Below are 72,089 nucleotides of genomic sequence, written 5' to 3' on the forward strand. Positions count from 1 at the left end.
ATTTACATCATTTATCAAATAGATTTACAGTATCGTCAATAACATAGTGCCTAACCGCCTAGGAACATTCACTTGCATAGTTGTATAACAATTGAAGTTGTTAAATAAACAATGCGGGACTGGACGGCAGTATTGTTATAAAAAAAATGTTCATTAAACTTTTATAATAGGCACATCCTTTGGTCGTACTGTGTAAGTTTTTTTTTTATCTATTTAAACTTTGTAATTACAATTAGTTTCAACAATTATTTAATATAATATAGTAGTTATACACAAGAAAAAGAAAAAAAAAGAAAAAAAAAAGAATATACAATTAAATTAAAAAGCCAGTATGGTTAAAGAAATATAATATATTTAATTTTAATATGATATTTGTTTGTTTATTTGAGAAAATGTTTATAATATCGAAAGGGATATTTGAGGTGTTCAAAAGGGACAGTAGGTGGTCACGATTTGTTGATAGGCTGGGACAGATAAATAGTAAGTGGCTGATATCACAGCCCATTGAATAATTGTGCAGTGTGCAGAGAGGGGAATCGTTCAGTGACAGTTTAAAAGAATGAGAGGGAAGTCGTGTGCGGCCAAACCGGAGACGGGAGAACGATATAGGTAATACATTTCCTAGACAAATTGAGATTATAGAACCAGGGTAGTGTTGGTGTTTTGCTCTTGTTACGTGATGTACTCAAGATTACAAAAATTAACGCTGGGTTTTTTCGGGATATAAAATACTTTATTTAAATAAATAATAATACAAATAGGTAAGTACTTATACGTTACATTTTTGGCGAGTCGACATTTCCGTGAGTACGGCTCTCGGACGACTAACTAGTATAATCATAATGAATCGATTAGTGATTACACCCGACCGGTCACCGGTGTCCGCGCTGTTACCGATAACATTATATTTTATTATTATATTTATATTATAGTGAACTATGAACCAAACAGTTGGGGTGGTTGGGAAAATATTTCTGTACCAGGTGGCAAAGTAAGGAGGGAGTGAGCTCCAGTGTTTAAGCCAAAGATCAGGTGTGCAACTCCTAAGGATGGGGATAAAGTCACTGTGTAAGTTATTCATTTAATCTAAAAGGTAAAGAGGGTCGGGGGTCTTAATCCCTAATTTACTTTGAACGCCTTATGGGTTCATTTGATACATATATAGTTTGTGGACGATAGGGGAATACTAAAGGGGGTAAAATGTTGAATAGTTCTATGAAGATTGAAGAACTTAAAAATTAATTTAAGGCAGAAGTGTAGATGAATTTGTTTTCCCAGATGGGATGTTTTTTAGAAGCTAGAAATTGAGTGTGTGTCCGTGATTAGTGAGGATTGTTAATCAGTCCGAAAGTTATATGGGTTTACTTTAAAAATCACTGGGGCCAGGATTTATATAGAAATGCACATTTTTCTACAATTCAACTAGAATAATTTTGATTATATATGTCGACGTTTCGTAATGTGTAGATTCTATGGTTAATTTCTTTTCGAAAATCGGTAATATAATCAACGCCGAGGTAACGGAATGTGATGAAGACGGGGAACTGACAGTTGACGATTTATCTATTTTTAAATATGCAAGTTGTATCTTGTGATGTAGGAAAAAGTTTTTCTAAATACAAAAGTATACTTCGTAGAATTACAATTATAATCGTAGAAGTTTTCAATTGCTACCCAGACGACAAGTCAAGGTACAACATGCTTTCAAATAAACTTAAATCTCTTCTAAGAATACACAAAAACGACTCCTACAAAAATTATCTACAAAATCTCTCGCTTAAAAATGGCTCACTTTGACGCAACACAAAATCAATTCTTCGATTAAAGGAAATTACACCACCTCTTCACCTCTTCAACGATCAATAACACCTTAGCAGTTACCGACAGTGAAAAAGCAGATGCACTAGCGAATGAACTATCAACAGTATTCATACCACACACAATCTCACCACAACCTTCATCTTCAAATGGTTACAGAGTCACTCCTCTCTCCACTACCTATGGCCCTACCTGCAAAACCTACCTCACCAGCTGAAATAAGGGGGATAATAAAAAAAACTGGCCAACAGGAAATCTCCTGGCCACGATCTTATAACCAGCAAAGTAATCAAAAACCTACCAGCTAAAACAATAATTCATCTAACTCATATATACAATGCTACCCTCCGACTTTCCTATTTTCCAACAACTTGGAAATCCTCAGTTATCGTAACAATACTTAAACCTGATAAACCACCAGAAAATCCATCCTCATACAGGCCCATAAGTCTTCTACCAGTTCTTGGAAAAGTTCTGGAAAAAATATTATTAAAGCGTGTCTCTGTCATTGCCAATGAAAACAAAAACTTGCCTAACGTCCAATTTGGTTTTCGTGCAAATCATTCTACAACCCACCAGCTACACCGAGTCGCCGACACAATATCAACTGCTTTGGAAACAAACAAATATTGCGCTGGAGTATTTTTGGACGTTGCCAAAGCTTTCGACACCGTCTGGCACGAGGGATTACTCTTCAAATTAAAAACTTTATTTCCCGCCCCTTACTATCTTCTCTTAAAATCGTACTTGGACAACCGCACATTCAAGGTTCGCCACAACCTTCAACATTCAAAACAATGCCCCATTGCTGCTGGGGTCCCGCAAGGCAGTGATTTAGCACATTTTCTGTACATAATTTACACATCAGATCTACCCACTTCAGAAAAAACAACCATTGGAACTTACGCAGACGATACTGCGCTCTTATCTACAGCTGCTGATCATATCACTGCAAGCCTTCAACTACAATTACACATTGATACTCTTTTCAATGGTTCACTAAATGGAAAATTAAAGTCAACGAATCGAAGTCCTCCTTCATCACATTTGCTTTCAGGCCCCACAACTGCCCTCCTATATCAATGAATAACACCATTATTCCTCACTCAAACGAAGTGAAATACCTCGGCTTAATATTCGACAGACGTCTAACATGGTCTTCTCATCTAAAAGACAAACATAAAAAGTTAAACTCAAGGCTTCATCTACTAAGGCCACTCCTACGCTCTAATCTAGCATTACCCCTTAAACTCATACTATATAAAACTCTTCTACAACCTCTCTGGGTGTATAGGGTGGTAATCTGAGGTTCTGCTAAAAAATCAAATAAGAGAACTATCCCAGCCTTCCAGAATATCTGCTGTCGTATAATAACTGGAGCACCCTGGTACGTCTCCAACAATGCAATTTACTCTGACCTAAGAATCTGCTTTGTTAACGAGACTGCTATCATATACTACAAACGCTGCCACGCAAAACTTCAATCCAACTCCAACCAGCTCATCAGAGACCTTGCTACACCAGCACTACCCGGAAATCCAACTAGACGACTCAAGCGGAACTGGTGCCGTGACTTAAACATTTTATAAATCGTTTAAATTAAATTGTTATTGTATAAATTGTAAATATTATTGTAAAGCCACTAGGTGTCTCTAATGAGAGATTTCCTACCATGTTATCATTAGTTCATAGTTTTTCTTTCTTTTCACCATAATTATTACTTATTGTACACCCCTGTATAGATAGTAATATTCAAAATAAAGTCATATAATTATTTTTAAAAAATAAAGTTTTCAATTAGAAAATTTGAAATCGATTTTTATTACTTCATGATGGGATATTGAGATTTTTATTGCATATAAATCTGGGCCCTAATTATCATGCTACACATGAGAGATGCTAAGTAAAAAACTGGCAAAACCTTAGAAACCATTACTGAATATCTTTAATATGGAAAGAGTGACAAACTGTAGGGAATTCCTGTTGACACTACCATACTCAAGGGTTGTACAAACCAATGCACAGAAGAAAATAGTGAGGAATAATCTGTTTTAGAAAGAATGTACTGTTCTTGAAATGAAACCAAGTGATTTCTATACATTAAATTATATAAAAAAATTATATTTGTTTATTTTCTTTTTTACAATACTTAAAAATCATAAAAGTTCTTTATAATTTGGTTGCATTGGTAATTATTGGCAAGACTTTATTTTGTTTGATTGCCCAATATTATTTTACCGTTTGAATGGGTCTATTCATTTTATAGATCATTACCTTGTAAATAATTTAAGATTATCATTAAATTATATTATATCCATACAGTTGAAATTGAACAATTTTTTTTGCCTTTGTTACTCATATTGTTTTCTTCTAAAAGATTGAGTCCTTGTATTAGAAATTTAGTAACACAATATTAATAAATTTATTCAAGTTCTAAAATAGTGACAATCAGCTAATTGAAATACATTTTTATTTTAACAATTACAACTTTGATAGAATGTACGAGTAATATACTATATCAACTATCATGTTTATAATATATTAACTCTTCATTTAAATTAAATCATAATTTAAGTTTATTGTTTTTTTTTTCATTATAATGAACAGTCAATGTTAGACATACAATTGCGGGTGCTAATAAAAAAGAATTGATGATATAAATTATAAATAAATAAAAAATATTTCTGACATTTATTAGTATAAAATTGAACAAAAATGTTTACTTCTAAATCATTTAAGTTATAATAAAAATAAAAATAAGGAAAATATAGGAGGTTATATCAAAAAAAGTTAACTTTAAATGAACAAGTAAGTCAAGTTCATCTTAAAATAACATAATATCTTAAAATGAACTTAAAGTCAACCAACTATAATCCTTCTATATAATGATCAACAAATTAAATTCATAAATACCAAAAATGTATTTATTGTAAAAATAAAATAAAAATCATTATATCGCATACTCTAAAATTTAGTTAAAATGAAGATAAATATCAAAAGACTTGAAAAATCATTTTTCAATTATCGTTATATAATGTATATATTTTTAAATTACAAACTTAAAATTAGTCCTAAATAATTAAAATTGTATAGTTTTTAGACATTTTTTTGTTATCCTTGCTGTGGTTGAATAATGTTGAACCAATGTTTTTGGTCTTCTCCATCATCATCCTGTATTTGTATCTGTACTATTTGCACGTTTTCGCCATTTATAGTACCATGTTCAGCAAATGCTGCAGCATCACTTTCATTCAATGTAATATGACGAGTGGCAGGCACTATTAATTGACGATGTTCTTGACCACCAACACTGACAGTTACAGTCTCCATGTGTCCAACATCCACATCTCCGTCATCCCCATGATGATCCATGTTCAACATTGTATGAACATCACCATGTTGGTCAGTCGTTGTATATTGAATCTATAAAATTGTGATAATTATAAAAACAACAAAAGCATGGAATCTTAAATGGTTAATTACTTGATATTTATTATCAACAAGTATTTGCTCAACAGAATTTAAATCATTTCCAAGATCTTCTTGTTTACTTGGTAAAAGTATGTGCTCTTTTAATTCTCCAGCAAACAATTTTCTTTCTTCTTCAGTCATGTCACGCTAAATTTTTATTTTTGATACATAAAATTAATTTAAGTTATTTAATATAATCGGTTTAATTTGAATACTAACCAATTCTGTTTGGTTTCCTTCAGAATCAACCACCATTGCCAATTCCAATTCAGAATCTGTACCTGGCATTTGAATGTCTTCTTGAATTTCTTGTATGGTTACAGGACTAGATGCTAGCCGTGGTTGATTAACAACAATAGTATCATTCAAATGACCGGCTTGAGTCATATGATTGTAAAGTAATGGTTTACGCATAAATCCAGCACCACAAACTAAACATTCATAGGGCTTTTTGTCGCTATGTACAAAACGATGAGCATTTCTGTTATCTCTACTGTTGAATGCTTTACCACAAACCTTAATTAAAATACATTTAATAAGAAAATGTCAATATTGTAATTTAAAAATATTTTATCTCTATACTTCGCGGCAGGAGAGAACATAACTGTAAAGCGACCAAAGCTCATCCGCATATCCCCCCACTGAATAACAACAGTTTGTTTATGTCCAGCATTTGGCAATACTTGGGGCTATAGTTTATATGTTTACAACCTTAACTGTCGTGACACTATATGGGGGACCCTCGCTGCCATCAGTCTGCATGTGCAAAACGGTAATGTTCTCGCCTGGCACAGAGTATAGTCTTAATTTCTTACTTCGCATAAATAAGGTTTTTCTCCTGTATGAATACGTGCATGTTTTTTAAAATGTTCTGGATAAATAAATGATGCTTGGCAGACATCACATTTGAATGGTCTTTCTCCAGTGTGAGCAGCCTTCATATGGTAGTCTAATAAGCGACGCCTCTTAAATCCTTTACCACAATCTGTACATTTATAACGCTTATCATCATAGTGGGTAGCTCGTTTATGAGATTGCAAGTTGCTTCTTTGACTAGATATGTGAATAGTAAAATTTGCATATTATTTGTCAAATATTTGATAAAAAAAATGTCAAATTTTATAAATTATACCTGAATGTTGCTCCACAAAATTCACACTGATATGGTTTTTCTCCAGTGTGAATACGCTCGTGATCCCTAATTTCAGCTTTCCTAGCAAATGCTTTGCCACACATACGACAAATAAATGGTTTGTAACCTGTGTGTACAACATAATGTACTTCTAAATTGCGTGCAGTGCCAAAAGCTTTACCTAAAAATAATAATAAATAATATTAGTCATAATTATTACAACTTGAAACAAAATAAAATAATATAATCAGTGCTCAGAAATAATATAAAATAAACTAAGCATAATTTATTATAACAATCTAAAAAAAAAAAGGCATAAAAATGGGAGTTATAGATTATCTGAAAAGGGGATAAAAATGAATATATGAAGATATTTAAGAAGATACAAATCTAAAATAATAAATATAATATGTACTTATTGGGTAATCAGTAGTTTATAAGTAATGTTTAAAGTAGATAATTATTATTTTTTGTGTCAAAAGAAAATATATATTTAATTCAACACCACTTACCACATTTTTGGCACACATAATTTTTAAGTCCTGAATGTGTGCGTTCATGATGTATCAGATTTTGCTCAGTAAGAAAAGCTTTACCACAATTAATACAAGTAAAGTTTCGCTCACGATTGGTATGTACCTTTTCATGTGCTTTAAATGTATACTTGGAAGTAAAATCTTTGCCACAAATTTCACAACGATAGGGACGCACACCTGTATGTGTATTATTGTGTTCTTCCAATGTGTTCCGAGACCTGTAAAATAATTAATTTTAACACCAATGGTTGGAAATAAACATGATCAATTAACTATATTTACGCAAATTGTCGGCCACAAGTTTCACAAGTATGGTTTTTAGATTGTGGCATATGCATTTTTTTATGTACCCTGAACATACGCACATTAGTAAATACTCGACTGCAAATGTCACAAACAAAGTTACCATCTTCACTATTTGCATGGTGTTCAAGATGTTTCATCAGTTCAGGCCTAGAAAAAAGCACGCAACATTAAAAATATATAAACAAATATTAGATTAGCTAAAAAAAAACTAATATAAGCTATACAAATTTAACTTAAGAACTAAATAAAATTAATTGTATAGTTTGAAGTATAATATAGTAAAGGAAACTTTCACAAATTAATGATAAGATGATGTAGTATCTCAGTGTAGTCTCCAGCTTACACACACAACATAGCAGATTAACATTCATCACCAATTTCAATAGTGTTAGTTTTGATATTAGAGTGAATTGATCTATTATCAAACTTTTAGGCAAGAATATCATCTGTGTTCTTACGATCGGTTCGTATCATATTTTAATTATTTTAGTAAGTTATGAGAATGTAAAATAAAAATATTTGAAAATGCTCACAACAATTCATTCAAAAATTAAAATATCAAAAATAGCTCACTGGAGATAACAAATGCACAACGACCTCTTAATAGTAATAATAGAATAAACTATGTTACAAAAGTGATGAAGTGAAACAAAATCTGATCATTACAATACATGCATATTATGACTTCGATAGTCCTTGATAAAATACTTATTCTATCTTAAAGATTGCTGAGTAGTTGTTCAAACTAACGCATATTCATGCAAAAAAGTTGTTTTGTTCTTAAGTTACAATTTTTACTCAACTGTAAAGCTGGGATCTTACGACTAGTGTACTTCAGTACTGGCCAAGTATTCAGATGATCATGTAATTTATAAATTAAGTACTCTGATGACCTGGTTTAGCAAGCATAATTGGTACAGTGACTTGTAACTAGGGCTAAGGTCACCACCAAAATATATATGTAGACTATACTCCGCGCCACGAGAGAAGGAACCCGTGTCCCGACCAAATTGCAACCGACTCCGCGCATCCCCACTTATTTGACATATCGTCGTCTAATTACCTAGCCTAGTAACGCTAGCTGCCATCAGTCAGCATGCGCGGAACGGGTTCCTTTTCTCGTGACGCGGAGTATAGACACCATGCTCAAATGCTAAGCCTAATACTCATGAGGTGAAAAGATAGATAATAAAATACAAGAAGTAGGTAAACTCTGGAGAAGTAGCAGCCCAACTTGTAACAATTATCCAGGAAATCCAAGTGATAATTATTAAATGACAAGTACACGAGTTAGATGATATGACATATAAACATCATATATCATTTGGTAAAAATAATAAAAATAAAAGTGTTTCTCATCATTAATATCTTTCTATATAAGACTTAAGTGTCTTCAAATATAAGATAGTGTAAAACCTTAATAAATGAGAGATAGTTCTGTTTTAATTGCCGTTGTTACTGCATTACCTTTTAAGGAACTCTTGTCCGCATATATCGCAAATAAATAACTTAATCTGATGGACATTTTTTGCATGAACCACAATACCTCTAGCATCAGATGTAAATTTATTATCTACACTACACAACAGGCAAGTGTAAACTTCTCCATCGTGATGAACCAACTATAAGAATAAAATCCATAAATAAGTCTTCAAGTATTTCCATTAATAATATGCCCATAGAAACTCACCATTTGTGGTATGAGAATTTCAGGAGTTTTTTTCTTTAGGGAATTCTTAGTCATTTTTGGTTTTTTTGGACTGCTAGACTCCTCCTCAGCACCATCATTTTTAGGATCTTCAATTCCTTCATAATCTGAATCCTCTTCATCAAGTATTGCGCTGTCATCTAGATCATCATCTTCATCAATATTTTCCATGTCAGCATGTAAAAGAGATTCCTGTTTGATATCGGCTGGTTGGATCAGTTTTTGAGAGCACACTTCATCCATATTAATTGAAACTAAATTGTTATCTTTGCAATCATCTTCTAACATCTCAATTAAATTATCTACTGATGAACACTTTTGCTGCTTTTCGATTTCTTTGATGTCAATATCATCATGTAAAATTTGGGGTAAAATTTCTTCGTTAGAAATAGGTATATCAATTGCTTCTTCTTTGATCTTGGGACGCCGCCCTCGTTTTTTAACTGGTTTTGGTGTATCAACTTCAAGTTCAGCATCAAGAGTGTCTATAGTATGAATATCTAAGCCTTCAGATTTACTCCTAGAATAATAATTTGTTTATTAAATAACATATATTTTATTTAATTTTTAAATTTATTACTTCAGTGTGCGTTGATATTGAGAGGTAAGCTCTAATTTAATGTCAGCTAACCGATCTTCAAGTTCATCCACTTCGTTTAAAGATTTAAAACATCGACGGCACACAACTATGGAATGTACATCTTCTGAAGAGAGGATTATACCAAGGACACCATCGATTACTTTAACCACAGTACGGTCTGAAGAATGCACACGGTGCTGAAATATAGAGATAGCATTTCGAGCTGACACTCCTGTGCTACCATCACAGATTAAACATGTATTTGATGTTGTTGTCGAAGACCTTTCATGTTCTAGATCAGTTGCCATAATAACTTGTTAAGTAGTTAAATTTCTGAAAAAAAATTCAGAAATTCAGTTAATTAACCACAATAATCTAATTTTAAAGTTAACAATTTAGTAAACTTAAACTGATATCACCGAGTAAGCTAGTAAGTTAACTATTCTGATTAGACAATAATAAAAAATACATTGCAGATGAGATTTAAATTCTAAACGGTGGACTCGTTAAGTTGAAAACAATGTACTAACTCATAGGTATTTATATTCATAATATTATATTGGATTGAAAAACCTCGGATTAGTAATATGACAGTAAATTGTAACATAAGCTCAATAATATTACAAGACAATTAAAACAAATTGATTTAAAAAGTTAACAGATATGTAAACAATATTGCAAATTCTGGTATCTGGTGGTTAAACAAGAAAATGATTCGGATTTTGTTTGGACAGACTAAAAGCAGAGTCAAATCCTCTATTGAAGGTAACTTGAGAGTTTAACAAACTAGACACAAAACTAAATAAATATTATTATTAATAACAATATTCCAATGAATATACTTTTGGAGGGAAAAAGTGGTTGGATGATTGATGGCAAAGACTGCAATCACGAAACATCAACAATAAACGAACTTTTTTGATTATAACATTGGAAAAACTATAAAATAATAATTAAAATTATGTTCCTTCACACGGTTTATTGCACTAAAAATGTAGTAACTGATTGGGTGTAATATATCGATCGGATACCTGCGACCGTCTTCAACAAAAGCAATTAGAGGGTATACGCGAAACAACAGTGATTTTTCGGACATCATCGTTCTGTTCATTAACAAAATAAATAATATAAAATATATGTTACGATTTTCTCGATGTGACGTTGACGGAGAAATTGCAAAAAAAAAAAATCAAAAGCTCGGCAAATCGGCCCAGCTAGAGACTAAAACCTTATAACGAATTACTCTTTCGTCAAGAAGACGCGTTCGTCCGCCGTTACGGTACGTGTAACGTATCGTCACCGATTTCATAACGACTCGAGGCCAATTAACAAGCCAAGTCGTCGGCGGGAATTAGTAATTTTTACTGTAAAGACGTCGTGAGTAAAAAACTGAAAACTGGTACAGAAATTAACGGGTCTACGAGGCGTCGCGGCCGCACTCCGCCGGAAAAACAGTACCGTCCGGAATCGCGACGACCGGCCCGGGTGAGCTTCGCGCACTTCGCAGATCGAGTGGTCGGGCGACACCGTACAAATTACGAAATTCACATTTACACGCGCAATATAGTAGCGCGGGCGAGAAAAAATAACGTCCGTCCGTGTCCGCCGAAAAATGGACAACCTGTAACGGTCGGAACCAAAGTTGCCAATATGAAAAAACATTTGCCTGCACAGCATTGTCGTCCCAGTGTTGGCCGACGGCCTCCCGGTCCCCATACCAACCAAAAAATAACGCCGGCGACCGGAAAACGGCGGACGAGGTCGCGAACGGCTTGTACTCACCACTGTCCTAGTGCGTCGTGCTCAGTGCTCTATTTGCTGTCCGGACGACGTAGAAAGCTCGCGGCACGTAACGTTCCGACGAAAAAAGCTACTGCGGCGTCGTTATGACCGTACGGCGGTCGGCCATTTTGGGTTTCGGTTTTATGTGGCAGACGGCGTACTGGTAGCCTGTCCCCCCTCCCCCGTCATCATGACGAACTGTGCCTGTGCGTGCGCGAGTCTCCTCCGTCCAACGTTATGATGAGCGGTGTAAACAACAAACAACAACAACAACAACATATTCCGTGACTGGCGCGGCTGTCGCGCGGGCGCGCGGCACCACGAGCAAATTGATAACGGCAAGGACTCGTACTTCGTTGTGATAACAGCCTGCGCCCGTCGTGGTTACAGGTTTTACTGTTCCATGAAATGCGAGGAAATTTGTTTGCACGTTCGTAATTCGTATTATTCGCCGCCGTCCGGGTCCGGGATCCGAATATCCGATTCGACTTCCGTGTCGGCTGTCGACTGTCGACATTCCCAGCTTCGACGACAGTCTCGACCTGTAGCAATTTGCAACGGTTCAGATCTGTTTGAATGTCGGTTGGTGTCAATGCGCACTCGGGCTATGCAGTCGAGCACTCTCAGCACAACCAGGTATGTTGAAACCGGTGCCGAATGTCGTCCCAGGTGAACTGATCGCGTGCTTTTTTTCAAATTCCATGTCATGTCAATTCCCCTAAGTTCGGAGGCTCTAATCTCCAAGGTTTACAATCGTTCCTGGCATAATTTAGTCACTCTTGTGTCTGCTCACTGTGTTTTACTACTTATTACATATTTAAATATAGACCACTTTCACCATGTTATAGGCTCACACGGTTAGAGTCACCTCCATTGCTAAAAAAGTTATTTAGAGTCATGGTTCCTCCTCCTAAATACAGTGCCCTTAAATCATTCGTTTGTAGATTTTGTTATGCACAGGTTTTTTCTTTCAAAACCCTCATGTTTCATTCTAATATCGAATTTTAATTATTTAATCCATTTTTTGCTAACAGATGACTGATTGTTAACTTTATGTTCTAACCTTACTTAATCTGTGACCCTCTAGAATTTATTATGTGGCCCACTAAGAACTTAAAATCAAACAATTTGTTTTAGACTGCCTAGGTACCTATATCAAAAAATGTTGTATAATTATTTTAATTTTTTTCGCAGATGCTCTATGAAGTTAAATTGACAACATCATGTCAGGCAGAGGAAAGTTTGTGGTAAAAGACCGCCGTGCTAACTCTCAAGTTGTCCGTTTCCCAACTAGAAATCGTAGTGTAAATGGTGGCCATGGAAAACCAGAAGTGAAGGATCTTAATGAAAAACAGCAACAAAAGCCAATGAGAAAAATTATTAGAATGAGCGACTTAAAAGAAAACAACACTGAAATTATCACTGTTTCTCCAGAGTTCTTTGATGACAGTTCATCAGAGACAAAAGATGAACCTATGTCAGATTCAAGTTATGATGATCTAGAAATAAATTGTGAATATCAAGAAGATCCTGAAGTTATTGTCGTCCGTGGTGATGATTTAGATCAATCTAGTGATAGTGATTTAGAATTCATAGAAGACATAAGACATGAAGAACCCATTAAAAGTAAATTGCATAATGACGTCAACTCCGATGTTGTTGTACGAACAGACATTTTAAATGATTTATTAGAAGGTCGTATGACCAAAACTACTAAAAAACTTCTTGATTCTACAAAGATTTCTTATTTACCTATGCAACTTACTTCGAATGAATTTCGTTCTACATATACTAATGAAAAAAGCCCATATAAAGTTCGTCCCATAAAAGCTAACAAAGGTTTGAGACATTTCTCAAAAAGAGTATGTGATAAGGTTAAAACTAAAATGGTTACCACATACAAAGAAGTAGCAGATGAATTAGTAGCTGAATGTGTTGGCAAAAGTGATAGTCCTACCTTTCTATATGATCAAAAAAATATTAGACGCCGTGTGTATGATGCCTTGAATGTATTAATGGCTTTAGATATAATTGCCAAGAATAAAAAAGATATAACCTGGAAAGGGTTACCAACTGGGTCCATACAAAACAGTGTATATCTTGTTCAAGAAAAAGAAAACCGCCTCAATAGTGTGAAAAGAAAACTTTTAGCTCTTCAAGAGATCATTATGCAAGAAGTAGCTATCAAACGCTTAGTTCAACGTAATCAGGATATGGAAAATGAATTTGGCCCTCCACCTAATAATACATTTGTCAATCTACCTTTTATGGCAATTAGTGCAAATGAAGATACATCTGTTGAAATAGAAATATCAGAAGACCAAAAACAATATGGAATGAGTTTCAATGATAAATTTAGCATGGTTGACGACACTGAAATTTTGAAAACTATGGGTTTCACTTTAGGATTGGACCGTGGTGAAGTGAGCAATGAAGACTTAAAGATTTTGAAAACATTAGTACCCAAAGCTTTTGAAAAACACATTGTTATGATGGCTACTAAAAATGGAGAAATGTTTAATGATATCTGTAAGGAATTTGATGAGAAAATTAGGTCTGCTGAAACTGAACAATCTCCATCAAGACCCAATATTATTAATAGGAGGAAAAATAAGAGATAAATAAAAAATGTTTTATTTTTTGTTATTATGTTATTATCATGACAATCATCAAAATAACTGTTGAATGTGTACATTTTTTTCCTGTAAATAACTAAATGTTAATTAGTTCTAACTTGTACAGAATTAACTATTTTATAAATAATAGAAATATGTTATATATGTATTTATCATTAAATGACAAAAATGAATTTGTTTAAATAAGTTTCATTAAAATGTACAACTTGTTTTATTATCTTAAATCTGTTAATATTACTTTAACTTTAAACACTACACTAATTACTATTTATTCCTTATAAATGAATAACACTAATTTTAAGGTTATAAATATTATGTTTATGGAAAGTCACTTGTAACGACAATAAAATCAAAATCTGCGTTACAATATTTTTTAGACTGAGCAATGAATAACTTTAAAAGCTATAAAGTATGACAGATGAATGTTTAATTTTACAATGTTTTTTTGTGTGTATGTATGAAGATATTTTCCATAGTAGACAAAATGTTTTGATTTTAACTTCAATATCTTTTCTGTTACAAAAGTGAATCTAGTATATTCAGTGTAAGGGGTCTTACAAAGTAATAATGTCCAAGTACTTTTCTTAATATTTGGGAATACTTATGCTATACCAATTTCTGACAAATTCTGGAAACAAAGAATCCACGACCACAATATTTTAATGACATTTCAAATTCAAATTTGAGTGAAGTAGATATTTAAATAAAGAATAATGATTTTCATTATTTTGTGGAAGTTCTAAACTTATTTCAATTATTATATTTTATACCCAATGTCATTGATATCTTCACAACATCAAGATTATTTTTATGCTATTACCAAATATACCACAAACCTACTATTAAATATTAATATTACTAAAATAGATTTCATTGACAGCAATATAAATATTTCAGAAAACATACTTTGTAATATAAGCTGTCAGGTCTTTGCTCAGAATTGTTTTTCGTATGCAATGATTGATCATTGAATTTAAATTTAAAACTTAGCTCACAGTGACTTACTCAATGACGAGATACACTAGACACCTACTACTTACTTTACTGCTAAACGGTTATTACTAAACCTACTTTCCCCCTTTTTTGGTTAGAAATATTGGCAACAGAATAGATTTTATAAAGCTATATTTGTTATGATTGACTTATTTATACAATCATATAAGATTATTTTGCAAAAAATGTATGTTTATACTAGTTATATATTGTATTCTGACTGGTATTTCATTTCATACCGTCTATCAAATCCTTTAGGTATAAAATGTAAATTATGACAATTTTTCACAACTTAGAGTCTAATAAACATGTAAACTTTATTAATATTTAATATCAATATCAATAATCAATGAACAATATCACTGATTAGAATAATCAACAAACAATATACAACTCATCATTTTTGTTTTTTTAATGATAACTAATAACAATTATTAAAAGATCCTAGTAAAGCCATTAACTAAACTTAACACCTTTTTCTTCTTTGATTTGTTTTTGTATATCTAATGCTCTGTCTTTATACTTCTGAGCAAGATTTAAATCTTTAGGTACACCATCACCTTTATTATATATAATTGATGCATTAACACAACCTTTCAATTCATTTTGATCACATGCTTTTATTGAGTATTCTAAAAATTTGGGCTTATTAGGTTCTAATCCAATTTCCTTAATGCCAACAAAATGAATATTGCTGGCTACATAACATGCTTCTGAATGCCTGTTGTCACATGCTTTTTCTAAGTATTGCAGACTCTAAAACAGACAGGTTTTGTTATTTAAAAATCTAATTTAAATTAAGTATTACCTAAAAACTTGCTTTAAGTAAACTTTTTGTTCTTTCATCAACATCAGTTATTGAGTCACTGTGATAACGCAGTTTCATTCCAGCAGCAAAACATCCATCAGACCAATTATATTCACAACCTTTCTCAAAATATCTTATCATCTATAAATATAATATATACTTCACAGTTGTAATGTTGAATAACAAAAAACTTTTAATGGATAGGTATTCACTAAAATAAATATTCTCATTACCTCAGGAATTACTGGTTTGAGATTTTTCAAGTTATTTTTTTCCACATAGGAAGCATACTTATAGCAACTGCGACCAAAGTTCCGTTCATCACAATTTTCTTTATATATTTTGGCTGCCTTATCTGGGTTGTTTTCTATAGTCTCTAAGTAGTCACCAAGCAACTGACATGCTACAAATCGTATAATAATACAAGTTCTGTTACTTCAAATATTTAAAATAAAAAAAATAAATATCGATTTCTGAATTTACTTTGAGCATCTTTTTCACTAAAACAGCCAAATCTATATTCAATCCCTAAGTTTTTAATATATTCCTTAACATCTTCTTCTTTCTTAAAATCATAAGACATTTTTGCTCAAAATGTGTTATTACTTACGGCTTACTAACAAAACTAAGGTACAGATTGAACTAAATTCATTGAACTAATAAGTTAAAATTTAATGGGAAATACTTTTTAACTAACTCGATGAAGATTTCGTAGGAATCAGATGAAAAGTACATTAGATATTTAGTTAATACTTAAATTTAGTATTATGCTATCACAAGTTCATAACATATCAATTATATGGTTGCTGGTGAGATAATAGATAATAGGTCTATCTATAGTCCGTGATAAGCACTAAGATAATATTATATACCGACATATGCCTTTGCGACTTGCTAGGTGGATTGGATCCAAGATCTATTCTCTACAGAGTACAGATGTTGGTTGTAACTAGGATCTGGCCCTATGCCGTCGAGGAGTTTGGGCGGTACGTTGATATGACCCAGCGCCCAGCGGCCAAAATTACCAGGGGTTAAAATCTGAGAGTAAATATTTCCCTTAATTTGAAGTTTTCACTAACTCTGGTTCGTAAGATAATTTTGTTGCACTAACTTCTAGTTCATGATACGAAATAAATTATAAATCACCTTACCACGATGATTATTGATAAAAAAAATGTTTTAGATGTTTGGTGTCTTACTGTAACTTTATGATTGATAGTGACATTCTAGTCATTGCAACGAATTCTAGTCAGTTTTCTGAAATATTTACGTATTATCAAGTCGAACACCTCAAAAAGCCACACGACACAAGCCCATAGAATACCAAGAATAGGCCATTTTGACAAAATGCCATTATCATAATCCGATGAACTGCCACCCGCCAAAATACCATCGTATATTTGAGCCCAACTATGTTCAGTATCTTTTATAATGATATCGACAAAAATCATCTAAATTAACTAACTATCATCAAAGGGAATTAAGTTTTTGTCGGAAAATTAAAAATAAATACTATAATAATACAACTTTAATACCTATTAAAATTGTAACCGCTGGTCATTTTTTTCGTTCAAATCCAAAAAATAAAGCAGTACTACGGGCTCTGATAGTTTATATTTTAAACTAAAATATGATTATAAAAACTAGGAGACCATGTACCTATATGTACCACTAAATAAATATCATTATTTTTAGGTATGAATAAATAAATAACAAACCAAAAACAATTGTTTTAAGTACCAACATAGGTAGTAAACGAGTTGACAGCTGAAGTGCCAGCAGGAGATGATGCAATAGTTGAATAGTGGTAAGAATTTAGAATATTTCAAGCAGTTGTCTACTATTTCTGTATTCTGTATTTATCATCTTGAATTATATTCAGTAACCTGGATAAAGCTTTTGAAAAAGATAAGTTTTAAATTTAAATATATATACCTAATTAATATTATCAACTGATGTTTAAGCCAATAAAACGGACAACCAACCCTGTGGATGGTGTCTGTCTAAGATTTATTTGGGACACTACTCACACTAGTGTTGGAATTTATTCAGGCCAGGGGCCAAGCGTCCCAGAGTCAGTCACATGTACGGTATGTGTATGTCTCCGGGACCAAGCGGTGAATGCACTTGGATGCAGCTGGTGGCTCGTTCCTGCAGTGAAGCTCCTTTAAGTCGGTAGAGGCGTGAACGGGTGTTGGACCATGCCCTATGCCAGTGACGGCAATACTGGGAGTACAGGAAGGTGTGGTAACCGGTAGCTCAGGGTTTCAAGTGAGCCAGACTCGTCACCCGCCACACCTAAGACGGAGTCATCGGGCGGCCAAACGGTTCCGGCGGCTTCGGGTTGTCGTTGCCCTCAAGGGTGTCGTCGGTCTCGCAGCAGTCAGGAGTCAGGACTGGCACGTCCGCGTTGGCGTCAGCTTCGTATACGGGCTTAAGATTTCGCTAGGTCGGAAAATCGATAATATTGTAATCGATGGTCGTCGACGGCGGCGTAGCCTCGCGGTTACGCAGTAAGCGGGAAACGGTCAAACGGCCACTTTGGCGCTCGTGGTCCTTATAGACGACAAGTGGCTGAGCGGACAACAGTATCGCCCACGGACGTCGAACGTGAACCTCCGCGGAGGTATTTTTATATTATGTGAGTAAAAAGGGAATTCGGCCGGACGCATGATGCCCGACTCAACTGGCATTCTACTGCTCACCTGTTGTCGCTGTTGACGAAATGCTTATGTCACAGAAATGGGTATCGTGAAGCTCCTAACATAGGCACCTATTTAATTTATCACGGACTTATGTTCTTGAAAAGAATTATCGTTGAAAAATATAGACTTATAAGACTAAAAGAGTGTTATCGTACCATTCGTCATAGTCTAACGGAGTGCACAATTTTCGGTGTTTTTTGCATGCGCACAACTCTCTATTTTGACGCACTCATAACAAATTTTTCAATAACTTTTTTTGAAAACTATACAAGTCAGTGTTTTAAAAATGATAGTGCAAAAATAAATTACTGTCATTGTTTTTAGGAACAGGTCACAAGGTAAAAACAATATTTCAATATTAGTATATAATCAGAACTCGGAAGTTAAAGCACTAAAAATATTCATTTTTAGAGCTTAAATATGCTCATAAAAACATTAATATAAGCGCTATAAATAGCACTACAAATTGGAAAATATGCAAAATAAAATTTTCAACGAATTTTTTTGAACATGAAATTTAAGATATATTTAATTGTACAGATTTTTTCAGTTATTAGTACATAGTTAATACAACAACACGATAATACAACGAATCCGATGACAGTTCGATAGTACGATGTGACTGACATGATTTTAACATAAAACAATTTGTTTTCGTTCACATACTCGTAGACGGCTGTTTGGTAGGTAATTTAGTTTTTAAAAATATGCTCATTAACAGCATTTATAACTCCAAAATAGCTCCTACTATATGCAATTATATGAAAATATACCCAAAAAATAGCACTAAAACCCTTAAATTAGCAAAATAGCGGTAAAGACCGTAAATATGTAAAAAAAATAGCAAAATAAAATTTTGTGTATGACATCAGAGAAGTGTGAAACATATTTGTATCTACTTTGGATGTTATAGGACGAACCAGGAAATATATGCATAACCTAACTCGTAAACTTCATTTAAGTAACACAAATATAGTAGCTCAAGGGACCTCCCTTCGCCCATGGGCGGATAGGTATTTTTTTTTTACCGGGATATATTTATTAGGGCCACATATACCTATCGCCTATTAAGTGACTTTTGTCAGTATAAATATTAAATATTAAAAACTGTACCACATCGTGTCATACGTTTGGTAGTGTGGTACGATTACATTTTGTCGGATTATGATGATGGTGTCAAGTCGTATGACCTTGTGTCACTATAGCATGGCTTTATGTCGGGTGATTTTTTGGCGTGCCATCGTCCCGTCCCATGTGTGATAATAATAATTATTATGATCATTTTTAACAATTCGAACAATCTACGATAACTTTTAACCTGCTTAACATGGTAACACTGGCCGGTGATATAGATTTCATACAAAACATTGTTATATCGATTATCGATGTTCACCAAGTTTGTCGATATTATTATTTACCATTTAATACTTACCGATAATATAATGTTCATGGTGTAATATGGTCAAAGATTTTACAATTTAATATTTATCATAATGATTCACGAATTCTGAATACAGTTTTCACGTATAATAATAATGTTGTGTTTTGATTGTTCGATTGCCATTTCTCATTGCACGTTATAGAAATTAAAAAATGTTTTATTTTAATGTGTAGACACCAGTCAATAAACAATCATTAAAGATTTGAGATTTTGCTTTGATGCGTGTTCCGTTTAAATGTCTCATACTCTCATAGTCGTGAGTGTAATGTCTGTAAATATAAAATTGAAACTTGAAAACTACGGTGCTTACATATTTCCAGACGATAAGTAAATTTGCGAAGTAAGTTAAACTAATTATACCTACCTATTTTATTTCAAAATTTAATCAGGGTTATTTGAGATATTGAATAGTTTGTATTACGTTTTAATACATCATTAAATTGATTTATAAATTGGTTAAAATACCTATTTACCCAAAATGTTCAGCCACTCAGTTTCAGTATAAATTGAAAATATTATTATGGAAAAATTAACATTTTACCTGATACCTAGTAAATGGCAGCATGTGACTAATGTAAAACATATCTACACAATTTTAAAAAGTTGTATTATAAAGTTATTACGTATTGTTGCTATTTCACTCTGGGTATTGGACATGTGTTCTAACACATTACAATACTTACTGTCAATATTTATGTAAATCTAATAAACATAGGTACCTAGTTTATAGTGAAAATATTCAGAAAAAGCTGTTGACTTTAGTCTATGGGTAGTAAAGTACCTACGGTCCGGTGTACAATTATATGTGTAAAATATATTTTGCGTAAAAATGTTCAAGTTAATTGACATAACTTGACCTCTGCCCCTACAGAACGTATTACAGTGTTTTGACTTTTGAAGCTACATGATATTAGTTAATTACCATTAGCAACACTGGTTAAAGTCACATAACAATCAATATGATATTATAATATCAACATAATATAAATCGTTAGTCTTATAACAGATGAACTTAAAAAGACAAATTAAATAATTAAATAAGTGTAATGAGGTATGTTTAGAGATCTCGTGTTAACATTCAAATAATGAGCTGAATTGATTTAGTTGCGGTCAATAAATCAATTATCCTTAAAAATCACCCCATATGTTATTTTGAAATTTTGTGATGACAATCTGAGATTGAATTTTACTATATTCCATGTATGTAAGACAAAGACAAATTATCAGTTAAAATAAACTATTGTGCATTATTCAATATAATTACACTTGTTTTATGCATAATGAGTATATTTTTGTGTTTATTTAATGTATTCACATATTCATTACTTTAAACCAGTGGCTTAATTTTAGTTTTCAATAGAGGGGGCTTTAAGTTTTGACCAGCTCAAATGGGTTACTTGAGAAAAGCCCTCTCGCAAGAACATATTTATGTGGATAATATGCATATCATTGTTGCACCCTTTTTAAACACTAGGTAACAAGATTATTCGAAAATTTAAGGTATAAATTAAACAGTTTATAAACTACCTCTGTAGAAGGTATTTTATAAATCAACTGTACATACAAAATAAAATCTGTAAAATATTATTTTTATTTCTTGCTTACCGGTTCTAGTTTTGTCTGTTTTTTTAAACACATTAGAAATTGTTTCCAATTTTTGAGCAATTTGCTCTAACTTTTGTTTCTGGCTCATTCTGTTTTCACCACACCATCCATTTCAATTTTTTAAGATGTTAGTTCATACTAAAAATGAATGAAAACACGCCAAAAAAATTATATTTTAATATACTAAACTGTCCAAACTAAATTCAACACAATGAAGAATAGAACACTGTACACAACAGTCACGAGTGCCAATTGGTTGTTGTTTTTAAAATTTGTATTCATTTTAGATTTTAGAAATAAAACTACATGGCATTATGATATTGATATTAATTATTATTATTGTTATATATACAACATACGACAATGAACAATATATTCCTTTTCCTTCATAAAATATATACATACCACTTTCATGAAAGTCTCCTAATTTGTCTAAATATACCTAAATATATTCCGACAATTTTTATCAAAATATTATAAAGTATACATGTTTAACTCTTATAAAATATAATAATTGTTGTGCGGCAACAACTGGGCACCAGGCCCATTGTTCATCTTTACAAAACGGGTAAATGCCTACCTTGCTGCCCCTACTCCGCCACCTAAATGACGCCAATGCTTTTGGATAAAAAGTACATAAATTCTTTTATATGGGAATTTCTGTATTTTTACTATTAAAAAACTACAAATTTGATTGAATCTGTTCTATAAGAAGTTTTCATATAATTTGTTCTTATCCCTTATGACTTGTATTTTTATTCAAATTAATTAGGTTATTTCCTATTTTATAGATACTTAGAATATAAGTTATTTTTATAGTAATAATCAATAACTGACAATTATTGTATGCAATTTATTAATACCTATACTCTGTCTCTAAAGAAAACAATCACTTTTTGTGCATTGTGAATGAATGATGCCATTGGCTCCCCGAGAACCACGTGATCATGCTAACACTAGATAGTTGATAAGGGATGCTTAGCTCTGACCCAAAATCGGATGGCCTACAGATTGTTCTCTTTTGTGACAGAGTATATATCGAATTATTTAAATTGTTTTTCTATGGTAAATTTATAGATGCTAATATAGAACTTATAGATTTTTATTTTTAATTCTGTGTAATATTCCAAATTTCATATAGATAGATGATATTTGAAAATTGGATTTTGTCTTTTGTTTGATTTATGGTAAATTATATTATATTATTTTCTGCTTTATGACACGTTTATTTTGGGATAACACTTAACAAAGATAAATATAATTTTTGGTATTTTACTAATGGTATATCTATAATTGTTGTTCTTAAACCAGAAAAATTTTTGGTTTCTTCGTTATTTATAACAAATTTTTATCAAGAATTTTGGAAAATATCAGTTATTTAATAATTAGTATTAAAGAAGTTTTGAAGATCAGCTTTACGCAAGGTAAGTAAATGGTTAACTCATCCTATTAAGTACAACATAGAGTAATACATACAATATGAAAATATGAATACATTAGAATTACTAGTGAATGTACCTATTAAAATGTAATAGATACCTACATATTTTTTAATTTATTAACGGTGTTGAATTTCAATTTGCTGAATAAGATAGTATTATTATTTTGTATATACCTAGAAAATGGTATTTTTTGTATGTTGTTTTTTTAAAAAATATTCTATAAATTAAAATGTATTTATTTATAATAAATTATCAGTACCTACCTATGATAAACAAATTATCAATATATAAGAAAAAATATTATTGGATAATATGTCTTTAGAATTAATAATTTTTTTTAATAATTTTAATTTTACATCAACCTAATATTCAACAACTTCATTATCATTGTTATTATTTTTTATTATTCTTAGATATTATTTCTACTTAAGTTCTTTTACTGAAGATTATTTTCAATCTATTTATGTATAGCATTTTTTTATTATTAAAATCTTAGGAATCTATTTGTATTAACATTAAGAGGACGTTACACAGACAATGTATACAATGTATATAAACAATTTACAATTTTAAAATGCTCATAATTTGCTTTAAAATTAAAATATAATAATACAAATTATGAAATGCTCTAGATAGATAAACTTTGCTTTAAATTTTATAATAGGGCAATTCACTTTAGATTTTAAACTAACAGAGCTAATCGTGATCTGCTGAGCGTACAATTCGGTGTGTTATGCACTTGTAAGGTGGAGACAGCAAAATATGTATGTGTAACGTCCTCTTAAGGAAATTTGATATAAGAACAAGTAATATAATTCAACTTACAATTTACTAACAGCACCTCAACATTTATTTTTATATTTAGAAATATATCAAATGCTAAAAAATAATTCTTGAAAGAGTTTTTTTGACCATTAAATATTGCTGGGAAGGCAGTAAGATAAATGATATAATACTTAGGAGAGCACTTAGTAGGTTTTTTAATTAATGGTAAAATCATTTGCTTTAGGTTTAATTTAGTGGAGCTACTGCAATTAGTTATAGGTATTTATGAATAAAGTAATTTGTGATTTAAATTTAAACTTGATGATTAAAATTGTATATAAGTTGATAATCATTAATGTAATCATATTATGTAACTATTAGTAATCAATGGATAACAAAATTAATGGTTTTTAATACAACTTCATCTATTTGTTTTCTAAATTATCAAGTTTAAAATCTAATATTGAATGAATTAATGGTCAAATTAATGTTTTATTGTTCCTAAGTCTTAGATACCAATATTGGTACTAATATTTAACTTCTCAAATTCCTAAAAAAAATCTCTATGTAGTCAGTCATACGATTGGATTTATTTTTTGTCCTTGTTTTTACTGTTCAAATTATTTAGTACATTAAAAAGTTATTTATATAGTATATTTATTCAGAGTACATGTCCATAGTTTCTTTAAATTAATTAAGTAATAGGGCTTTATCTGCAACCCAACTCTAACATTAAACACACTGATGTATGCTTGTGTTTTCAGTACAATTATCAGTTAATAAATATCATAAAATAATAAAAAATAATGGCTATTAATTTGAATTTGAATGTGACAAACGTAACGATTGCTATAGGTACTCGCATACTCGTATAATGGTTTTTTTTTTTAGTAATAAACTAATAGTTTAAAGTTTTATTAAATTTATTGTTTTTTGTGAACATTTTAATTTTTGAGAAAGACTGTAGGTGTATAGTTGTATATAATTTATTTGTAGGGTTTTTTATCCAATATATTTAATTTTTGAGTATATTTTATACTAAATTTGATTTAATATTATTTAATGCGTTTTTATATTAAATACTATTGTTTTGACAATAACAAAAGACAAAGTGACTTAAGCTTTTAAATGATACATCACCATATTTTACAACACTGAATATTTTACTAAATATCACCACTTTGGATATTAAGGAAAGGTAAGTATAATAAAGACACAGAATATTAATTTGTGTATTTATGACATATATTTTTCTAAGATATTGTGAATTTTTATTTTATATTTCTGTATCTAATAAAAAATAATAAATTGTTAAATATTTTGCGCTTGTACATTTTTGTAACCATATTTTGAAACATTTGGTTAGTTAATTTTACAATTAAAATAATATTTAAACAAATAAATCAATGCTTAAAAAAAAATCCATTTTTTATAAAAGTTTTATAAATAAGTATTAAGTCAATTCAATTGTTCCAATTCTATATAAATAAATTAACATTACATGTATTGCCTTTAAATAATATAATTTATATTATACATAGAGATTCTTTTGAATTTGTCTTGTTACATTGTTAAAACGTATCAATTAAATAATGTCTTAAACATCATATAAAATAAGTACCACTTTTCTAGGCCGTACCTGTGTGGTTAAGGGTCCCTTCCCTCTACACCCATCAATTTGTTCTGAGTACGGCCTTGTTACTTAAAATACCATTTTAAAATAATATCTACATTTAAAATGTACAATATGTTAACTATTGTCTGTTATCCGTTTGTATACGAATTACTTTATTGGATATTATTTATTCATTTTATTTTAATTATATATATATATATATATATATATGGTGATATACCTAATAATGCCCTAATTTTCTCACCTATATTTTTATAAATTTATATACACTGAAGTATTTATAACATCTTATCAAAACATATCAATTATTTTATTTGATATATTAAATACATATTTCACTGTATTAAAGTGGTTAAATATAACTTTAATTATATATTCTTCAATAGATCATTATTTTAAAAATGTTGATATTCAAACATTGGATTATTAATAACTGTTATATATTTATAAGTGCGTAACAGTGAACCACAACATTTTAAGGGTACTTTTCTATTATTTCACTCTGATTATCTTCTTATTTAAAAAATTAGTTTTCATTTATAATTATAGCTCGATCTACTTATCTTAACTTAATAGAACTAAATCCATAAAGTTCACTTTGTTCAATATTTATACAACAAAATATTTTGTTCTTGAATATCAATTGAAGATTATAAGTTTAACATTAAAAAACAGTCAACAATAACTCAAATATGATTTTTTGTTAGGTATAATATTGAAAAATGTGTGTGACCTGTCATCTTGTATGCATATGTAATAAAATAATTTCATCCACAGAAATGGATTAAATGATAAATTATAGGTGCATTTTTTATTAAATTATAAACATTAAAAAATATTATTATTTTTCAGTTGTCTAAAATCAACCACGTAAGAAACATTCTTCCATTGAAGTGACTAGAAGAGCATAATTTTTGATAAGATTTGATCTTGAGTGCAGTGATAATACTATAAAAATTTTTATTTTTGCAAGATAAATTTTGTTTTTTATCAAGTGTTTATTTTATAACTTTGCTATTTCAATGCATTATCAAAATTTTAATGATTTTGACATCGAGTCAAGTTTTCAAGAAGATGAGAATGTCGTCATTGACAAACCTTTTATTCCTGCTAGACCTCCAAAATCAGCATCTCCACCACCAGTACGTTCAACGTTTAAGGTAATAATGTTTGTTTACTTCAATTTATTTCAATCTTGTTAATTGTTCACATATTATATTGATGTATTATATTAGGTCTTTCATAAGATTACATTTTTCTATTTTACTATTATTATTTCAGAAATGTTACTTTTATAAATTTAGAACCGATTATTATTCATTATTTAAATAAATTTTATTTCGTGAATCTCTCTTAGTTATTTATTAGTTTAGATTAACTATTAAAAATTGATTTGTACAATAAATTTAATTTAATAGACTTACTATAAATAATTTTTAGTATGAAATATATTATTAATAAGCATTGTAATAATTAATAAAAATATATTATAGGTCGCTTAGATATTATATCAAAAATTTACCATGAAATTACGTACACTCTAATTTTATTTACTATACCCATTTGTTTCGCCAAATGATGATATTTTTTTCTAATAATGTACCTAATATGCTTACATATTTTTTTTATGAACCGTATGATATAAATTGAGAACTATTATACTTGTACTATGAAATATTTCTATTAAGGAAATTAACCTCACAATAACATTTTTAAGGAATTGTTTAGTTATTTCATTTATGATCTACATTAACATCAAAAAATGCTTGTCCTAAATAAATTGTTAGATAAATAATTATTCAAGTATTTAAATTCTTAAACACCATGTATTAGTCAATAATAATAAAATACAATTCAATATTAGCTGTATACAATAGATGAAATGAAGTATATTATAATATTTAAGCTATATTGGAACCAAAACCAAAAGTAAAAGTATCTATAGTATTAATATTATTGAATAATCTACTCAAACTGAAGAAATTGTTATGTTATAAGATAATATTTCTAAATTTTTTGACAACCACAAAGAGTAATATTAATAAACATTGAAAAATGCAATTAAAACATACAATTAACAAATTTTCAAGATTCAAGAATAAATGCTATTATAATTTTTTAAATTGTTATGATAGTTTTTATTTTTTTGTAATTAATTGTTTTGTTATATGTCCGTTAAATTTAATTCTTTAATGAAATATATTTATTCTAAATCATAAGTATAGTAATTATTGTATGATTTAACATTAGACCATATTATATTTATTTTCTTAAATAAGTATTATAATTTAATAATATATTTTACATCACAACCCACACAGCTTTTCTTAAATACAAAATATAAATTATTATGAATGTTACATTAATAGAATTATTTATAATTCAATATTGTATTTTATTGTCTTGGTGGACAGAAGTGATCACTTATTATTAAAGAATTATTTTTAAAATGATTTACAACTTTCAACCCAATTTTTCTTAAAATCCTTTTATAATCTTTTTCCATTTCTATTTGTATGATTACTTGTATATTGTTTTGTTTTAAAATTTCACTTTCCCATTTTATTCAACCCATGGTCATATCTTTTAGTCTAGTAATAGCATTGATGTATAGGATTATAAATCTCACCATTGTTGAAATAACTAGAGAAACTACTTATTTATGATATTATATATGTTATGATCCAAGTGAATAAATGGTCAGTTTAGTAGTTAGTATTTAGTCTAGTAAACAAAATGGAGAATATTTTATTTGTATTCACTTTTTTTTAATATTGAAACATAAAGTTTAATTTCTTAATTTTCTTTTTAAATACTATTTACAAGTATTACCATTATGGCATTTAGAGTTTCCTAAAATTCCAGCTGCTTTAATTGTGCATCTCCTTGTTTCCCATTTTGATCATGAGTGCAGGTATCATAGCTTTAGCCTCCTAGATTCAAAAACTACTTCTCTTAGTGACAACTGAATATTGGGAATTTCACCAACATTTTCAAATTTCTCTTTGCAAATGGTTAATTGATTTCTACTGTAATAATGTTGAACTTATCTTTGTTATATTTTTATATTTATTATTTAACTCGTGTTCAATTCTACAATGGCCTCCGGGCCCAACTGATTAATGAGTTTTGGAAGATATTAAGAAGTTCTTTGTTACGCTAATTTGGTGACCTTCATTTATTGGGACAATAAGTCATTCCACATTACACACTTTCATTATATCATACTTCTTAATCAATTTATAATCATTCGGGAGTTTTAATTTTTTTCCATTTCAATTCTTTTAAATATGATTTAAGTTCAATATGCAGGTGCGTATTTAGGGGGGGGGAGCAATGGGGACATTTGCCCCAGATGTCCAAATATTGATCTACTTAGGGGGCGACCGGACCCCCTGCGGTAACTCAGTGTAGTGTTGTATCAATAAATATTTTTTTTTTTGGGAAGAATTTGTGCTATGACTCGACCCTTGTGAACTTAACAGTGCAACGGTAACGGATAAGGGCTAGCTCCTAACATGGAATATAATTAATATTGTTTTAACATAACCACGGTTATAAATAAACAACCATGACTTAACCATAAAGAATTATAACTAAAAATGTGTTAAGAAAATCAAAAAAGTGGATCAATTTTTTGGTGGGGGGGGGGGGGGCGTAAAATTATGGTTGACCCAGGGCGCAAAAATTGTAAATACGCAAAGAAGTAAACTTAAATATGTACTGTTAGGTTTTTTAATGTCTAAAATATTATTTAAAAGATTCATTAATGTATTACTATTTTCCATTTTGAAAACAACATGCACAAATACACAATTATTACACAGCACTAAACAGCAGTATGTGTATTGTTGGCTATTATAAATAAGCCTGCATAGAATCCCAAGATAATAATAATAATTGTGATATAAATTGTTCAATATTTATAGACAACAAACAGCCATGCAGTTGTTTTTGAAAGTACCCACAAATTCTTGATTATCTACTTAGGTATCATAACTCGTAGAACTTAAAAAAAAGAACAACTTTAAAATAACTTTAATACTCAAATTACCTACACCAGTTTTAGCATTGTATTAAAATGACTAGCCTATATGGGAATTAAATATTTATTATTTACTTTGCCCAAGCCCCAAATATTGTAGACATTGTATACAACGTCCGCCCATTGCATCACAATGACTTACTTTTCCACTTGGACCGTAATATATATACTACTGCAATATTTTTTCTAAATACTGACTAGATTGAGATTAATATAAATTTGAATATTTTTTTTAGATTTTATTAAATCAGTCAAAATCTTGCCGTGATGTTAATAGAATTCACGCAGTGATCTTTTAACTACAAACACAATATGATAATATTGCATCAAATCGTTATATTATTTGTACACCCATTGATGACTGTAATAATTAGACCTACGTGTTTCTAAATGTCATTCCTTCATTATTCTAACAAAAACAAATTGATATACCATGTATTATATATTTATATTGATATAAATTCCCTACCAAAATATCTATATCTGTGGTCTATCTGTGATCTTTGAGTTACATTTGCCCAAAAACGACCAAAACATTATGTTTCATCAGATACTAAACAAAAATGTTATACAAGCAAATAAATTCTGTAACAATGAAATTTAACTTAATCCTCTTCGATCTTATAGACAATTTGCTGAGTTATTTATTACTTTTAATTTAGAAAGTGACTTTATTATTAGTTGTTTTTGCCTGAACCTATCCCTTTCTATGTTATTCATTACATTTCTCATATGTGTCTGACATTTAAATTATTCTTTAAAAACGTGAAAACGAGATATACATACATATTCTTATATTACCTTTAAGTATACAAACTGTACTTGTGCTATAGTTGTTGTTTAGAAAAAATATAGAATATTATATTGATATTCGAGAAAGAATTTTTATTATCGGTTGTTAACATTTTTAGTGAATTTCAAAATAAAATATTTGTATCATTATTTGATATATTAACTTTTAAAATTACTTGTTATACAAATATTTTCAAATTGTATTGCATATTGTATTTATGCTTAATTGTTTACCTGCAATTATTGAGAAAGCTCTTAGAATGCAATTGTATTTTTTTTAATAATTGTTATTTTGGTATCAATTAAATTAATTTAAGCTACCTTGTAATGCGGTGAATTTTGGTTTGACTAATGATAAAAATAAATGATTTTATAAACGTTGAAATTAAAGTGATAAAATCAAGCAGTAGCTGAATCTGTTCAGTTAATTTCTATAATAATGGTAAAAATACATATATTTAAAATTTTTAGGCGCCTACAGATTTGTCTCGAGAAGAACAGTTGTTATCTACAGTTGTTCATTTGGATAACGGTACAACCGGGTATTTAATAACTTTAAATAAAACAACGGGATCATGGTCATGTCACGCTTGTTATCCATTCAAAGTTCCGTCTTTGTCATTGCTCGAAGAACATTTAACCACCAAAATGCATTTATTAGAAATGGGAAAATCTTGTTTTCCGGCAAAAAACTTTATCAGAGCATGTTCAGAAAGTAAATATATTTTCCATACAAATTAAATAGTCCCTCATACTGTGTTATAAATATATGTGGTGTTATGCAAAATAGCTGGAATAAGTGTTGGTATGCCATCAATGGTATCGGGTGAACCAATACCACCAGGAATGGAAGATGAAGTGGATAATGTGTTGGCCCGTATTCAAGCTACATTAGATTCAATTTTTATACCATTGATAGGAATAGAATTTATTCTCGAATTATTGCCATCTGAACCAACTGAAGAACCTAGGTACATGTGTGCATTGTGTGACAAACGAGGTGATCCAAGAACTTTTCCTAATCATTTGCGAAGCTTTAATCATCACATGGCATATTTGGTAAGTACTTTATTTATAAATTGTCAACATTCATTGTAACATTAATTTTTTTCATTTTGAACCCTAGCGAAGGTATTTTAGATCATTAGCCAGTGCATTGGAAAAATTAAACAAAGTGTCTTCTAAAGGATTTCAAGAATTAGTATTCCACGTTATTGGGAAAATAGAAGAAACGTATGGTCGAATGAAACCCATAGTGGTTGATGCAAGTCTATTTGATGTATCTACTGAAAAAATAAAAATCTTAAGACAAGTAAATAATGGAAGACATATCATGTAAGTAAATTATTAATTCTTACATAATTTAGGTAATTAAGATATGTTTAACTGATTAAGGTATATTTTATAGACATAAGTAGGTACAAGTTATAAACCTTTCTAAAAATGTATACAATATTATTATGAAAAAAATTTAATTTACCATTTACTACTACTGAATAATACGTATACTCTTTCCAACTAAAGCATGTGAGTTGTGGACACTACAAGGCCCTATTCCCCTACTATGCAATCTAACTACTCCTACTGCCACTAGTTGATTTTTCATGACTGTACACAATGTGCTCTGCCAATCATGACAAATGGTCACTGTCGGCTAGTGAGAGCATAGTTAGGTGTCGTGCCAGGATGCTTAGACCAGATAAATGTTGGTCTTGCATGGCATGCTCTTTCGTTGGTTTTCAACCCTTTTAAAATTATATTTCATTGTGTTGCTGATATAGTTCAACACAAAAATAAAATGTTTAAATAAACCCTTATAATTATTTTTTCTATTATTGTTTTTATGTTATTTATAAAAGTATATTGCTATTTAGAACTCACAAATTGTGGTTTCTAGTAATTACATTTTTTATGTAATGTGTCATTACAACTTAAGAGTTGTTTTGATTACAAATTACTGCCATTAAAAATATATTGAACTTTAGATGGTACTAGAAGATTTTTACTTTTTATCATTTGCTACTCTATCATCTTTTAATGTTATCATTTACCCAACACCTTTGCAAAACATTAAAATTAAATATTGTCTGACCAACACAAAAATAATAACTGCAAGCTATGCATTTTAAAGAAAACATCTACATACATCTGTAGTACATTATGTTCATCTTTGATACAGGGAAAATCCAGAAGATCTGTGGATGTTAGATATGATAAAGCCAGAATTTGTTGAAAATCCTTCGCTGTTACAAGAAAAATGTAAGTTTTTTTATGATTACTTATCTTAATATCATTAGTTGGTCATTAGGCGTAAGTTTATTACTACAATTTTTAATGTTGCAATTTTGAATTATATATTTTAAGTTCCTTTAAAAAAAATAACGGAAAAAAATAAACGTGATGAAGAAGAAAAACAAAAGGCAATTAAAGCTGAAACGTAAGTAAAACTATATTAAACATTTGGCTCATATTTCTATTACCTTCATTAATTCATTAATATTCTAATAATTTGTACATTTTAGTTCATTTAATAAAAATCCAAGAATTGCTGTTAATAAATCCCAATTACGCCCAAAGAATGATAAAGAAGAAAGTGATTCTGATGTAGAATTCGTTGATATTAAACCAAGTACCGATTCCAAACCAAGAAAGCGTGTATCAAGTAAAGTTGTCACTTAACAATACAATGTAAAAAGTAAGATAATGATAAAAGACTAAATAAATAATTATTCATTTTCAGGTAGAGATTCTAAAGATAGAAGACGTAGATCACCACCTAGGAGACATCGCCGTTCTAGAAGTCCACTGCGTCATAAATCGCGTACAAAATCACCTGTGATGATAAGACCAAGATCTCGTTCACGTTCTCTTGGACGATCTCGTTCAAGATCTCGTTCAAGATCTCGTTCACCTTATTACAACCGTAATAATAAATACTCTAGTCATCGGTAATTTAATGCTAAAAATAAAAATAAAAATAAAAAGCATTTGTTAGCCCATATTTTTTTTGTATTAGGCGACGTTACAGAAGCAGAGAAAGAGATGAACCATACAGAAGACAAATTTCCCCTCCACCCAATGTGCATCCTATGCATACTATGTCGGGTTATGTCTCAGGACATCCACATCCTAGAATGTTTTATGCTGCACCTTATATGTCTTTCCCGAGGCCATTTATGAGGTTCCCTCCACCTAGTCGACCTAGGTTCTACTCGCCAGATATGTATTCAGCTGAATACCATACACAAAAGGAAAGGTGGGGGTTTTACTGAGATATAAATTATACTTATAATTAGCTTAATTATTATTAATTTAAATTATGCTTACAATAAAATTAATATAAATGTTCGTTTATAATAATAAGTTTTGATTTTCAGAAGTACTAGTAAAAGAAAAAGATTGATACAAGAATACGAAAAAGCTGTAGAAGAAATGAAAATCGAAATGGAAAAGAAGTTAAGTTATCATGAAAAAAACCCTGAAAATCATCCATTATATCCAGACGAATGGAAAAAGTTTTGGAATCGACGTTTTAAAGAATTGCAAATGGAGGGTAAAGATCCAAATACTTATGATTTTAAACCTGAATGGATCCTTTCATGGAGTAAACGTACACAGGAGATGCATGAGGAAGAAATTAATGAAAAGATGGAAAAATTAAAAAATAAAATACTGGGTGATATTAATATGGATAAAAGTTCTTCGGAATCGCCTTCCAGAGATTCTCCTCCTCTAAAAGGTAAAAAGTCGATAATTGATTCAAAACATAGTTGGCATAATATTCCAGTATCAGAAGTGTATGAAAGAGACTCTGATATTGTAACTAACAAATTGTCTAACGATAAAAAACCTAGAGTTGCTGGGGCATCTCCTATTAATTCAGATTCAGAGGATTCGATAAATGAAATCAATGATCATAATAAACCCAAGGAAAAAATTAAAATTGAAAATCCATTAAATGTTATTACTGTTTTGAGACAATTGAGCGTATTGGAAAGTCAATTAGGTTTATTAGCCCCTAAAATAGTTGATTTGTTGTCTAAAGGTCTTGTAATGGAAAAAATTGAACCCAAATCCTCAATTAAGCTGCTTACTCCAGACAATTGTGTCATGTTTGAGACAGTAAAGGAAAAACTCAAAGGACAACTTTTAGCAGGTGTTGTGAAAAGGAGTTTAGTAAATGCTACTATGTTCTCTATTCGCAACATTGAAAAATTGATGCAGTTAGCCCCTAAGTTTATACCAACGTCAAGCATGTTAAATTCTACAACGACATCCATACCCTCAACGCCTATACCTAAAACTGCTCCAATTATAGTGCCTGGAGTTGGCGTTATTGATAAAATGGCTATTGCTCAGCAAATAACTCAAGCATTGCTAGCACAGGGTAGAGTGGATGTGTCACAAAGTGATTTAGAAACTCTAATAAATGCTGTTGTGGGTATGGCACAGTCTGGAGATAATATTCAAGGAGCCAAGAACTTATTAGCAAACATAAATAACGGGGATATGTTGAAAACTGCTCATAAAGAAGTTGATAAGAAGGAAGAAGTTGAAAAGATAAATTTAGACCAATTATCTCAAGGTGATATAATTAACTTATTGAAAAATTTCAGAGATTTGAATACTGATGAACAAGATGGACTTATAACTTATTTAAAAAAGTTAGGAGAAGAAAAACCAGAAGAGGTGAAAAAATTGAGAAAGTACATTGATATGGGACCATCCAACTTAAAAGAAGTTACTTCTATATTTAAAGACGACGATGATGATGATGATAATTATGAACTATCAGACGTTTGTAAGGCTGTTAAGGAAAAAGTTAGTGATCAGAAAGATGGAGATGTGAACAACATGACTGTCAATTTTGAAATCACTGAAGAGCAGCAACAACTTTTAAGTAGTATAAAACATTTTTTACCAGAAATAAAATCTGATTATAGTTTGGAACCTACCAACACTCAAATGCAAACCACTCCTGACCAATCTTTTTACAAAAGTCCTAACAATGAACCTCATACCACTTCATATTCTTTAGATCCATATTCAGCTAAAAAAAATGACACTAATTATCCTTCACAGCCATCAACGTCTTCATTTATAACAGACCAACCTGAAAAATACAATGTTCCTCAAGAGAAGCCTAATAAATACAACAAACCCCAAGAACAGCCTAACAAATACAGCAAACCACAAGATCAGCTTAAAAAATACAATAAAAAGCAAGAACAACCCAGTAAATACAATATACCTCAAGAACCACCTAATAAATACAACATGATATCGCAAGAGCAACCCAGTAAATACAATATGTCCCAAGAACAACCTATTAAATACAATATGTCACAAGAGCCACCTAATATATATAATGTATCTCAAGAGCCGACTAATAAATATATGTCTCAAGACCTGCCTAATAAATACGGTGTATCTCAAGAGCCTCAATATAATATACCTCAAGAGGAACCCAATGAATATAATACCCCTCAAGAGCAATCTAATGAGTACAATATATCTCCAGAGAAACCTGATCCGTATTCAGCTAACCAAGTAGATAATTACAATGATCCTTACTCACAAAATCGGAGTAACAGTTATTACCATGGGCAACAACAGGATTCTTATAATAAATATCATCAAAATTCTTCCAGTTATTATAAAGGTAAAAATACGTATAAAACTAATAATACTTATCCCGACACATACCAAGGAACGCCTAGAGAAAATAATAGGAACAATCGATTCAATCGTGGTCAAAATAATCGATTTCAAGGCAGGCGGTAAATTGGATGTAATTTGATATTACATCAATTAATTTAATTGATAGTTTTAAAGTCCTATTAAGGTTTTATATATTCATTAAAAATGATATAATATATTACGTTTTACAAGTATTTAAATATTTTATTGTGTACAGATCGATGATTTTCTCACCATAATTTTTTAGCATTTTAACTTCTTATTTTTAATAAAAATTTTCATTATTGTATTATTTTATTTAACTAGTGTCAAAACTAAAAACATCCCCTAAAAATTATCATGTGTATCACTTTTTACTCATGTTTTGTATGATATTTAGAAATGTATATATTATACAACAAATTAAAATGCATATTAAATATGACAATATTTTTTAAGTATTAATACAACTTGATAAAATTATTATACTATACAAAATGAATATCTATCATAATTTTTAAGTGTACCTATACCTAAATCTTTTGATAATTTTAAATTTTTACCTAGAACTGATAAGCTATAGTATTATTGTTTACAAAAGTTTTAATTGAATACATGTGATTACTAATTTTATTATTTCTTTTTTACTGTGCTCCTAATAGTAATAATTTTGTATCAAATCGCATTTCTACTAATTGATCAGCAACGAGCAAACCTTTGGGTTTTTTTAATTACAGGTTTCAAGTATTATTTAGGCATATAAGCATAATATTGTTGATTTATATTGGTTACTAGTGCTAGGGAACCAACTAATGAAGTAAATTATATATTATTTATGTTTCTAATAAAAATGTGTTGATGTGTTAAGAGGACGTGATACCTGCATGTGTTGTCTCTGACTTACAAGTGCGTAACATAACAAATTTTACGCTCAGCAGAACGCGTGTAGCTCCGTTAATTTCAAAATTAAAGTGATCTGAGGTAAGATTATTACCTAGGCAACCTCATATGTTTTTTATTATATTTTAATTTTAACGCGAGTTATGAGTATTTTAAAATTGTAAATTTTTTATATATCTTAAAATACTTTTAACTCGCGTTAAAATAAAAATATAATAAAAAGCCTATGAGGTTGCCTAGGTAATAATCTTACCTTTAGATTTTATAAGAGGTCAGTTCACTTTAATTTTGAAATTAACGGAGCTACACGTGTTCTGCTGAGTGTACAATTTGCTATATTACGCACTAAGATGGAGACAACACATGCGGGTATCACATCCTGAATAGGTGTGTCCACGGTCTTAGATTATGGTGTGTCGAATGTGAAATGTAAAACACGGTCTCTCAGCCGTCAAGATATAATTCGCAGGTCAAACTTATTGACATAATAACATGTTTTTTAATAATTGAAGACTCAAAAAGGTACTGATTATATAGGTATTTTCTGAAAATTTATTAAGATTCAAGGCAAATAACCATCTGATGATGTTTAAACTTCCTCCAAAAGTACAAAACTATAAACAACTAATGATATGTATATTGGGAAAGATATAATAATTATAAATTATATTATTATTGTCCATTTGCAGCAGTTTTCAGTGTGAACCAGGGTTACCACCTTTCAGTGTCAAAATTACGGGACACATATTTTTTGTAGAAAATATTAAGTTTTATTTATAAACATCACAATGAAATAAGATATTGTCAATTTGTATAGCTCCTTAAAATTAAAAATAATAATATAAATATGGCTCTTTATTTTATTATGTATAATGTATGCAAATACTTATGGAATACAAAATCAAGTAAGCCTAAAAAAAATCTAACGGATGTATTTTTAAATATTAACAATAAAATAATTATAAAGCTTTCATTTGGATTATAATACTTATACATTATACAAACTAAATACAATTGTAAGATAATTGTGTTAAAAATTAAGAATAATATGAAAAAGTAGATAAAGTATTGTACTTGAAATTTTTATTTATTTTTAAAAGAATATTTTTGGTTACTTGATACTGCTTTAAGTAAGTCTTCGTCAAGCTTTATTTTTTCAATAAAATCTGAACAGTTTTCTTCAAAGTTTAGACTTATTTGAAGTTCTGACTTGATAAGTTCTACTTTGCACCTGTTCCTTTCTTTTGACCACTTTTGATTCATTATAGAAAAAACTCTTTCAACATAAGCATTTGATGGTGGAATACTTAACACATATGAAACTAATAGAAATATATTTTTGAAATTTTCTTTTGTGCCACTTGAAAATATTTTTATCCACTTAGAGTACACATTTTGCTCTATACTATAAACATTATTTAAAATAGGTTTTATTATGCAATACTCATTAAAAAGGTCATCTAAAGAAATATTTTCTAATTGTAATGTCTTAACAACTTTTACTAAATCGTCGAAGGAAATTTCATTCTTTAATTGTAAGCATTCAATCACTTTAAAAATGTTGTCATCAGAGAAGTTAAACCACTTAGATAAATATGTATTAATATTTGTATAAAACTGCCCAAAGATTGTCTTATACTTTTCATATTTGTTTACTTTTAAATGTTGTCTGCATGAAATGAAATGTGCTCCAAAAAATTGTTGCTCCAATCTTTCTGTGAGGTTAGTTCTTAAATAATCCATAATTTCATACAATTCTGTAGCAGAAGTGTCCATATTTTGTAATCGTTTACTAGTTTGTTGAAAAATTTGAACCACATTTGCACAAAAAGTTAAATATATATAGGTTTTAGTGTAAAGATAATTGTCTTGCTCTGTATCAGTATCTGCATTAATTGATAGTAATTTTTGAAGAACTTTGGGACATTCATCTCCTATTGATATAAAATATGATATTAAGGCTGGATAAAATTTTAAAATTTTGTCAATAGCTGGACCAAGAGATAACCACCTAGTTGGTACATGTTTCACCAGTTCTTCCCAATCAACTTGAGCGAAATCAAAAAAACTTTTTAAATTTTCTCTTCTTGATGCAGACGAAGAAAAATGACTATATATTTTTAATACTACTGTCTCTACATCAAAGTCTAATTTTTGTAAACCATGTTTAAATGCATTATTAACAATGTGAGCCAAACAACCAGATTTAATTTATTTATTGTTTTCATTATGTAAAAGTGTATATGCAGATTTATGTTTTCCAAAATTAGCATTAGTGTTATCAGCACTAAATGCTGAAACAGAAGACATAGATAATTTGTGCTTACTTAATGTTGAAGTTATTGATTTACATATAGCCTCTGCAGTTTCAGACGGTTCTTCAAAAAAATCTAATAGTTTTGTTTGACGTCCATCAGTAAATGAAAAATATTGTACACATATTGGATACATTTTGCGATTGCCTTTATTGGATGTATCAGTTGCAACAGAAAAATATACTTTATTATTAATATAATCATGAAGATCTGATACTACAATTGATTCTGCTTTGGGGCCCAAACATTGATCGTGATACTTTCTGGCTTCTGCTTTTGTCCGAGCACAGGCTAACTTTTTAGCTATTCCAGAATCGGGATATAATTTTGGCATTAATTTTAAAGAACAATCCAATGAATTATATGATAAATTATGTTTTACATTATGATAAACTTAAACTAATTCAGCCAAAGCAATATTTTGAGATTCTACAGTATTAGGCTTGATGAAAAATTTATTAAGAATTTGAGATGAAGTGACAGACTTACTGTTGATTTTATGTACATTGCTTTTTTCATGTTGTTTAACGTCAGATAATCCACCGTGAGAAATAGAAAAGTCTTTATTACAAACAGTGCAACGAGAAAAATATTCTAGATGACTTTTAGCAAGCCAACTATAATATGCCTTCCAAACTTCCCTAAATTTACATAACCTTTTTTCAGGTTTGGACATTTTTAGTTATTGAATTTATTACGTGTAATAGCGTTTTATTTCTGTTAAGAATTAAGATTGAAGATGTCGAATACGCATACGCGACAAAAACCGAGCACGGAACTACGACAGCGGAGAACGAACAGACTGAAAAGCGAAAACTGATCTATACATATAATTTGTCAATTTGTCATATGTGTGTTTGACGACGGCGAGGGTTATTACTTAATACTAAATACTAAATACTAATTGTAAACTATTAGTTTATTTTTATTACTGGAAAAAAAACAGATAACAAATTAACTAGCCGCCGCCGCCTATCGCTAAGCATACATCTATAACTTGTTTATATAATAATATAATATTATATTGAATACTATTATTATTATCTAATTATAGAAACAGATAAACATCACAGTTGATGTAATATGTATTATAATTTATAGTAGTTAATACATACAACTGATTATAATTTGCTGCGTATGAGAGACAAATAGTTTGAAAATAAATTGATTTGGTGAAAATATTTAAAATATCATGATATTTATGTACAATTTTAAGAAGCAATCAAATACGGGACATATTGCGTCCCGACACCCTTTAAGCCAGGACGCGGGACAAATCAAACAAAAAAAGGACTGTCCCGTGAAATACGGGACGGGTGGCAACCCTGGTGTGAACCCCACTCTTAAACTGTTATTACTGTTATTAGGTATGTCCATGTAGACAAAGGTTGGGAAGTTAATGGAAATAATTAAGTTAAATTAAGTAAACATGTCGAAATTGTTAAGTAGTAAAAAAATTATTAATTTAACTAACAATGCTCTAATTAAATTTAGAAAAAAATATTGACTTAAATAATTTGAAAAGAGTTGATCTATTTTTTTAATTTAAAAATAACGTAAATCTCAAAAAGAGTATCTCTGCTCAGTGGTGCAGGAACTATTTTTCATGAGGGGGGGGGGGCAAGACATAAAAAAACCTAACAATTATTATATATTTATTTGTGATTGTTTTCGGTTTGAAGAAGTCTTTGATATTTTTTGGGGGATTGGGAACCGCCATTGCAGAATGTAGGTATGTGGAACGTATTTAAACAATTAAACTTAGTTACAACAAACAATTATACTGGTGACACTACGACAGTCGACAGCGTACTCATTTAATAGTGGTAATCAGTAATCACTATATAATTGTCAATCGGAACCTAATCGTAAACAACGTATTTAAGCTGTAAAAACCTATAAATAGTCTAATGATATTCCAATAATGAGCAATATGGTATGTTGTGAGAACACTATAGTGGCTAGTCGAGGAATTTCCCAATATAAGTTGATAAAGCAATCCGACAAAAAATGTCTATACGATTTACTCAGAATGTTTGTTATGTATTTTTAAAATTTTTTTTTATTTTATTTAGCGTTTATAAAAATTTGGCTCAACAATTAAAGTATCTTACAACTAAACAAAATAAAATAAACAATAAGTATACAAAATTTTTGTTACAAAAACCATATACTATATAATATATTGTTTATAAAGTATTATGTTATAATAATAAATAATAAATCAATAATAATAATAATATTATAGCGCATATTTATGAAAATGAGACCAATTTTGAATAAGTAAACGTATAAATTAAACGTATTACGTAATTTACGATTGTATACTCGTTAATTTTAATGTAGTAGGGGAGCGGCAAAAGTATACTTTGGCCACCTTGGATTATATCCGAGGGGTCAATTGCCCCCTCTGCCCCCCTTCTCCGACGCCACTGTCTACTATCTTGAACCTATTTATTGTCAAGAAACATAACGGAAATTATAATATTATTTGTTATTATTATAGTATTAATTTGAACTTGATTTGTTTTTAAATCAACTGAAAGAAAATAAGTTATTTTGACAGTCAATTGAACTGGATAGAAAATTAACTTAAACTTTTTAATTAGACTCTAATTTATTAATGCTCACCTACATATATATCTTACCAGGGGGGGGGGGAGGAGCACAACTGCACAAATAACCCGTACCTTCCTCCCATTATGTAATATTTACAAATTGTATAATTCAGAATAATTTATAATGAGTAGATTTGTCTTATGTAATAAAATGTAATGTTCAGCTGTTGTTGACAATAACGTATATCGCCTGAACTACTATTTTGGCACTAACATCATAATTCATAACTGAAAGTTAGGTTTGCCGAAAGCAAATGTGATATTATGTTGTACCTACGTTTCTAATGCACCAATTTGTTGTAAATGCTAATAATGTTTCATTTAGATTTTATAATTTATTGCAATTTGAAAATATATAAATGTAGATAGGTATTTGTTAAATTTAAATTTTTATTTTTTTTAACATCAACATATTATAAAGTTTTATATATAATAGTGTATAATTTTATTATTATATACCTAGGTATATGGCTACATGCCTAGTGCCTACTCTACTGCCTACATCTATAATATTAGTATGTCTAAATAAAACAACAATAATAAATATAAACAAGCATTCTTTCCTACATTGGGTTTCATGGCAACATCATAATATATGGGTAAGTAGGTAGGTATCTTGTTTAACACGCGGTGTTTTGTTCTTTGCTATATATACGTAATGGTCGAAGTGGCTCAAAATAAGTGGAGGATGCCTTTCATAATTTATACAGTTCTCATATATTGCTTTAACAGTCGTACAAAGTAAATGAAGGGATGGAAAATATGAATTATTATAAGTGGAAGGATGCCATTCCATCGTATCTCCCCCCCCCACTTCGACCACTGTATGTACGTTATATTTATATACCTACCTTTTATTCCATCGAAACCAGCGGGAACAATAATCATCATATTCATATGAATATATATTATATAACCATATAGATACAGAAATAACAAAAAAAAAAAAAATTTTTGGACAAATATTATTTGTAGAATTATTTTAAAGAAAAACAAAAAATATAGATTTGCCCCTTCCCCGTTGGCCATTGACCTTGTTTATTATTGAGTAGGTATATCATAATATTTTCAACAAACTTGAAAATCTAATATGAGGTTCCTCAAGTTTTTGTTATTAGAAATTTTAAAAAAGTTTAACGTAAAATGACAAAATTCATAAAAATCACGAAAATTTGCAAATTATTTTGAGTCGGAAATTCATAAAAAAATTTCTTTTCGTCTAAGATTTTAAAATTTATTAAAAGTCTAGACAAACCTTTGTCAAAAAAAAATTTCAAAATGTATATCCGAAAGTCAAATTCATTTTTTATGAGCATTTGTTAAGTTGAAATTTTTTAGAACATTAGATATTCGATTTCTCACGTAGGTAGCAATTTTCTTATTTTGTTGTAATTCAAAAAAGAATTATTGTAGATACTTGAAATTCACATAATATGTTTATTTTATCAATTCGTATACTTGATACAATTTTCAAAATATTTTGACTCGTGAACTGTTTTCGACATTTCAATTTTTTTAAATTTTTGTTTTATACATTTTGATAAAATATTTTTATTGGATCAAAAAGCTTGAACATTTAATACAAGGCTCCTGAAATATTGTTATAATATCCTTTGAGATATATTAAAAACACATGAGAAGAATTTTGTTTTATAAGCATTAAAAGTTCAAATTTTGACAACATTTATCAAATTGAAAATTGAGAAAATTATTTTGTACTTAAATATTTACATGTTTAAATTTTATAGCTAAGGTTCAAACATTTAAAAAAATGTTGCACACAAGCTGTTAATTCTGTGTCCAAAAAGTTTAAAAATTATGTAAACACAGTCTTTTTTTTATACGTATTTTATGCATGGACCTTACATACCAGAAGTATTCAAACTCTGCATCGTTGCTCCTTAGGGAGCCAACTTGCTGAAGTTGGAGAAAGGAGCCGTGATAAAAGACCGGAAACTAAAATTAATAGAAAATATGACGACGACGATTACGATAGACTAAGAATAAACCCAGAAGGCAGAATTGGCCAACAAAGATATTACAAAATGTATACTGTCTTTTGCTACTTCATACCTATAAAGTGAGGCCGGCTTTTCTGCGTTGACAGTAATTAGAACAAAATATGGTCGAAAGTAAACATTGTGAAGGAGATGAAAATACCCAGCTATTTCTAAACTAGAACCAAGATTTAAAATTTTAAACATGCTATGAAACATAATCAAGCTCACCCATCTCGCTAAATATGAATTTAAAAATTTTCATTTCATTTTTTCCCTATTACCTATTTCATATTTATTTGTAAACTGTTTTAAGTACATAGTACCTATCATAGTTGTGTGATAAATAAATAGTACCTTTATAATATATACTAAGTAGGTATAATATTAGTTAACGGTCTGTGATTTTATGTTGAAATTTAGATGAAATTACATCTTATTTAATAACCATCATGAATAATAATTTAAGTTGTTTTGTTGTAATTAAAAAATATTATTTGTGGGTACTTGAAACTCTTAGAATATATTATTATATTTCATACACACAATGACTTTTCAAATGTATTTTTTTTTGACAAAAATGAATTAAACCTATACTGTAGTACTAAATACTAATGCTTAATAATTAATAGTAAAATAAATTACTTTAATCACAATAATATCATCAAATATACTAAATTTCTAACTAATATTATATGCTGACAGTCGACAGACCTTATTTTGTGTAAACTATATTAGAGTATGCTGACGTTCGCATAATACTATTATTTACAATTCTCGTATAGCTTACAATATACCTACATACATCCTTACCGTATCTTCCAGAGTGTGGTGCGTTATTTTGTGATTTATTTATTGCAGTTTTCGTCGCGTTTAGTCAACTTTGATTGTTTAAATATTTCTTGAAACATAATATAAATAATATGATTTTTTTTTATTCTGCAGGTTGATGGTGATTTTACTCTGCATAAGCGACCACCGAGTCTTTCGTTGAAAAAATATATTTTAACGATTTTTTTGTGGTTTGATGTAACTTGCTCCACTCAACCGTTACCACAGCTGGGCGCTCGCCATGCCGAGAGAGGGTTCCTCGAGTACCGTCGCGCCATGGATGGTCGGAGAACTTCTAAGGGTGACATACTGACGTCTGACATACTTTAAGACACACGGACATAATATAGGTCCTCGGAAATGGTGATGGATTCTTCAGGCTCTGACTCTTGAGGACTGTGCGTCGCCACTCGACGTCATTATGTCAGACGTCAGTATACCGATGATGGCAGAAGGAATGTAACGACTCGTAACTGCAAGGCGGTCTCCGTCATTTTCGTCCTCATAACTCCCGTTCATAATATCTACATATATTTCTTCTAGTATCTCGAGTAAGCAGTAAGACGCATTAATTGCGTTGGCGTTATGTTTAGCAGCCATTGTTTATTCGCGAGTAAATATTATAGTCCGTCTAGTTGAACTGGAATTGATAATAAACTAACTGTACATAGTACAATGAAGCACATAAACCGATAAATTCGAAAATCTCCCAGACGACGACGACGTTTATTACTAGCCAGCGCTTACCGTTTATCGTACTGGCCTTCGGCTTCATCAGTATGACTTCAGGTGCGTTTATTTGTCTAATTAAATAAAACGAACTAACTAAATAATTCCATTATTGTTATTGATATACCTATATAATTATATGATATTTTAAAGGGGATTGCGCGGTCTAAATCATTTTTTTTCACTAAAGGTCGAGCTTTATGATACATTCCAAATTATTGTGTCGTCAAGTAAAAAGGTCAGTGTAGGATATTCACTATTTTTTATTTTCACTTTAAAAGATACCTAATTCATGTAGCAGTTTACACATGGCTGATATACCACTGCCGGATGATATGATGATTGCTGGATTGCTGGAACGTCGAAGTGCATGAATACGCACAGTCCAAGTATATTCGCCACCCAAACATTAAAAAAATATTAAAGATGTAATAACTAATAAGTGTATAACTTCTAGCATACCAGCACTTGCGGAACGCTGTTATTGGTGGATACGTAGGTATGCTTCGTACTCCAGTTCGTAGTGACATAATTTGGTTATAATTTTGAGCGTGAGGAGTAGGAAAAGTAGGGCACAGGGGTGTTGATTATTTATCAAGTTGCCATTGGTTATTTATTATATTACTCTTATGATTATATAGTAGAATTTATACTTATATTTCATAGTTTTTATCATTCCCTCATATGATTTCTGAATGTCACACACAAGTATACAACTAAATCATCTAAATCAACTTTAGACTCCTAATCTGTCAACAAACATAATCAACAAGTAATGGACATTTTTAAGTACCACCCGAAAATGTAAACATTTGTTGATCAATCAGATATGCGTTGCAGCCTGCAACTGTTCGTCAGGAGATCTGCTGAAATATCTAAAAAGCGAAAGGCATGACGGGAAACTGATCAGATCAGAGCCTCTACTTCAAGATATGCTGTAACTAATGTCAAGTGGCAATTTTATCTATTTAGGTATACAAGTGCATATTTTGGCCGAAGCCAACGGGGTCTAGGCCCCGGGGGCTCCAAATTGGGGGGAGGGCACAGGACCGTGATCATTAAATTAAAAAAATGCTGAACATTTTTTTTTTTTGTAAGTACTATATTTATGGTGAAAATAATTGTATTTGGAATACGAAAAAAAAATGTACAGCGGTGCCGTTTATTATCTTGTACATTATCTAATTGTATACGAAATTGGTTTTTCAAACTGGCGGCTACAGCTATATAATAAATAAATGATCATAACCTGTACGCAGTAATTGTACCACAGCTATTCTAAAAATATTATTTCTAAGGCTGCCACTATCATGACGTATAGGTATAGGCTTCGCAGATTTATAACATATTGATGGAAAAATTGTAATTTGTTCGTCATGCGTTGTTGTTTCCTTACAATCCTTATAGTTATTATTAGTTCCTAGAATCACTATTTTGGGTCGAAATAGACGGTAGAATTTTTCTGGTCGGTCACCGTGTTTCAGCTATGCCACTGTTACAGTGTTACCGATGCCGAAGCTAATAATATTATTATTATAATACAATAAAACACAATCATATACAAAGCATTTCAAATACAAACCTTCTATCAAATCAAAATTCTTCCATAGTTCCATCGAAACCAACAATTTAGTACCTTTACAAAAACATCATTCGCTGAGACTTTCCCAAAAAAAACCAAACAATCGTGTACGACTTATAAGTCTACAACATACTTCAAATCGACTCTGCCATATCAAACAGTAAATTAATATCACAAAAAAACATCAAATATATCTCCCGTATAATATCTCAACCAATTTTGTGTATGTTTGGTCGATAAAAATACGATCGATTTTCAAAAATCACTCTAATATCGTACTAAAAGATCGACATCTACCAAAATCAAGTGATTATTAAGCCCAGTGAAACGAATAATAATATCAAATGAATCACCTGCTATATCCAATAATACTATAACAACTCTCCTTCAAGAACACAACATCTAATTGTTATCTTAAATAATCCACATCAATGCCTGTTTAAATATAAAATAATTAGTTCACACCTTCAGCTTCATAAACATAAATTCTACATAAACTCTGATAATTTCTCCAAGTTTCCGAGTTACCTGCTCATCAATTGCAATAATACACCCGACACCGTACATAATTTTTCTAATAGACGATGCTCTTTCCTGCTATGCATTCAAGCTCACAGGACACACCTCCGAGCAATGTAAAAATACACATCTTGAAGTCCCTAAGACCAATAATCTCAACCCATCTGATTATACTGATCCTATAATAATTACAACCTAGAGGACACAGACGACCAATTAGTTTCTTACGAAATATCCGTTGATATTTTCTTAGAAAATAAAACAGATGGTATAAATTCAAATCATATAACCCACACAATCCTTCAAGCGAACTACACAATTCCGTTCCTCACAAGTCACAACACATTAATGAACCTGATAAGTGATAACTAAACAATAAGGCCAATCAAAAGACCAGCAATTATTTCGACATTCTAGTGTCTAATTAGTAAGTTATCTCCCCCGTATCCCTGTCACGCTAGTCACAAACACTAATGGCATCAAGTTATCAACACACCTACGCCAAAATCCAACAAAGTACGTCATTTAAAAAATACAGTGTGTGCTGCCTCTGAGTCAGCGGTGGTGTATGCATTCTCATAAACAACATTTACCCTTGGGAAAATCCCAATATCTTCAAAGCTTGAGGTAGTACTATACCTATACACTATAAAGTATATACTGGTTAATAATGGTTGGTTCTGCTAAACATAAATTTGCTTTGTTGCACGTGGGACATAAAAAGTAAACAAATAGTGCGTAGACATCCTCTCAATAGTGTCATCAAGTTGAACAAAAAAGTAAGAAAAGACGTATTTCTATGTCAAATTGTCAAACCATCGATTTCTGATCTCTTTTACCCTTGCGTCAGAACCAACCCAGTGTAGTATGTTGTTACTATTAATAATAAAAAAATATAAATAAACTACAATATATTATAATTTATAATAATTCTAAAATATAAAATTAAAAATCAAGTCGAAAGTCTAAAGTTATCAAGTCGAAAATCTGTAGAATTTTGACAGTTGACATGAACTGTGATTGAAATATTAAATACGAAAGTATGATAGAAAGTTATAGTAATATATTTCTTATATTCATTTTTAGTTTTTATGAGCGGGTGTACTGCTAATGGGAAAATGTTTTTCCACTACTTCGTTCATATAATTTTAAATACCATCGTATAACAAATACTTGTTCGAACTACTTGTCCGAAATTTGATTACTATAATCTCCATAAGTATTCCAAAAAATATTTTGCTTTAGAATATAAAAAAAAAATAATGAAATAATGATATTGTCTTGCAATAAATTTATCACGCCATATAAAATAACTTTAAAAACAATTTTTTTTATTTTTGACCCTAGTTACACTTTATTCGTAATAATTAGACAATTTTTACCCTTGTAATAATTTTTATAAATTTGTATTTTCAATAGAAATTAAACAAAATTAGTATATTGAAATGATATTTTAATAAAAAAACGTTTGTCAAAGATAAAAAATAATATCAAAACATGTTCGATAAACATGTAACATGTTTAATAAAAGTTAAAAGATTTTAGATACATAATAATAAATTAATCACAGCACATTGTTTAACTTAGATGAATGATAACATTCTATTTATTCATTAATCTAAGAAATTAAATGAAATAACTAGTCCTATAGTAATTTGTTGAGATCAGAGAAAAACTGTGATTAGGCCCTATAAAAAATGTGTTACAAGATTAGAAGCAACTAATTGTAATATTTATGTATTTAACTAAATATGTACCAGGTTAAAAAAATAAACCTGAAATTGGTGTATAATAGTTGTAGGTACGGATACTCTTTTACCTGTGTAAAAATGTATGTTAAAGTTTCTGTATGTAATTTTCCTTTGGCATGGTTGAAACACTATTCGTAAGCCAATACATAACGTCGCAATAGGAAATATAATAATATAAATAATAATATGTGTTAATAACTAATACAAAATAATAAGAATACAGTTGGGGCTTGGTGTGGCGCGGTGATTGGTTGAAGTCCCTAATGGGTGTCAATCATCGGCCGTTGTAGCTAGCATCCGGATGGGTAACCACCTGGGTGTTTATTGACGAATCCTAGCTCCACATATGCACGTGTTACTCAAGCACAACCGTGACCCCTACAAAAAAAAATCCAAATTGTTTATATTAATTTAACAAATAAATTGAATAAAATCGCTGAAAATTACGATTATTTTAGTCGGTTATGGCAGTTGATGGGGAGAAAGTTTATCATCCAGATAACGCTCAAAGAATTCACAATACAATTATTTCAATACGTTATTCAGTTGCTTCTCATCTAGACATCTTCCTAGAATGTTTACAAAACATATGAAACTTAAATAATTAATAAAAAGATATTGCTTTGAGAAAGACGTTTCACCTGAATGCGAGGTCTCCAATAAGTTCAAATGCGTCGTACAACTGTACAAGTATGAAACATATCAAATTTTAGATAAGCAGTTATCATTCACCTTCGTTGATTCCAAATAATAATAATCACTCTAATATTAAAACTTTCATTGCTAAATGAGATCTGCTGATATCGATGAGCACTTGTAACACGGAGCCAATACATGCTTATAAATACTAACTAGTTACTTCTTAAAAGTACATCCAAATATCCAATCATACTTTCAAGTTGAAGCGCATATAAAAGTCTTTATCACTATTCGCATGTATTGTATGCTTCAAGTTGTTTGAAGTTGTAATAATTAAACAAAAAAAGTTCAACATAATATTCAAATTCATTGACCGAAAATCATACTCAAAACAATTAGTTCAATAAACAATGATTTTTTCGAAACCACTTACTGTATTCCAAAGTTTAAAAAATGTAAATAACAAAAAATCAACTTAAATAAGATATGAATTTTAAAAATGTTAAAGAGAGCATGGGCGCTGGCAGGCAAATGCATTTTAAGAATCATAAAATAAAAAAAAAAGTTCAACTTGATAAGCGGACACAAAAATAGAAAACCAAATAAGGATTTTTTTACTATTTATTATTTTTTTTTTTTTCAAAAATTTAACTCTAATTCAATTTTTTTAAAACATTTTTTAAATTTTAATAACCATAAACTGCATTATAAAAATGCATTGTTTCATGATCTAATTATTGTAAATAAAGCTATGAGTTTAGGAATATAGATATTGTAGACTGCAGTCTTTAATATTTCTTTTCAATGTACATTTTTTAATAAATTTATTTTATTTTCATTCTTCAAATTCATTTGCCTGCGGGCGCCCATGTCCCACTTCAAATTTTTATTTTCAAATTAAACTCTAGTTCAATTTTTTAAGAACATTTATTAAATTTTGATAACCATAAACTGCATTATAAAAATTCATTGTTTCATGATCTAACTATTGTAAATAAAGCTTAAAAGTTTAGGAATACTGATATTGTAGACTGCAGTCTTTAATATTTTTTTTTTTATGTACATTTTTTCATAAATTTTTTTTATTTGATTCTTAAAATTCATTTGCCCGCGGGCGCCCATGCCCCCTTCCCATTTTTATTTTTAAATTTGAATTCTATCAAATTTTTTTATTTTGATTCCTAAAATTAATTTGCCTGCTGGCACCCATGCCCCCCTTCCCACTAATGTACTGTACTTCTCACCACCCTAGTAACTATAGTCATTCAATGGAAAACTTTAAACTTTGAATATTTATAAGTTACAACTAATTAACTGCTAGTTTTAAATTCTATTTTTATACACTGAAATTGTCAAAACAAATTTCAGTTTCGGAATAATATTATAAGTTATTAAAATGAAAAATAATTTATGACATTAAATAGAAAAAAAAAATTTTTTTCAAAATGCGGTTTTGTAACGATTTTGTAAACTAATTGTTTAAACAACATTTCCAAAAACTGTTGAGGTTTTCCAGAAAATTAGAGTTTATATATGTACCGTTGTAAGAATCCCATTGTATATACCTACTTCTACCTCGGAAAATTGCCGAGATAAATTATATCGCAAACTAGGTAAGAGAAGAATCAAGACTCTCTGCATAATTAACTAACCAAAAACTTTACTTTCGGAAGAAAATTCCAAAGAAAAGGTTGGTATAATTATTAATATTTAATCAACAATTTAATATTTCATTAAAAATAATTAATATTATTACATTTTAAACATTGCATTAAATTTGATGAAAATGAGGATAATTCAAGTAACCGAGGACGAAAAATTGAATCAACAGTATTAGCCAACGCAATTGCGTAATTCCTCAATTTATGTTTCTCACGAACAACATTCGACATGTAATGAGTTATTTAAAGATGAAAATTAATCTGAGATACAAACAAAGAAATTGATGATGCGAAAAACTCTGTGAATACGTATGACGACTATAATAGAGACATACACGAAGGTGAAAATAAGGACGAAGTAGATAAAATTTCATGATTCGGGTAGTTGCAGAAAAGTTTACATTTGGCGAGATATTGAAAAATTGTTATTTATGATATTATTGATATTAATGTTCATTTATTATTTTTTTAACAACAATTACATAAATATTTTTCGTATGCATTAGGCACATAATTTTCAACAATACCGCAGCGATTATATGGTCACGGATTTGCTTACTCTCTTTCTCTCGCCAGGTGGCTTCAGAACAACAGACTTTAAGATCTCAGTGGTTATTGGGATCCTCCCATACACTTTCTCAACTTTCGCTGTCGAGGAAGAGCTTGATTTTTCTGAATCCGATTTTTTCGAAGTATTCTGAGACAACGGCGCCGGGGGTGCGGGTGGCAGTGGTTGACAAAATGCACTAGTCGACGGGGGTGCAGGTGGCGGTGGAGGCACAAATGCACTTGGCGCCGGGGGTGCAGGTGGCGATGGAGGCGAAACTGTTCCACTCGGCCCAGTCGGCCCGGGTTTTGCCATTGGTGGCATATCATAATAAGATGAAGCTGCAGCGAATGCAGCTGGTTCGCCGTAACAGCGGTTATCGGAAGGAAACATTCCAGCGGACCCGAAGGATTGTGGTCTAGTCCACTCCAACGAACGATGTGAATAGTTCATACCGACGATGTGTGATGTGTTTTTCATTACATCTCCTACACACATACATATCGTACACATAAAAAAAAAATTGTTAAATAAGAACTATAAAATTGATTCATGAGTATACATCAAAATAACATAGACAATATATACTTTCTAGGGTTGCAATCCGAGCCTTAATTTCACTACATTCGTGCATCGGATTTTCCAGTCTAGTCGATTCCAACGAACGATGTGAATGGTTCATACCGATGATGTGTGAAGTGTTTTTCATTACATCTCCTGCACACATACATATTGTACACACATAAAAAAATATGTTAAGTAAAAACTATAAAATTGATTCATGCAGTAGGTATACATCAAAATGACATAAACAATGTATATCATACTTTCTAGGGTTGCAATCCTAGTCTTAATATCATTATATTTGCGCATCGGCTTCTCTGAGTTACCTTTATACAAACAAACATCATAAATCATAATATATAATATATGATAATGACATACGTGTTTTAGATAAAAATTACTAATTACTTTCTAATGAAATCAATTTATTTTCCATCTCGTGGAAACAGGTATTCAACATTCCATAACTGTGTTTGATACTTTTAACGTCACAACCAATGGTCATGAATTCATCGTCAATTTTTTCCATCAACGATTGTTGGTAATTTGACAATTTGGTATCTACCTTGTTGTTTAAATCTTGCACTGTGGATAGGGACAATTCACTCTCGGTCTGAGTGTGTGCAGATTGTGTCAACTTCGATAACATAAGATCTTCAAGTCGACGCAACTGCAGAATGCGAAATAAAATAATTCTTCACTTAGGTTATAAATTAATTTAGCCCTGGTCAAGTCTATGATCATTTTTAATTGAGTTAAGATGACGTATCGGTACCCACGTGTATTGTCTTAATCTTCCAAGTACGTAACATAGACTGCAGTTGTACGCTTAGCAGATCACGTTTAGGTCTGGGATATTAGAAATTAAAGTGAAAAAAAACTAAAGCTAAGATAGTAATGTATATCTTAAAATACTCATATCCTGGTTTAAAATTAAAATATAATAAAAAGCCTAAGCGATGTCTTAGATAATAATCTAAGATGCAAATTGTATAAGAGGTCAATTCATTCTAATGTTTAAGCTAGCGAAGCTTTACTAGTAACTTACAGTTACTTTACTGCTGAATGTAACATTTGCTGGGTATATGTTATGCACTTGTAAGACTAAAAAAATAAACAAGACTTTGTTACACTTGTAACCACACATGAGGGTATACTAATGTGTATAACTTCCTCATAAATTGATAGAAAAATTTTTAAGAAATTTTAAGTTAATTATAGTTATCCTTTTTTTTGAAAATCAGGTAAAATTAATTTATTTACTTCAGTAAGTTATATAAAAAAATATACATAGGAAGAACGCCTGCAACCTTAACATCTAACATGCCTTAAAATAATAAAAATAATAAATATTATTGACAATATTGGCTGTTTATAAACATAAACATTGGACAACCCAATTCTGTTCAACTTTTAATTTAAAAACTTAAAATAGTTACAACTTATTTATGTCATTTTATACCAATATGAAGAAAATATTTTATAATATTGTGTTCTTAAGAATCGTACATTTGTACCTACCTATGTATCATGTTAGTATTTATTTTTATAAGCATGCAATATTATGCTTCATTAAAAATATTATTATTAAAGTATGCCCGTACGCCGTGTTATGGTATGGGTATATATATGTATGTATTTAATTCAGTTATTTTTATAGGGAAATTATTCTGATTAACGGAACAAGAATTCAATTCAATTTTTAATTCCTATAATTTTAGTAAAATGTAATGTTTATGCGATTTGCATTATCAATAATCATTGCTACATTATATTTATAAATTAATGTAACTTGGATTTTATCAAAAGTAACTTCTTATTTATTCAGTTTATATCAATAAGAATTAGTTAGGTAAGTAAAAAATTAAGTAAATGAAAATTTTATTTGAAATAGAGGTCAGCTTTTTTTTTTTAAATGTTTAACTACGCTCTGCTTGTACGTACATTATGGGCTATAGGTGTTAAGGGAGTCGCTGTAATGGGATGTTAAATTTAAATTGTATACGAAATACGATTCTGAAATAACACGGTCTCTGACGGCCTATAATAACCCTAAGTATGTATATTTTGTAATATTGTGATTGAAGTAATTTTACTGTATAATAATAGGCATTATACTATAATAGTACTAAAGTAAGTTAAATTCATTTTTGTCTAAAAAATTTAATTCGAAAATGTCATTAGGTGTATAAAATAAAAAATAAGCCAATTTTATGTTTCAAGTAAGTACCCACGAATAATATTTTTAAATTACAATTTACAACATAATAACTAAACAATATTTATACCAAAGTAAGCCAAATTTGTATTTATGATTTATATTTACTGAACAATGTCAAACAATAATGTATCGTTACCTATTTTTTTTAGTTTTTATGAAATAGGTTTGGTAGGGTAGGCGTTTGGGGGTATGGGGGCGTAGCCCTCACGGATCTGCGTCCTCTGCATAATTTTAGCACCCCCAGTGTTTGGTCAATAATTGCACCTATGACGTACGCTCGGAGTGTTGCCGCAGATTGAGCAAACGGCCGCGCCTCACCAAGCCACTATAATATCAGTCTAGCTTTTATAATCGGCTTACGCCGCTTAAATAACTTTAATTTATAACTGGCACAAATTTTGGTCTCAAAAAATGTGCTGTTAGAATTTGTTTAGGTTTTTTTCTGACTTCCACTTTGTACATTCAATTTTTAAATTCTCCAATAGATTGTATATTCGTAAAAATTCTTTGGAATTACGTTCGTACGAAGTGGACGGCTGTAACCGGTACGACGGACTTAGCTCGCAGATGGCAGAGTTCCAGTGACTTCTGCAGAACCTAATGGCTGCTCGCCTGGCGTGCTGCTATTAAAGTCCGTCAATGCCTACAGTCCGAACCTGGGTCCGATTACTCGGTGGCGTCAACGACGTGGAGTAACATACAAATCTATTAGAATTTATTATTTGAATGCTCATCTGTGTTAATGTTTATAGCGTTTAATGACTCATCATTATTGTTTCAGTTATTTTCAATCATAAATCTTTAAAACAACCATGAACCAATCGCGATTATAACTTGGGACTTGGTGCCATATTATGTAACTGGTCTCAAAACAATTTTCGTTACATATTTGTCCTAGTAATTTTACCAACCACTGCTTTGTACTTACAATTTTTAAATTCTTAGGAACTACATTTCTGATTGTTTATTTGTGAGGGATGCTTATTATTTTCTGAACCTTCGTCAATGACATATCGTGTCAATATAAAATTCTTGCACACAATCCTTGGCACTTAGATTTCCCTAATATCCTCTCGTAAATCGATGATTTGTATTTATTGAGATACTATGGATACTTAATGAAATATACTTCAAATCGTTATAAAATTATCGTTCTAATATTTAGTATACCACGTATGAAGCCATGTAGGGCATACTCATAATATGAGATTTCTAAAGATTATTAAATTACCCGAAATAGCAAATAGGAGATAATAATAATTATAATATGAAAATTTCCATCCATTCCGAAGTAAAAAATACTAAAAATATATTTTGATTAATATTATAGATAGGTAATATGTAAGTTACTTGTAGATCTTGAATTTTTTGTTTTTCATCACCGCGTCGAATCATTTCTACATAATAATGATTATTTTAGATACATATTTGTTTAATATTCGAAAATATTAATATTAGATAGGTATCCGTCATATTATTATGAAACAACTACCTTCCAACTCGGTCAATCTATTTTCCAATTGCAGATTTATTTCTATCACTTTTTGAAACTGTTCAATGTCAATACTACCGGATACAGCTGCCGGGTCTAAATGGACTTGAACACATGCGTTGATAGATTTATCACTCACGCTTACCTAAAGCATAATAATAAATAATAATCACATTATATTTTATGGTACCAACGACCTACATCGAATAGATGCATCGTTCGACCCTATATTATTATTATTAAAACATTTTACCAATTTCTTTGGCATGTTCTTCCGTGCGTCATAAAACGATTCAATCAGATGTCTCGTGTGTAAAAATGCAAACATCCCGACAACACTAACACGTACGACTCCTATGATAGAACAATTAAACTCATAAATCATAATATTCGAAATGCAAATGCTTATTAAGTCAGAACTGAGCACTCGGGCAAACTAAATTGCAATTTACACATTGTGTACAAGTATAGTATACGTTGTTAGGTTTTCTTATTCCAGCCAGGAGACAAATAGTATAATTATTTTTAATCTCCTATGCGGTATGAGGAACGTGGTATAACATTTTCAAGACTTTTGTTCCAACGATTTTTTTAATCGACATTAATTTTAAAAAAAATAATAAAAATCTAAAATTGTATATACCTACCTATAACTCGTTCAACATAATCATTGAGCATAATGAGTCAAAATATTTTAAAAGTTTTCTGATTTAAATCTATTATGCCTATAAATAGCTCATAATTCAAAAATTGTGTAATACATAATTATTACTAATATAATTTAGTGAAAATTGTATGTACCTACTTTTTACGGGGTTTTTTTAGAGTTCCACTAGAAACAAAATTGATTTCAATTTTTCCGAACTATAAAACTTATACTCGTAGGTCCTTGGTATTTCATGACGCCTTAAAAACTATTAGGAACTTTTCACTTTTGACGCTCCAGCTAGAGTACCTATTAGATTTACTTTCCTAGTTTTCATTTCGAGTCTGCGGGCGCCCATGACCCCCTTCCCATTTTTATTTTTAAAATTTAATTCTATCAAGTTTTTTTAAAAAATTTTTTATGTTGATTCTTAAAATTTATTTTCCTAGGTCGCCCATGCCCCCCTTCAAATTTTTTTTCTATAATTTAACCCTAGTTCAATTTTTAAAAAACATTTTTTAATTTTTGATAACCATATACTGCATTATAAAAATGCATTATTTCATGATCTAACTATTGTAAATAAGGCTATGAGTTTAGGCATACTGATATTGTAAACTGCAGTAGAGTACATTAGTGGAAGGGGGCATGGGCGAAAGCGGGCAAATGAATTTTAAGAATCAAAATAAAAAAAAATTTTAAAAAAATATGATAGAATTTAAATTTAAAAATAAAAATGGGAAGGGGGGCATGGGCGCCCGCGGGCAATTGAATTATAAGAATTAAATAAAAAAAAATTATGAAAAAATGTACATTAAAAACAAATATTAAAGACTGCAGTCTACAATATCACTATTCTTAAACTCATAGCTTTTTTTTCAATAATTGGATCATGAAACAATGAATTTTTATAAGGTACAAACTTGTTATCGGATTCAGACAAATCAAGCTCTTCCTCGACAGCGAAAGTTGAGAAAGTGTATGGGAGGATCCCAATAACCACTGAGATCCTAAAGTCTGTTGTTCTGAAGCCACCTGACGAGAGGAAGAGAGTAAGCAAATCCGTGACCATATAATCGCTGCGGTATTGTTGAAAATTATGTGCCTAATGCATATAAAAAATATGTATGTAATTGCTGTTAAAAAAAATAATAAATGAACATTAATATCAATAATATCATAAATAACAATTTTTCAATATAGGGACATTAAGTAGGCAATAAAAATAAAGTTAAGTGACGTCACGCGTTTTGCATTATAACAGTACAATAAATATTATTACAAATAATAATAATATTAAATAATATAAAAATATTATTAGATATTATTATTTTACAAATTTCTGTATTTTTTTTCTTTTGTTGATTGATGGTATGTAGTTTTTGGTTTTGTTTTTTATTTATTTCCCTAATTCTAAAGAATATTCTTGTTTGAATAATTGAATTTAGGACATCATCTGGTATCATGTATGTTGATTGTCGACATGTATCTTTTGTCATTGTCCTTAATTCAGATATAATTCCTGCTGTTTTTTTAATGTCATCTAAAAAATACAAATACTTTTATTACCTAAGTGTCTTTGTCTTATACAAAAATATAAATTGTATTTTGTTATAATGTAATATGTCTGAATATTATAATATGTACGTGTACTTATATATAGCGTGTCTTTCATACAGCTTGGTCTTTCACAAGCTTGAACCCACTTTTTTGTAAGTATTTCATTTTTTGGAAATGAAAAATATCTAACTGAATCTATAACAATTACATTTTATTTATGCTAAAATTAAAATAAAAAACAGGACATTTTTGGTTAATTCTGTTTTGAAGATAGAAAACGACTGAGTACTAATTCATTATTATTCATGTTTCTCATAACTAAATTTATTGTTTTACAGTACCTAGTTGTACTAAAAATTAATAATTTACATTTCTATGCATTTGAATTTGAAACTGAGTTAGTTTAATATCAAACATTTAGATTTATACAACAAATATAAGTCCTTAATTATAATGATATTTATAAATAGTTCAAATTTGTAAAAGTGTAGAACAACAACACTAAGTGGTTATATTTAAAATTGAATTTTGAATATTTATTTTATTATGATATGAATGACCATGAGGTGTATAGCATAAATTAATAAAAAATATAAAACATTTTTTCAATTAAATTTAAATTTGGTTCGTACAGATAAAAACTTATTCAGAAAATTGTCGATACAGAAATAATATTACCGTATTTAAAACAATGAACAGGTTAGGTTAATTCATTGAGTTTTAGATGTTGATAAAAAAAACACGATTTATAAAAAAAACTGACATGTATAGAATCCGGTTAGTATTTGTATTACGTGTCTTTCACAGCTCTTGGGTATGTGCACAGAATCTTTAATATATCCTTTAGATCTTACTATCGTTTTATTAAATTTAATGAAAACTTCAATATCAGTTAAAAGATTATTTAATACTTATAATATCTTAGATTTATCATCATTTTGATGTTTTCCTATTTAATATTATCGATCAAATAATATTATTTGTATTTATTAATTGTGTAACAGTAATGTGAAGTTCAACAAAATACAATTAGGTATTATGTTTTTTGAATTTTGTTTATAAAAAGTACCTAAATAAAGTATATTATAGTATTAAATATTACAAGGTCTGGGTAACTTAAAGAAATCGCTTGCAAATATATCCAATAATTAATTTCCACTATACGATGGTACAAATTTGAAATTCAAATTAATCTACTTGTTGGTCGAATTTCATAATAATTTATCGGAGTAATATGTATATTATATAAGGTTCTATTGAATATAATACAATCATCATAGCTGCCTTTTAGTTTTAATGTTAATTTATTGACAGTAAATTACTTTACAAAATTGATGATTTTTAGTTGGGTACCTACTTCAGCTTAATTAATACATTTTTTTCTAAATTTAGCTCATGTATATTTTGCACTTTATTTATAGTTTTTTTTTGTACATACTTTTTATATTGTGTACCAAATACACATAAATAAATCATAAATGCTTAGAAGAGTCAACTACTAATTAAAACTACGTATAGAGTCTTTTTTGAAAGCGTTAATTGTTGAAATAATTATGAGACTGCTATGCAGCGCATGCTTAAAAAATAAAGTATTTCTTGAAGTTAGGTTAGAAAAATTAGCAATGAAAACACACGCAAAAAAAATTCCACTTAATTGGATTCGTACTTATATTTTTAATTTGAACCTTTTTAATACCAATAATATTATGAATCAATTTCACGGGAAAACTAGGATAATGATCTGACGTGATGTATATTTTGTTCATCGTGTAATCCACATTCCTCGTGGAATCATTTCAACGAGATGGAGTTCTGTCAGTGATATTAAAGACTGCAGTCTACAATATCAATATTCCTAAACTCATAGCTTTATTTACAATAGTTAGATTATGAAACAATGAATTTTTATAAGGCACTAACTGGTTATCAAAATTTGAAAAATGTTTTTAAAAATTTGAACTGGAGTTAAAATATAGAAAAAAAATGGGAAGGGGGCATGGGCGCCCGCAGGCAAATGAAATTTAAGAATCAAAATAAAAAAAAATTATAAAAAAATTTGATAAAATTTAAATTTAAAAATAAAAATGGGAAGGGGTTCATGGGCACCCGTGGGCAAATGAATTTTAAGAATCAAATAAAAAAAATGTATGAAAAAATGTAGGTACATAAAAAACAAATATTAAAGACTGCAGTCTACAATATCACTATTCCTAAACTCATAGATTTTTTCAATAATAAGATCATGAAACAATGAATTTTTATAAGGTACTAACCTGTTATTAAAATTTAAAAAATGTTTTATAAAATTGAACTAGAGTTAAATTATAGAAAAAAAATTTGAAGAGGGGCATGGGCGCCCGCGGGCAAATGAATTTTAAGAATCAATATAAAAAAAAATTATCAAAAAATGTACATTAAAAACAAATATTAAAGACTGCAGTCTATGATATCAGTACAAATGTGAAAAAATATGATCAGAGTTCATCGACTTAACCTTAGTGCAATAAAATAATGTGCTAATTGAATGAAAGTTATTATGGATACAAAAAATTAAAGTGAAAGAGGTCTAAGGGCTCTTTTACGTTAAAGCTATTTTTGACTTAAATAGTTTAATGTTTGAATTAAAATAATATTGTTTTTCAAACTGTAACCAGCATACATTTTAAAAAAGTATACAAAAAATTCAAGTATAATAATATTTTTATTTTTATTTTGGTCTTAGTAAATATGTTAGAAAAAATAGATTAAGTGCAATGTGGAAAGAAGTGAGAAGAAAACATATTGGAAATTTTAAGACAATATAATTTTAATACACTAAACCATATTTTATGTCAAAACTGATGAATAAATAAATACTGAACACCTCACAACAACTCCTCATGGCTCATACTGTCAACTCTCATTATTTCTTAATTAACATTTTGTTTTATTTTTTAATACATTAGAATTTTTAAATCAGTTTGTATGATTTTTTGTGATAGACAAATCACTAATTAGTGTTGACTGTGTTTAAGTTATTATTAATTATAAGTACTGGTACAACGCTAGCCGACTGGCTTTAAAACTATATATTCAAATTATGAAAGTTAATTATGTTCTAATTTATCTTGGTAATATTCAAATATTTTCTTGTATTGTTATGCGTATACAATATCGAATACCTTGGCAGTTAGTAGGAAAAGATCGTTGCAATGCACTCGACCAGGGATAATAATATACTACCACTAGCCTACTATCATCACCACAGCTTCAACTATCCATAGCCCTTAGGCGTACTAACCTTTTTATGACTTATTTAACCCTCTGTCTAAACAGCATAGTCGCTCGAGTTGGGCAGTGTGGGGGGTGCTAGTTTAATCACCCCCGTTTGGCGTGCGACTAACAAAGGGTTAAGTGGGACCCTTAGAATAAAAATATCCTTATTTGGTTTTCTATTTTTGTGTCCGCTTATCAAGTTGAACTTTTTTTTTTTTTATTTAATGATTCTAAAAATGCATTTGCCTGCGAGCGCCCATGCTCTCTTTAACATTTTTAAAATTCATATCTTATTTAAGTTGATTTTTTGTTATTTACATTTTTTTACAGAATTTTTTTTTTGGTAAAGACAGACAAACTTATAAGGAATTTTGTATTAAGTTTTAAAAACTTAAATATAAAACGAAATATTTTTATGAATTTCTAACTCAAAATATTTTACACATTTTCGTGACTTTTACTTATTTTGTCAAAATTCAAAATTCAAGCACTTATAAAAATTTGTTGTTAAAATTGTATGGTTTATAGAAAACGCCGCTATAAATATTTAGTAATAATTTCATGTATATCAATGGTATTATTTTTTTTTTTGAAAGTTACATCAAAAACCAAAATCGATTTTGTCAAAAACCGGGTTTGCGTAAAAATTCGCTTTTTTCCTTAATTTTTTTGTTTGTTTTTCCTGCCGCTTTTGAAAACTATTGAGAAAGTTTTACTTTTGACCCCCTCGAAGTACCGATACTATTCACATTTCTACCAGAAAAAAGGCTTGTTGAAGAAAATCTAAGCACTTTTACTCTCCCAAATTAACGTGATGACAGAAACAAAAAAAATTTTTAAAAAAATCAATATATTTATCTCGCCGCTCGGAATCTAAAAGAAGTTAAAATTGACATAACTTTAATTTTTGAACTCGTACACACCCAGGTTTGAATAACTACAAAATTTTAGAATATTTGAACGCCTGTGTCTATTTATTTCATTACTATATTTATTATATTATATAAAGATACCTATACTAGTATATAAGTATATTTTTCATAATCACTCGTACGGGGTGATTACTTTTTAGGATAGGGCGTTCACCACTCTGTGAAAATATTTGTTTTTTGGATACAACTATAATATAATGCAATATTAATATATTATAATAGAACAATGAAATATATATAACACTAAATTAATAGTGTCCTGTAACTGCTAAATTTGGATTTAAAAAAAATTATAGGTTATAAATTAAAATTGTGTCTTATGAGTAATCACTTATAACGGGTATTTCTAAATTAAACCGTATAATGAATATCTATTTCAAGTACTATTTCAACCAAAATTAATTACTTTAAACATCGACGCTTTCGGGCTTCGGCGGAATTCCTGATATTGTGTGTGCACCGCGGAATGAATCAGAAATATGACTGAACTTATTAAGTCTTAAAATATTGAGATTTACTATGGAAAAAAAACCGTACGGATCGCTTCATGTTTCTTTTTTATGTCTGCAGCTTCGCTAACTGAAATTTTAGATCGATTGCGTCTTTGCAACTACTTCGACAATCGCCACGGATTGCATTATAATTTATAAGTACTACGTCAATATGATAAAACCATAGATTTATGGTATATTACAAATTGTTATATCAAGGAGGTCCGTGTTTGAGATTTGATCATTAAGATAATGAAATGCGGTATAACAATAACCAAAATAGTTTATAATTTTAAAGTTTAAATTACAACAATATATAAAGTAGGTACCTATTATTTTAATTTTTAATTTAATAATTAATAAAGGTGGTGTCTAAATATTTGAAGCACGAGCATATTTTTTTATGAGTCATTAAATAAAAATCTTATTGTAAATAAATGTGATTACTACTTTTTAGATTTAACATAAAGGTATTCAGTGCCGAATGCATCACATTTACCGTATACCGACAATACCAACTATAATAGTTTGTAAAATTCCAAGTTAAATCTTTTCTCTGAATACTGTCGAGCACGAAATTAATAATTAATATTTTATGTATTAATTTTGAGTGCATTGGTTAGGTATATTTTAAGCTATTCGAGAATATTTAAAATTTAAAATTTCTTTATTTAATTTCCGATAGATATTCAATAATCAGCAGAGCGACTTTCCCAGCTTTATAAAATAATTTGATGTTTGATGTACGACGGCGTCACTTTAATTCGCGGTCTGACCACAAGCAGACGGCATAGTAATATATGAATATATTACTTAACATGTATATAAACTAAAAATAAAATTTTTTGAATTTTGAGGGACATAAGAACTCCCGTGTACTATACTAGTATACTACTGTTGTAGTATGACTAGTATGTACAACACTATTTATATCTATTTAATTGTATAAATATGTTATTATTCTGCGATCTGGATATGCCGTCGTCGTTCGTGCTAGCGTATTTTTTTGTGTTGCGCGCTCGGGAACAAAAAATATGCCCCTACTTCACCCGGGTAGCAAATTGTTTGTGGCAATCAATTTTAATTTTTGGACTAAAAGTCTAAAAAGTAAAATATGTAAGCCCCAAAATAATAGGTAATCAAACTTACGTATACATCGACTCTTCGGGTAATATATAGCTGCAAGGCCATATTTTGAGTGCAAACGCCTTATCCAGGAACTTCTTTCTTCATCTAAACCCGAACTGAAAAAATCGAGATTTTCTATAAAAATTACTTGAGTAGAATTAAATATGTGAGTAAATGTTTATTGTTGCCTTACATATTTATCTTTTGTTCAATGAAATTATTAGAATTGTAAATCGTCTCCGATGAGTGACGACGATCGGCTTTTATGCCATAGATGATAGACATTATAATATAATATGTTGTTATCAGTTTTCGAGTTTTTGAATTCTTTGGATGACACGATACATTTTTTATTTCAGATTCCGAAACAAAATATTATTAGGAGTGTTTAAATCTATATAATTCAGAACACGGAACTCTGCGTATATAGGCCATTTAGATACACTACTGTCGCGAGTCCATTTTTTTGTCCGGCATCTCACAATATTGTTTTTAGTCTTAACAGTTGAACTATAACTTAATATAAAACTCTAGAAGTGTCGAGACGTGAAAAAAAATCAAAATTAGTTTTTGAAATTTACAGATGTAATAAAAATATGGATACTTTATTCGTGAATATAATATGCTCTCGGCATTAATATTTTATCAAACAATATTATTCTATAATATAGTGTGCAGTATTTGCTTAAAAATTGTGTGATAATATTATACTACTACACTATAGTGTAATAAATAATGTAATATATATACAGTAGTGTAGGTACTTAACTAAGCTCACACATAAAGGTAAGTGACGGGGGATAAAACCTTATGACCAAGGTTCGGGACTTATAGCATTTGCATATTTTTTTTTATTTATTGTAAAATGTATTTAAAAAAATAAATTAGTTATTTATGTTTATTGTAATATTACCATGTATTAAGACTATAAGGGTAAGAAACAATTATTCTATATTAAACTTATATTAAATAGTACACCGATATATTCTGTAAAATACTTCTGTAAGTAGTATATATTTCAATTGTGTATTACATAATATAATTTTAAATTATACTATATAAACTATACCTACGTATAACCACCAATGTTTGGTATGATTTTGGACTCGAAAATCGAAATTATAAATAAGTTAGCGGCTATTTGCAAAATGTTAGCAGCATATTTCAATTCGTAGTTGAAAAGGGGGTGTTGGGTGTAGCGTAAAGTTGATATTTTTCATACCGTGAGGGTAATTTATTTGCAAATTCTGAAAACTAATTTGCAAATTATTGTTACCTAGTATTTTGAAACCGTTAGCTATATATTGTGGGGGGGGGGGGCTGCGTGAATTTGGTCCTCCCGGTCTTATTTTTTTTATTCCTGGCAGGGAATTTATTTGCAAATTCTGTAAACCAATTTGCAAATATTTGCAAATAATTTTCAAAATGATAACATAACTTTCAAAAAAATTGGTCATGGTGTTGGGGCCCACTTCACGCACATTAACCTCCCAGATTTTTTCATCTTTTGTTCGGTTTTTTTTTACATATTTTTTCCAAGTTCCAATGATTATACATAGTATAAAGCGTCAGACCAAATAACTATATATTTTTTCAGGAAATGTTCGATAATTTAAAAACATACAATTCATGATATTTCAATAAAATAATAAAAGTTAGATATAAAAAACATGGGGTGCTAAATTTTAACTTGGGGGGTGCTAAAAACCTTTTTGCACCGCCCTAGTTTCACCACTGTGCAGGGGTAGAGTGAAAATATTATAATGTATAACTAAACATTAATGTATACTAAAAATGAAAATTGATGGATTTTGTGGGACATGAAAACTTCCGTGCACCTATAACCTCTTATTCATTGTACTATTATTGTAACTAGTATGTACAACACTGTCAACACTATTTATACCTATTTAATTGTATAAATATTTTATTATTCTGTGACCTGGATATGCCTCCGTCGTCGTTTGTGCTAGCATATTTTTTACGTTGCGCGTGTATAAAAAATATGCACCTACGTAACCCGGATGGCAAATTGTCGGTGGAAATAAATTTTAATTTTAAGAGTTGAAAAGTAAAATACCTAAGCCCCAAAACAATCGGTAATCAAACTTACCTAGGTATATATCGACTCTTCGGGTTCAATACACAGCTGGACCACAGCAAGAGATCAGATATCAAACGAGGGACTTCTTCAACTAACTCCGAACTGGAAAGATCGAGATATTTTATAAAAAATACTTGAGCAGAATGAAATATGTGAGTAAATGTTGTTTAAAACGATTGAATGTTGTGTTTAAGGAATTTTCAGTTTATTTTTTCCATATGCCTACCTACATTTCTCCTTTGTTCATTGAAATTATTAGATCTTTCAATTATCTTCAAAATATGTAAATACCAATACGTTTTATTTCAATCACATAGTTCTTGGGGTGTTATGAAACGTTCTAATTTTCATTCAGAATTACCTATTATAGAAATTTGTATTCAATAAAATTATTTATTTACACAAAAATCTACGCCTTAATTCGGTTACCTAATTAGATAGAATAAGTACATTTTTAAGTTAACTTTGTTTTTTAATGTCAATATAAATTTAAATTTAAAATCATGTTTAATATGCTAAATAATAAATATACATTATACCTAGGTGCTAGATGACTAGAAATAGTTTACATAGGTCTATTCACCCACACAGAACTGTAATATACTGTACCCATAGTACATACCGCTTATGTATATAGTTTAATATTTTAATGTTATAACTGTTGTAACTTGTGGTACATAAATGTAGTAATAGTGGCGTTCACAGTGCATTGTACACAGATATTTTTTATGGGGGGGATTACATAAACAATTATATTTAGGTATAAAATATATAATATAAATATTAACAAATTCGCAATTACACCTACCTACCTATTAATTTTTATATAGGTATAAGGTATAAATCAAGTATAGTGAAAAAACTACCAAGGTTGGATGTTGAACACCAGATTTTTTGGCTACAGTTGGTATAACTATTTTTTTTATAGTAACTAATTAAGAGAAACTTTGTTTTAAATTAACAACCCTGAGTTATACAAATTTAACATTTTTTTAATTTTTTAACTACAAAATAATTTGCAAACTTTCGTGATTTGGATGAAATCTGACAACATTTTTAATTTAAGTACATACTTATTTGGTGTAGAGATCTTCTCAATGAGTAATTAAAGTAGCATTAAATGTTAAAGTAAAAAGTATAAATTAAAAAAAAAAATTATCAAGTAAGGGTAGTGTAACCACTGGGTGACTCCTCCCATCACGTTTTCATGTAAATATTTTCTGATATCACATATTCTTCTTATTGTCCCTAAAGGAACAGATTGTATATACCTTATAAAAAATAAAAATAAAACATTCTCTCCTCCTGTATTGCAACTGGTCATCAGATGTAGTTTGGGGTGACTTTTTCACATCGATATCTTATTGCCGTTTGGCTGTACGGTTGTCCGATATTTTTCATACACGTCTCGCGCACACTGTCAGTCATATGGTTCACACTTTCACAGTATTTACTATTTACATTTTACAATTATTTACAACAGCTGCAGCTGTTGATCGCGTACGGTATCGCAGTGTCGGTAAATTTTGTTCGCTTCGCTGCTGTCAGAAGCAGAACTCAGAAATCAAAAATCAAAATGTCTTCGGACTAGATTATTTATTAGAAAAACTTGTTTGGTTAATTAAAAATTAACAAACATTAAAAATTCATAAACTCTTTGCCATAGTTTTTAGTACACTCTGAGACTGTAACCGTGCAGTATTTCTAATATTATTATCTTATATCGTTATTGTTGCTCCTACGAGGCTACGAAGCTACATATCTACCTGTTACAGGAAAGTACATCATATTATTATAAATTATAATAATATATTCCCAGGGATCGAGATCGAAAATGCTTTTCGTCAAATGTCTGTGAACCTTAGTTGCATCGTTACCCTGATATCTATTGTTTCTTGTCGAAATGGAACCCGTCAATTGGAACTCTCTTCCCAGCCTGGCTCTCCACCAGGTGTTCACTCACCTGTCACCCGAATCCAGAGTGGCTGCTTCATCCACTTGCAAACACTGGAGGACTGCTCTATACCATCCACAGTTTTGGCATAGTCTGGTGCTGGACATACCGTCCGCTGGAACTTCGTACGCTGAAGTCAAGTCTAAAGTGAAGCATGCCAATAAGAACCTAGTGACCTTAGTACGTGATATCCACCTTGCATTTGATTCACGGAGCACGCAGTGCTTTGAATTGGCTTCGTCTGTTGTCAAGGCGTTGATGAGCAATCAACTGTTGAGAAATGTTGACATTGAACTCAACCACTGTGAGTTATCGAAGGACGAAATGTGAGTGACTAGCCATCTTAAACACATGTCAGACAATTTATAGTTTAAAGTTTTAACCCCTTTTTTATTGACTGCAAAATGTTATCAGATTTCAGTACAGGTGGTCAATTCAAAACTATTTTGAGTTTGCTATTCTCAATGTCGTACAAAAAGGAAACATCGAAGGGTTTAGTTTTGGATATTTTATGTTTTACTATTGGAATGCTTTGATTCATATGCTATCCAAGTATAGTTGTGATAGCTTACAACGTCTGGAATTAGCTGGATTGGGACCATCAATTTTTAACGAAGAGAGCAAAACGACATGTTTTAATTCCACTTTTGATAGTATGTCGTCGCTAATCAATTTAAAGGTCAGTTATTTTTTTTCTTTGCCTAATCTGATTTGGTTTTGTTTATCTAGTTATAATAATAATAAAAATGTTTATTTTAGAAACTAAGTTTGGACCTGAATTCCAATACGTGCAAATTACTTCCAGCATTGTGTTCAATGTCTCAATTGGAAATCCTGGTTTTACATGTTCACAATGAGTTGGATATAGATATAAGTGATGATATTTGGGCAGATATTAAAAAATACTGGTAACTTTTAACTTTATTTCTTTATAATTGTTTGTTTTATACCTATCTATATAGTAAATACTCAATCTATGTAAATTGTAAATACATTTGATTAAATTTATTTTACATTTTTGTAGCCCTAAACTTGAATTAAGATTAACAATTATCAAATGTCATATTGTTGCTAAACACCTTCATACTAAGTTACTTCGTCCATCAATGCCATTAACACATCTTAAGGTTCTTTTTTGTAATGTGGTAAGTTTCTCATGGTACATTCTTTTACTATATCTATTGGTTATAATAATTATTAATTACATAATATTTAAGTATAATGAAATTATTTACTATGCATTATAAATCTATAGGTGAATATTGAAGTATTAAATAAATTACTGGACTATAGAAATACATTGCAATCATTAATCTGGGTTGACGAACAATCAATGAACCCTGCTGGCTTACTCAAAGGACATTGGCCTCTTGTACCATCTGCAGATGACATTGAAACTAATCCACTAATAATATTGTCATGGGTATGCAGCAAACTTACAGAACTTGTTGTATTAGGTAATTTATGAATTTTTAGTTTAATAGTTGATAATAATAACATTTAATAATATTTTAAGTTCCAAAATTACAGGTTGTGACAAAATATTTAGTTTAGACCTTAAAAAAATTGCATACTAAAAAGGTGTAATTAATTACAATATCTAATTTTCCTTTTAAATTGTCATATAAATGTTTTTATTGAAATGTAGTTAATGGTGGTCAATAATTTTAGGATACTTGATTGAACCAGTGGACGTGTGTGGAATTGCAAGACTGAGAGGTTCTAGTTTAAAAAGGTATGAATTACTAGAAGAAGATATTTGCTTTCATCAACCACAAAGCGAAATGTTTTATGATGAAGTTATTTTAGTAAGTATTTTCAAATTCAACTATTAATGTGTGGTAAGGTTTGGTGATAAACATTTATTATCTTATTGGTATCAGTTGTTTTATGCTTATATACCAGTGGTCGACAACCTTTTTTATTTCTGATGCTGCATTCAAAAATGAAAAAAGTTTCTTGGGCTGTGTTGGATAAAAACTAAAATCTTTTAGTCTTATTTTTAAAAGTAACAGCAGTATGAGATATTTGCACTGGCTATAGTTGTGGGGGCCGCCGGTTTCCGATCACCGTTATATACAATGTAAGACTCCTTATGTGTTTGTTATGTCAACTGTGAGTTTATATATCAGCTAAAAACAAACAAATAATCTATTTTTATCAATTCAACTGTTGGTTTTGCAAAATGTTTGATCAAATGTTTAAAAAAATTAAATGATGTGGTTATTTTTTTTATAAAACTCTTAAGTTCTATTTTATTTTATCATAAAATATTTTCTGTAAAAACAATAAGTTTATTTGTTTCAAATAATGTCCTTTTTCATAAATAATATTGATTAATCAGTCATCTCTGTGCCATGACTTATTCAGATATAACTGAAAATACTGTGTCTTTCTCTTATGACCAATGGTTAGTATTAATGTACCATAACACTAACGTGTCAACTTATTGTAACTTATAAGGCATAGATATATTATTTCTTGGGTTTTTTTAATATACTGTAAACATTTTAAATAATTTAATATTTATTATGTCTTAATGGTTAAAATACTATGGTTTTGCACTTGGACTACATTACAAGTGATAAGACAGAGACAACATATTTCACTATTGTGTTTACTTAAAATATATTATAGAATAAGATAATCATTATTGAAATATTGACTATAATGTATTTGCTCTTATGAAGTATTTATCAGCTTACTGTACATTTTAAAAATATCCTCATTTGATTTATAAGAATATTTTAGTATTATATTAGACAGCAGTTATATTATAACAAAGATTAAAAATTAAATTTTATAAATTCTTTCAGGATGTATCGAATTGGATGAATACGAATTGGAAACCTTTGAATAAAAATAATTTATTTGTAAGTCATTCTCATTACATATTGAAATGTATTTCTAAAGATTTAACAACAAAATTAGATATTAATTAAGATTTACCACAACAATAACTTAAAATACCTATCTTAAATTTACACAATACATTATATTTTGTGGTCATTAATAATTAATTAATATTTGAAATATATATATTTTAATTATGAAAAAAAGATTAAATTACAAAACTTAGTATACACTTTAAAATTCCTTCTTTTAAAATATAACTTGTTGTTAAATCTTAATATGTAATGATAACAAAATATACTTTTTCATATTGATTTCGAGGTTAAAAAATAACTGTTAGCTTGAACTGTGGCAAATAATATGTACGTAATATGAAAGTACCTATCTAGAACTATGATTCGAACATTTTTTTAGTATACAAAATGTAAAGCATTGTAAAAGATTTAAATAGTAATAGTAAATAAAATACTCAATATTGCTGGCCCTAATTCACTCTAGACACAAAAATATTGAATTATAGATGTTTGAAGAAATAATTTTCATTCTAGTCCTATTTTTTTTTTTATTAATCTTTTTTTTATCTAGTTATTGTTTATTTTAAATCCATTATTCATGGCAATGATTTACAATTTTTCTGTAATTGATTCATTTTGATGTTTTTTTTTACTGCGGGAGTTTTTTTGAAATAATATGGAATAATTTTGAAAAGAAAGAACTTTATATCTTCTTCGCTATTTTCCAAAATTCAAATTATCTTATATAGGAACATTTTAAAATTTTTACTCATTACATATTGTATATTTTTTACACTCATTTTATAATATGTGAAATGTTCAGTTTAAAAAAAGTATTAGATACTTTATTTTTTGTTTAAAAGTTTAATAATAATTTAAAAACCATGTTATTTAACATATTTAAAA

General features: G+C 29.7%; 6 protein-coding genes and 1 long non-coding RNA gene across 13 annotated transcripts; 4 read left to right on the top strand and 3 right to left on the bottom strand.

The window, feature by feature from the left end:
- Nucleotides 1-4,490: 4,490 nt before the first annotated feature.
- LOC111032667 (zinc finger protein 571-like) lies at nucleotides 4,491-11,480 on the bottom strand. 5 transcript variants are annotated; one of them, XM_022313072.1, is made up of 11 exons: nucleotides 11,334-11,480; nucleotides 9,552-9,884; nucleotides 8,954-9,491; nucleotides 8,731-8,885; nucleotides 7,240-7,410; nucleotides 6,934-7,175; nucleotides 6,422-6,602; nucleotides 6,105-6,342; nucleotides 5,509-5,805; nucleotides 5,302-5,436; nucleotides 4,491-5,241 (listed from the first exon to the last, which is right to left on the bottom strand). In XM_022313072.1, the coding sequence occupies exons 2-11, from the start codon at nucleotides 9,857-9,859 to the stop codon at nucleotides 4,930-4,932; spliced, it is 2,577 nt and encodes an 858-aa protein (XP_022168764.1). In that variant the 5' UTR covers nucleotides 9,860-9,884; nucleotides 11,334-11,480; the 3' UTR covers nucleotides 4,491-4,929. The 5 variants fall into 5 exon arrangements, with proteins under 5 accessions (XP_022168764.1, XP_022168769.1, XP_022168765.1 ...); XM_022313077.1 differs by lacking the exon at nucleotides 11,334-11,480 and adding an exon at nucleotides 10,795-11,210; XM_022313073.1 differs by lacking the exon at nucleotides 11,334-11,480 and adding an exon at nucleotides 10,695-10,807.
- Nucleotides 11,481-11,749: 269 nt separating this feature from the next.
- On the top strand, nucleotides 11,750-14,147 carry LOC111032668 (transcription factor Dp-1-like). Its single transcript, XM_022313078.1, has 2 exons — nucleotides 11,750-11,969; nucleotides 12,528-14,147. Exon 2 carries the CDS (start codon nucleotides 12,557-12,559, stop codon nucleotides 13,952-13,954), a length of 1,398 nt encoding a protein of 465 aa, XP_022168770.1. The 5' UTR covers nucleotides 11,750-11,969; nucleotides 12,528-12,556; the 3' UTR covers nucleotides 13,955-14,147.
- A 1,107-nt stretch (nucleotides 14,148-15,254) lies between these two features.
- Nucleotides 15,255-17,917, bottom strand: LOC111032705 (cytochrome c oxidase assembly factor 7 homolog). 2 transcript variants are annotated; one of them, XM_022313143.1, is made up of 5 exons: nucleotides 17,801-17,917; nucleotides 17,489-17,666; nucleotides 16,004-16,173; nucleotides 15,783-15,911; nucleotides 15,255-15,718 (listed from the first exon to the last, which is right to left on the bottom strand). In XM_022313143.1, exons 2-5 carry the CDS (start codon nucleotides 17,514-17,516, stop codon nucleotides 15,419-15,421), a joined length of 627 nt encoding a protein of 208 aa, XP_022168835.1. In that variant the 5' UTR covers nucleotides 17,517-17,666; nucleotides 17,801-17,917; the 3' UTR covers nucleotides 15,255-15,418. The 2 variants fall into 2 exon arrangements, with proteins under 2 accessions (XP_022168835.1, XP_022168834.1); XM_022313142.1 differs by lacking the exons at nucleotides 17,489-17,666; nucleotides 17,801-17,917 and adding an exon at nucleotides 16,254-16,808.
- LOC111032706 lies at nucleotides 17,511-17,992 on the top strand. Its single transcript, XR_002604332.1, has 2 exons — nucleotides 17,511-17,577; nucleotides 17,823-17,992. It is a non-coding gene; the product is annotated as an uncharacterized LOC111032706 (long non-coding RNA).
- Nucleotides 17,993-19,896: 1,904 nt separating this feature from the next.
- On the top strand, nucleotides 19,897-36,337 carry LOC111032675. Of its 2 annotated transcripts, XM_022313091.1 has the most exons (11): nucleotides 19,897-20,256; nucleotides 26,217-26,524; nucleotides 30,673-30,916; nucleotides 30,992-31,260; nucleotides 31,328-31,536; nucleotides 32,381-32,460; nucleotides 32,566-32,638; nucleotides 32,724-32,863; nucleotides 32,942-33,149; nucleotides 33,218-33,457; nucleotides 33,579-36,337. In XM_022313091.1, the coding sequence occupies exons 2-11, from the start codon at nucleotides 26,387-26,389 to the stop codon at nucleotides 35,983-35,985; spliced, it is 4,008 nt and encodes a 1,335-aa protein (XP_022168783.1). In that variant the 5' UTR covers nucleotides 19,897-20,256; nucleotides 26,217-26,386; the 3' UTR covers nucleotides 35,986-36,337. The 2 variants fall into 2 exon arrangements, with proteins under 2 accessions (XP_022168783.1, XP_022168784.1); XM_022313092.1 differs by lacking the exon at nucleotides 26,217-26,524 and having other exon boundaries at nucleotides 19,898-20,256; nucleotides 33,579-36,336.
- A 15,620-nt stretch (nucleotides 36,338-51,957) lies between these two features.
- Nucleotides 51,958-56,514, bottom strand: LOC111032656 (arp2/3 complex-activating protein rickA-like). Its single transcript, XM_022313058.1, has 7 exons — nucleotides 56,500-56,514; nucleotides 56,247-56,391; nucleotides 53,582-53,637; nucleotides 53,014-53,203; nucleotides 52,797-52,859; nucleotides 52,558-52,686; nucleotides 51,958-52,457 (listed from the first exon to the last, which is right to left on the bottom strand). Exons 1-7 carry the CDS (start codon nucleotides 56,512-56,514, stop codon nucleotides 51,958-51,960), a joined length of 1,098 nt encoding a protein of 365 aa, XP_022168750.1.
- Nucleotides 56,515-67,819: 11,305 nt separating this feature from the next.
- On the top strand, nucleotides 67,820-71,266 carry LOC111032709 (F-box only protein 33). The gene is made up of 7 exons (XM_022313146.1): nucleotides 67,820-68,642; nucleotides 68,731-68,995; nucleotides 69,076-69,224; nucleotides 69,341-69,461; nucleotides 69,572-69,773; nucleotides 69,988-70,124; nucleotides 71,133-71,266. Exons 1-7 carry the CDS (start codon nucleotides 68,266-68,268, stop codon nucleotides 71,256-71,258), a joined length of 1,377 nt encoding a protein of 458 aa, XP_022168838.1. The 5' UTR covers nucleotides 67,820-68,265; the 3' UTR covers nucleotides 71,259-71,266.
- Nucleotides 71,267-72,089: the final 823 nt, after the last annotated feature.

Source organism: Myzus persicae, unplaced genomic scaffold (assembly GCF_001856785.1).
Source record: "Myzus persicae strain clone G006 unplaced genomic scaffold, MPER_G0061.0, whole genome shotgun sequence".
Classification (NCBI taxonomy): Eukaryota; Metazoa; Arthropoda; class Insecta; order Hemiptera; family Aphididae; genus Myzus; species Myzus persicae.

Excerpts from the sequence above, each read along its gene's own strand:
- LOC111032667 (XM_022313072.1), bottom strand. The coding sequence starts at position 9,859 with ATGGCAACTGATCTAGAACATGAAAGGTCTTCGACAACAACATCAAAT. Across the intron at positions 8,886-8,953 it reads AAATTCTCATACCACAAATG|TTGGTTCATCACGATGGAGA; the intron begins GTGAGTTTCTAT and ends TTATTCTTATAG. Across the intron at positions 5,437-5,508 it reads AAGGAAACCAAACAGAATTG|CGTGACATGACTGAAGAAGA; the intron begins GTTAGTATTCAA and ends ATAAAAATTTAG.
- LOC111032668 (XM_022313078.1), top strand. The coding sequence starts at position 12,557 with ATGTCAGGCAGAGGAAAGTTTGTGGTAAAAGACCGCCGTGCTAACTCT.
- LOC111032705 (XM_022313142.1), bottom strand. The coding sequence starts at position 16,353 with ATGTCTTATGATTTTAAGAAAGAAGAAGATGTTAAGGAATATATTAAA. Across the intron at positions 16,174-16,253 it reads TAGTGAAAAAGATGCTCAAA|CATGTCAGTTGCTTGGTGAC; the intron begins GTAAATTCAGAA and ends TACGATTTGTAG. Across the intron at positions 15,719-15,782 it reads GAACAAAAAGTTTACTTAAA|AGTCTGCAATACTTAGAAAA; the intron begins GCAAGTTTTTAG and ends TGTCTGTTTTAG.
- LOC111032675 (XM_022313091.1), top strand. The coding sequence starts at position 26,387 with ATGCATTATCAAAATTTTAATGATTTTGACATCGAGTCAAGTTTTCAA. Across the intron at positions 32,461-32,565 it reads TTCGCTGTTACAAGAAAAAT|TTCCTTTAAAAAAAATAACG; the intron begins GTAAGTTTTTTT and ends ATATATTTTAAG. Across the intron at positions 33,458-33,578 it reads TACCATACACAAAAGGAAAG|AAGTACTAGTAAAAGAAAAA; the intron begins GTGGGGGTTTTA and ends TTTGATTTTCAG.
- LOC111032656 (XM_022313058.1), bottom strand. Across the intron at positions 53,204-53,581 it reads CATTCAGCAGTAAAGTAACT|TTGCGTCGACTTGAAGATCT; the intron begins GTAAGTTACTAG and ends CGCATTCTGCAG. Across the intron at positions 52,860-53,013 it reads CATTGGTTGTGACGTTAAAA|GTAACTCAGAGAAGCCGATG; the intron begins GTATCAAACACA and ends GTTTGTATAAAG.
- LOC111032709 (XM_022313146.1), top strand. The coding sequence starts at position 68,266 with ATGGAACCCGTCAATTGGAACTCTCTTCCCAGCCTGGCTCTCCACCAG. Across the intron at positions 69,225-69,340 it reads GCAGATATTAAAAAATACTG|CCCTAAACTTGAATTAAGAT; the intron begins GTAACTTTTAAC and ends ACATTTTTGTAG. Across the intron at positions 69,462-69,571 it reads AGGTTCTTTTTTGTAATGTG|GTGAATATTGAAGTATTAAA; the intron begins GTAAGTTTCTCA and ends ATAAATCTATAG.